The following is a 72,089-nucleotide window of genomic DNA, read 5'->3' on the forward strand; positions in this document are numbered from 1 at the left end:
CTAATGTATGTCGTCAGTCGTCCATCCAACCCAGCAATTCAGTTTTGGTTAAATTGTGATCCGACCTCTTCTTTTTTACTGTTTTCGACTAAGAGCAAGTATTTACATGTACACACAATGGGTGGATCTGATGAACACAAGCAGCAGAGCACCACCCCGAGCATCACCCTTACTGGATTTGGATCCATCTGGATTCTGGTGTGAAGCTGTTAACAAAGTTAGCTTCATTATTCAAGTGTTAAAGTCATCTTCGTAGCTAACTACATTGGTAGCGTGGTATCAATGTCGTGGTAGCGAGGCTGTGATAGCGACTTTCATTCACAAGGTAGCCTCAAAGCATACCATGAAAAAGCATTCCCATAATTTACTAAAAATGAACATTAAAACACCAAACCCTCCCTTTATGTTAATAAACAACATAGAAAACATAATTTACCCAGTTTCCTCCTAAATCTTATAATTTGTATATTATTGTAACTACTAGGAGGAAGATTGACTGTCCTGTAAATTATCAACTTTGATCCTTTCATACACACAATATCAACTGGATGGTGTAATTGGGAAGGCTTATCCAGGTGAGCTAAGAGAATGTAAGCTCGTTCTTGCGCTTCTATCTCTCCTGTATATTTTGCGAGGAGGAGTTCTCATCGGGGCCTGAAAAGAGTCTTTGTTTCGCTGTGAACACCTGGACAGAGTTACCATCTCAGTGCTCCTTCCTTCTCTTTCTCTCCCTCTTTTCTCTATCTGTTCATCTTTTCCTATCTCAATTGTTCTCTCCTTCCCCCTTTCTCTCTCTGCAGCACAGTGACCTCACGTCCAGACACATGATATAAAGAAAATAATTAATTTTAGAACCTGCCGCTTCTAAACAGAACATTGAATGCAACGTGTCTCCTTGCAGCATAAATGAGCTCATGAAAATGAGCATTGTATCCACTTTACACATAGTAAAATTAGCCAACAGTTACCCACCTGTGATGAATATGAAGTAGCGCCGGCCACATTAAGACACACATTTTGGTCATGCCTTTGTTGTTTTTTAGCTGTTAAAAATATTAAATATATCCTAAGAGGGGAAAAGAGTTCAAATGTAAAATGTGGACTCCATTTATCTTATTTCAGGTTGAGGGTTAGGAAAAAGGGAGGGTGGTTTTATATGTTTTGGATTATATGGCGATTTTGTATGATGCATATAGAATCATGTTTTCGTTTATGTTGGAAAAACATTGTGATTCGGGCTTAAGATAAGTATGTACATTAAGGTTGAGACAACAAAACCAACGCTAGCTTTAGGCAACAAAACCAACATTAGGTTTAGGCAACCAAACCAACATTAGGTTTAGGCAACAAAACCAACGTTAGGTTTAGACAACAAAACCAACATTAAGTTGAGACAACAAAACCAACGCAAGCTTTAGGCAACGAAACCAACGTGAAGATCCTGCCCGCTTTGTTCAGATTTTTGTTCACGCCCCCAGAATGCGTCCCGCCCCCGCTGATGTCATCAACAAAGTTTGAACCTTTGGCGGGTTTTTCAGAGCATTGTGAATGAACTAAGCTATGGCCTTCACATCACCTATCGAAGAGGAAGACCTACACCTAAGCTGGATGGGCTGACCAAGGCCGGCAAAGGTTTTATGCGGCACTTCACTTAGGGTAACTACGACCACTATCACTGGCTGCCAGTGTGGGAGCATGGAACAGCACGGGTTTTAACAGCCTTAATAGCTTCACCAAGACAGATATGAAAAATCACGCATCCGAGCGCCACCTTATAGTGGAGGTACATTTGAAAACCTTTGGAAAGTCCAGGGTCGATTTGCAGCTGGATGAGCAGCGGAGATGAGAGACGAGCCTGCACAACCAGAGGATGAAAAGGAACCGGGACATTCTGAAGCGCCTCATCAATTTTGCCCTACTTTTGGGATAGAAAGAATTGTCTTTCAGGGGACAGGATGAGGGGAAAGAGTCCCTGAATCGAGGTAATTACTTGGAATTACTGTCTCTGCTATCAGAATACGATCCTGACTTGCGAAACCACCTTGCCCCAGCCACCGTTTTGCTGTTCAAATGCTGTTGAAATAGCTGTTGTAAAATATTTGGCATATGCCCTACTTACATGTTTCATTTTGTTATTGAAGTGAAGGCGGTGCACTAATATTGTCACTATACTTTATTGAATCCGTTGAAGTTGCGTGAACACCCGGGGGCTTGTTTTGTGTCATGTGGTGGCGTTTCAAATCCAGTTGCTGAGTGACAACGGAATATCTGGTAGTGATGCTGCAGTAGCCTAAAGCTGTTACACACAGTGGTGTGCCTGTGCGCTGTGGTTGTTGAAGATTAACTGTCTCATTGGCGTTAGTGCATATACCTAGTGCATGATACTGTATTTTGTATGTGGTTGTGTTTGTGTGTGTTGTTGTTCTTTTTACTGAAGGCCCTGAAACCCCACGTTACGCTACTGCTAATATTGGTCTGGATGTCCCAGGTCTGGCTGTCCCAGGTCTGGCTGTCTCAGGTCTGGATGTGTAAGGTCTGTATGGAATGTCGGAGGTCCCCTGCAGAATACCGACCATGCCTGCAGCGATGATCCGTAGTCGTTTGTCTCTTGCTGGTGGCGACATCATTTTGTTAATGTTCTGGCCATTCCATTACAGTTTTTCTCGATGGTTTACACACATTTTTTTAAAACATGCCTCATACTCTCAGAACTCTACACACAAATCAAAAAAACACACACACAATGGGCAAAACCCCTCAATTCTCCTGCAAAATGAAACTTTACATGTCAGAACAATGTTATTTCTTCTCAAAATGGTATTTTGTTGTCGAATGAGACACACAAACCATCATATGAATAGACATTTATAAGAACCAGTTGAACACTGATGTGCTCAATGTAAAACACGATGGACACTTCTTCTCCATTTGCCATAATGACTTAGGCCTTTTTTTGTTCAGTGTTACACTCACTACAGACATACATAAATGTGTTGTAAAATATTTTAGTATATATACGTTATATATTGTTTTTATATATTTTATTTTTCCCACAAGAATACTGTAATGAACACAGTGTTCATCCAAACCAACACAAAGTTGCATATACAGTGGTCTACATACAAAACCAGAAGAAATGACTGTATACAGTTACAAAAAAAACAAAAAAACAACAACTATCCCGCATCCTCTCTTCTGTTTCGGTCACAGCACCTCATCCACATCACAGGCAATGCAAGCGATGGCCGAGCAGCGGGGGAAATATCGCCTAGCATGGCAAATCCATGCTAGGCTCCTCCTCGTCTCTCACTCCTCTGGCTCTGCCTCTGTTGCCAATGTTGGCATCCATTGCTCCTAAACAGAAGAGCTCACCTGTTGCACTGTGTGCTAATGCTCTGATTGCAAATTGTAAAACTGTGTTGCAGGTGTTTTCCCATGTGATGAGTCAGTGTGCATAGTAGGGAAATTAACTTTAGAATTTTGAATGGCAGTGTGTTCCTTGTGAAAACAAGAGATTTTCTTCATGAAAATTGTGCCAAATGCAGAGAATTGTGTGTAGTGTTTTGAAAAAAGTGTGTTTTAATACTGCAATTTGAGTGTAAAGCAGAAATTGTGCTTGCAGTTTAGCAGAGTTAGTTCAGGGTGTTGGTGCATGAGTTACATGTTGTGGTCATTGTGTCTCAAGTACCAGTATTTGTGTGTAAACAATTGAGCAAAACTGTAACACACAAACTAGTGATTGTATCTGCCCATGATTTCGTCTCATTTGTTTTGTTGCACATTCCTAGACATTCATTTCTGGTGGACCTGAACCGGTTATCCTAGCCTGTGCCCTGTTGTATGCTACTGTTTCCTTGGTTCGCCATTTTCTCTCACAGTAACAAATGGAGCACAAACTGCGCCAGTCTTAAAAATTTTAATTTATGTTTATAGATGCTGAATGAAGAGGACAGTCCTGCTTCGACCCCTACATCCCATCCAGGTCATTCACCCACGTGAATATACGTTCAATCTGCTCAATGCTTAACCTCTCAACTGTGGTCCAACACTTCCCTGGACATTGTTACCAGCCTACCGCCTCCCAAAAGTAACTCAGTGGTAGTTACCGTTGTGGATCGCTTCTGTAAACAGACAGACGGAGTGAGCCATTCAGGATCTCAAGTCAGGCCTTCAATGTGTAGCACCACAAAACCCCTCCTCCTGGACCACACCTCTTCTCTGGGTGGAATATGCTCACAACTCTCTCGCCAGTGCTGGCACAGGTATGACTCCCTTTGAAGGTACTTTGGGTTACCTACCTCCTCTGTTTCCTTCACTAGATGGTGAGATAGTTGTTCCCTCTGTCCAGATTCACCTACAGCCCTGCTGAAAAGTTTGGAAAGATGACTGCTCCACTCTGCTCCTTCCCACTGAACAGAATCAAACCCTCGCAGATCGCCACGAGTCCCTGCCCCACTCTACTAACCAGGTCAGAGAGTTTGACTTTTAATTCAAAATATACATCTACAGGCTGATTGCAAAATGTTGTTCAGTGTTACATTGGTCTTTTTTAAATCATAACTGTAATCAACCCATCACTGGTTAAATATGTACTCCCAACCTCCCTCAAAATGACCCCTTCCATCCATATCTCCCAAGTAAATCCCATCTCTGATAGTCCTCTTTTGATGATCTTGCTTATTAATTGCTTTATTATTACTTGTGCTCCGTTCGTCTCAAGAATCTTTCCACCAACCGCCTAACTACTGACGTCTTTACCTGGAATCCCTGTCCTTCGTGGAACCCTTGGACTCCCCGAAACCTTCCATGATCCCTGTGCTGCGTAAAGATAAATCACTTCCTGTTCCAGTCAAAATTGAGTTTGTCTTTGTTTGGATTTGTGTCTAAAGTCTTGGTAAAATTACAATAGAGCTCCAATTACAGATCCAAATCAAGTAACAAATCTATCTACTAGGGCTGTTGGAATGAACTTCGGTAATTGAATATAATTTGAATAGTGAAAAAAATCGGTACTATTCAAGTGCTGAAATCAGTATTTTTTCTCTTTTTTTTTTTTAGAAAAGTGTTTCCAAATGTTAGCAAATCTCGCCCTCCTCGCCTTGGACTACCCACATAAATGGATGCTTTTGACACAGATGAACAATAAAGTTTTCTGATTCACAATCTCACTATCAGAAGTAGCAGCCGCTCGGCAGCACTCGGTGACATGAATACAAAGATATCGACGGACCTCTAGATGCAGTCATGACAAAGATGCATTCATGCTGCTTAATTCTAGCTCGATCGACCCGCATCTCCATCTTCTTATTCATCTGGAACAAGACCAACAGCAGGATGTCGTGAGAATGTGGAAGTAGAGCTGACGGTGAGACGAGGAGGGTGGAGCCATGGCAACGGGGACACAGCGTCCTCAGGAGAACGGCAATGTGGTTGTTTTACTTTCTTAATTCTTACTTATCTAGAAAGCAGTCAGCTGTTGGTAATTCAACCGATTTATTGGTAATGTTTTTGGAACTCGTTGACTGGAAATTGACAGCTCAAGTATCTACTAGCAAGTGGTGTGCCTGATTTATCTTATAAAGAGCACCAAATGATTGAAAGAACGAATAAAAAAAATATCTGTTTGTTCTCTATGTTCAAAATTGTAATGGATACGGATGGCCTCATCTAAAGAATTTGTTGATATCTCACTTGCTGTAAATCCCTCAAACTGTTTGAGCAATGAATTCAGGGCAGGTTCCTGCTTATTTGCATGGGTCTGGCCCCATGCTTTGCATTTCATATTGTCCCCCCCCCCCCAAAAAAAAAAAAAAAAAAACACACACACATACACACACACACACACACACACACACACACACACACACACACACACACACACATTCACTCACACACCATCCCCCAACGTTCAATCCCTTTGAATCTCTCTCTCTCTCTCTCTCTCTCTCTCTCTCTCTCTCTCTCTCTCTCTCTCTCTCTCTCTCTCTCTCATTAAGAAGTGTTAGAAAGTTGCTGGAGTGAGAAATGAGCCTGCGAAAGCCCGTTGTCCTAATTAAACTTTGACATAAAGAGTGACAAGAAGCGATGAAGGGGAAACAATAGCAGACTGTGTATGTAGTGCGAGCTTGGAGCAAGCAAGCAGCTTTGTCCTCATGAACAAAAGCACTTGTTTGCATGTGTTCAACTCCATTCAACTTCAGCAAGCCCAGGTGCGAAAACCAACTTTGCAAGGAACATCACAACGCATAACACCTTTGCACAGGTGATGAACAGCCTGCAGTCTGTGCAAATAGGCAGACAGCAGGAGATCAAAGCTGCTGTGTTGCCATGTAAATATTGTGCAGCCGAATTAATTCAGTCTCATTACTGCCATTGCCTGGATTGATACAGTCAAGACTTAAGGTATTAAAGTGTACTTTTCACTCCCCCTTCTATTTGTTATCTAAAAGACATCCAGAGCATTATTATAGCAGAAAATGAAATAAAATGTATATAATGTATTGTAATAACGACTGAGCAGAGGCTGAAGTCACTCTTCCTCTGTGTGTGTTGATATCAGAGCTTCTCTGTGTTTTGTTGACATAGCCAGTCCGGTCGAGATGCTGCTAGCTGCCATCTCAAATGTTGGCATGTTGGGAGCCTTGTGGCAGCCTTTCTCCTAAAAAGTACGTTCTCACACAACTTAACTGCATTGTGAACTGTGTTTTGAGGGAAACATATTTTGTTGTGGATTACAGTTGTTCTTGACGCATCATAAATTCGTTTAGAAGGAGTCCATCAGAAGTCCACATAGGGAGGAGGTCTGGGTGGTGGACCGGTCAAAGAAACACAGTAAAGTACTTTTTTCTGTTCTGTTTTGTTTCAATGTCATGTCATTTTCAGCCTAACCATGATGGTTTTTACTGTCATCTTCTAACAACACGTTTCTAACCATGTAAAACTGGGGTCCTTAGGAAACCTTATTTGGAGTGAAGTTTAGTTGAATGGGAATGTAATGTTGTGGGAGAGGCGGTTGAATGTGGAGATAACAGATATGTACTGAATAGAGTGCTGCAGCAATGAGTCCTAAAACCCATGTCTGGTGGTAATATATGTCATTGCTTTTATAACTGATTCAAACTACCTGTTATATTAATAATCCTTGTATTATTACTAAGAAATTAATAAGAATGACCTTTTACATGAGACCAGATATATGCATATAGGCCTTAAAGTTCAGGAGCTATTCCTGATTAATTTTGACTATATATTTTTTTTCTTCTACGGGATAGGGCTCTGGTTTATGAGGTAAAGCATATCACATGGCCAATATCCTCCACAATATTCACACAGCATTAGTAATAACTGGATGCATGTTGCAGGATGTTTCCAAGGTTCTGCAAGAACAAGAATCCCCTCTGATAAGGGCACTTCATGAGCTGAGGGGCGGAGTTGAGAGGAGGGAGGAACTCCACATTCTTATAAAACGCCAGTGGATGTGCTGACAGCATTGAGTAGACGAAGCAGACAGACTGGCCCTGGACTGTACTGCTGACCCAGAATGGCACAGAACGGATCAACAGAGAACGGACTGACTGATGGGATCCCAGCTTTGCCTTTTCCTCAGCCTGTCAAAGTCCAGGAGGTCAGACACACCAAGGTACCAAGTTCAATTGCTTCAAGAAGTATTTACTCTGATAATTTGCAAATTTCAATCGCGTGTCAGTTGATGTACAAACCAAACACTCTTCCTCACTTTCCACAGCTTTTCATAGACAATGAATGGCACATTTCCAGCAGTGGAAGGACGTTTCCAACGTTCAACCCAGCAACAGGTGTCAAAATCTGTGATGTGGAAGAAGCAGACAAAGTAAGTAGGCATCCATTATTATTATTATTATTATTATTATTATTATTATTATTATTATTATTATTATTATTATTATTATTATTATTATATAATGATCACTCTTAATTTAAGCTTCCTACACAAAAATTAAGACCTTAACTACACATTGTTTATCTGCTTTGGCTCTAATGAATAAGGGGGACTTGTGGCCAAACTTCATTAAAAGATCTGTCAATGTAAGGTGTTGTGCTTGTCAGAAGAATGTATATGAAATCCAGCATGACATATTTATGAACAACAAATATTACAACCACTCCGCTAATTGTTTTTGGTACTATAGTTACGTATTGGGCCCTGAAACTTTCAGAGAAAGTCGTTCTGTGCGCACGTGCTGTACGCACGGCACGCTCGGTAGATTCTAATCTCTGTTAAAGCATCGTATTTAACTTTGTGTCCTGAACCCGCCCTCTTCCTTTTCTGTAGGACGACGTGGACAAGGCGGTGGTGGCAGCCAAGGCGGCCGGGCAGAGAGGCTCCACGTGGAGGAGAATGGACGCGTCCAGTCGCGGGAGGCTGCTGCACAGACTGGCCGACCTGATGGAGAGGGACCGGCTGTTGCTGGCGGTGGGTTCTCTCACAGAACTTTCTTTATCCTACACACACACAATCATACAGCACACAGCGTGTACGGTTGGTTTCTATTTTAGAATGTAAACGCAATTTTTCCTTTGAAAAATAATTACTTTTTTGTAGTTCAGGTCAATTATAGAAGACAAATAACTTTAAAATGAATTAATGGTGGAATCATTAGATTTACACCAAAATAAATATGACTTAAATTCAAAATCGAAAATCTCAGTATGGGTGTATGGGCAAATGGCTGTATGGGTGAAGTATGGGTGAAGTATGGGTGAATAACAATTAAAAAATGGCTGTACAGTATATTATTTAATAATTATTACTGAGGCATTAACTTGTAATAATTAATTATTAATAATAATAATTATTATTATTATTAATAATGCTGTACAATATGTTATGGTAGCTCTCTTTTTTGTGTTTTTATATGTAAGTGTACTTACAATGTAAATAGTGAATTAGAGCAACTGTAGTTAGTAACCTGCAGTAGATGTGTTAACTTGCTTTCCATCACTGCTGATTTATTTCTTCTTCCTCTTTGCTGAGTCTTTTCTCACGTTTACATAAAGTCAGATCTGTAAAGAACATTCCGTTAATGACCATGAGTCGCTGAAATACACAACTAACTAACTGTGCTATATGTTTCAACTGAACGTTTTCTCCTGGTTCAGACATTCATAAAAATATAGGTCAATTAAAGACATAGGTTCTCTTTCCTAAGCAACAAACGTATGTGATTTCTATTCTGCAGCTGAAAAATGTCCATGTGCTGTCATGATGTTGACTTATTCATATCAGGGATTGGCCTATATTATTGCATGACATCATGACACTGTGACCCCACCCTAGTCTCTTTTTCCTTCTTTGTAATGATTGCTGGATGTTGCTTTCCCTCCCTTTCAGATTGTTTGGAATGAAATCCTCATTGCTGTGCCCGTTCACTCTGTTTAGCTGCCAGCTTGCATTAAGACTTCGATCTGTAAATGAAACCTTACAGATGTGAGTGAAGTAATAATACCAGATTGCATGTGACTGCTAATTGCAAACATGCTCTGGAGTGGTAGTGTGCAGGGTATGGCTAATTACGCTAAATTCCCAGCTATGTTTGGGGAAAATAAAGACCAGATTCGGACCATTTAAAGGTACAGTGAAGTAGTACAGTGGGTTGAGTGTCTGCTGGAGCTGCAGAGACTCGCTTCTTATTTTCACTTTTCCTGTTAAATAAAAGGAACTCCAGTAAACATGATAGATGTTGGTACACTGATATATTCAAACATAATCATTAATTGTTAACATAATCAATCATAAACTTTTACATGGGTTTCTTAAAGCTATGTATTTATCAATTCACTGTCACATCATTTCATGTGACCTCATGTTAGAAAAGAAAGTGAGGTTGTTGTTAATCTATAGTAGTTATGTTACATTGTTACGTTACGTTACATTACCTTGTTATGTTAAATTTTACATCAGTGGTTTTCAAACTGGAGGGCGCGGCGAATAGGGCCCTGTGATTTCCGCAACGTGGAAAACGCAGACGGAATCACAGAATTTTAAAATGAAAATTGAATTATATGTAAGATGCGGAATTTATAAAAAACGGGATTTCCCCGAACATTGTTAGTGTTTTTCAGCGCACCTAAGCTGAAAGAGAAGACAAAAAGAAGAAAAATACACGTTGTCGGGAGTCTCTACTGTGTTTTAGTGTAATTAACGGGCACATCGCTTCATCCAGTATCTGTCCTCTGTTTCACTGGCAATTTTTATAATACAGTTTACAGTTTGTAACTAAAAATTATGGACAACCTGCACTGTATGAGAAGAGGCCTGGAAGGATTCATAATATGTATTTAAGGGGAGATGAATAACTAATAGATATCACCATGCAACTTCCCCAATTAATGACTTATAGCGTGTTCATTTTGGATTTTTCTGAAAGTTTTCTGAAAATGTATATCTGAATATGCAAATGATACATTATTTTATTACTTTCTAATCTGTGCACTGTACTACTACTACTGTACAACAACCAGGTTCAAAATTCTTTCATTTTGTTGACATATTAGAATCAAATGTTTTAAAGAGGGATTTTTGGATATCTGGTATTACTCCACATATCAGAAAATACTACTACTACTACTAACAGCCATTTAAAAAAGGCTATGAATGATGAACAGATCCTCTGTAAAAAGCTTCATAAACTGGAAGGTTTGGTGCATGTCAGAGCTACAGACGCGGCGAATTCTGGCTAAGAGTCTTAAAAAATGCATTCAGAGAGAACAGCCTTGGATTGTAAATAATTACAGACATTTTGAAGAATACAGGTGAATAGAGTAAAACAAATTTAACTTATACATTACACCATGAATCTTCTACTACCCCCGTTGATTACTGACTTATCAACAATACTTTTTTGTATAACAAGTTTCTGAGTCAATGCAATACAGTCACAAACCACACGTCTGTAGTTACCAAGATTTGAGCTTGAACAGTGATGCTAGTTGTCCTCATTCTTTAGACCCTGGAGACGCAGGACACTGGGAAGCCTTTCCTGCAGTCCTTCTTCATTGACCTGGACGGCAGCATCAAAACCCTCCGTTACTACGCAGGTTGGACAGACAAGATCCACGGCAAGAGTCTCCCTGTAGGTGAGTGTGTGTCACATAAAGTACTTGGAGTACAGAGACAAATCCCTCTCCATTTAAGTGTTGACTTATTTAGGTAAACTTAAAACTACACTTTTAACCTCTCAGCAGTTTGTCCCTCCTTAGGGTATTTAAAGGAAAATACCATTGTTACTACATGTCATTGTCCATTGACAACATCAACCAGCGAGCTTACATAAACCTTTACCAAAACTGCTTTTAGATATTGTGAGATTTTTGTTTGTTTGTTTGTTTATGTTTTGTCCATATTCATGTTTCAGCATGTTCCTGTACATGTTTGTCAAATTTGAGTAAAAACTCAACTGGTCGTTAAAATCCTCCTTTTAGCTCAAATTCAGTTCTTGTAAGGAACTATTTTTCCAGGCATAATAACATTCAGCCCAATGGCTCTATTGGCTCTTTGTGATTGACAGCTCAGAGGGCAGAACCAAAGTAGAAAGGAGGTCAACGATTGCCTGAAAGTTACACCTCCGACTTGTGTGAGTTTCAGGCTTGTACTAATACGACTCAACAGTCTCCATAAATGAATGATGTCCAACTTCTCCCGGTACGGTTTGCTCATATTCATACTGGGAGTGTTAGGAAGTTCTCTGACCAGTATCTTCCTCTCTACATTGAAATGTGGACCGTAAACCAACGTTGAGCGGTTTCTCATACACGTTTGTTTATGTCACTGCTTCCTGGTTACAAAGTCCAATCAGAGTCAGCCAGAGAACTGTTGGCCAATGGAATGCAGCCAAGGGAACATAACTTTTATTTGATACATCAATTTTAGATAAAATAAACAATGCAGTGATTTTCACAAGGTACCTTAACCCAGAGACTAAACAGTATTGTAGAGTGTTTTTACACCGGAGGGTGGCAGGCATCATTTGTTGTGTGTACAAAAAAAATTAAATATTATTTTAATATTTTCAACTTCAGGGGGCATCTGAATACATGTCTATGAGAAAATGGTCCTACTCCTCTCTTGATTTATTATCTCAGTAAACATTGTAAACATGAGTTTATGGTCTCAATCTCTAGTTTCAAGTCTTCTTCAATCCAGCATGATGTTCATTTCTTACATTATGGTCCATTTAGAGTCCAACAGACCAGAAAGCAGGGGATGTTTTAGGGGCGGGGCTACCTGATAATTGATACCACGTTGCTCTTCCACAGTCCACACTTCCTCACGTTGCAAATTCCAAGATGGCGACAGCCAAAATGCTAAACTCAAGGCTTAAATATCATCGTCCACCAACCAATGGGGAAATGGGAAATGCTCCTCTTTTCCCATTCCAGCTGGGAAAAGAGGAACATTTTGGCATTGATGAATTTGATTCTTCAACTATTATACTCGAGCATGAATTAATAATTTGATGTTTTCCCCTTCTCTTGAGCGCTTTACAAAATGATGCAAAATGAATGAATGAATGAATATACCAAGATCATCAAGAGTGTGCACATGATAATTATTAACAAAGAAATAAGTTACTTAGTATAGTGGAGGTTCAGGATTGTCTTTAAACCTGGGTGGGATCTGGTCCAGCCTCCTAATACTTCCCCCTCTTGTCAGATCCTACTTTGCCTCTGCAGGACGGCAGATAGACAAAACACGGCTGCCTTTTCCTCCTGATTACATCCCAATAGAGTGATGAGAGATGTGAGTCACGGCAGGACAAAAGGAAGAGGAAGAGGCAGAGATAGTAATCAGTGAGGTGTGAGGATTAACAATCAGCATTGGCTCAATGCCTCGCCGTTCAGCCAGTAATCCCCACCTTTGTACTGGAGCAGTTTCACTACCAGTCAATCATCAGGATTACATGCATACCTCAGTTGTAGCCAGCTACACACACATTTCAATGGGAGAGCTGTATAGACTGATCGTTTCATTGGATGCATATGACGCCAAAGTAAAACATTTTCTGTTACACTGAAAAGCTTCTCTTTTAGTATGTGCAGTGCACATTATTATTTTTCTGATTGTTTCATGCTCTCCTAAAAATTACATTCTCACACAACTTAACTCTATTGTGAATTATATTTAGAGGGGGTCATATTTTGTGGTGATTACGTTTGCTCTTGACATGTCACAAATGAGTTCCAAATTAGTCTGTGGAAGTCCACATAGGGAGGAGATCTTGGTGGTGGATGTGTCAAAAAACACAGGACACAGGCCAAAAAATATGTTTCCCTGGAAATGGAATTGATATCGCAGTTAATTGATGTTCTAAAGCAGAAATCTCCACATCCACACCTCCTCACAAACATACATCTTCATCCTGCTGTGGCCTGCCTGCGTCCCTCAGGTCTGTGAGCGGTACACCGAGAGGCTTGACATTTGATCTGGGAATGAGAGCGGGCTGCACACTCTGGTTATTGACTGACGTAGGGTCCAGATGCACTTTGACGATGTGGGGATGATGTGGGGAGCAGATTCTCTGTAGATACAGACTCCACCGCACACATCTTATGGGTCATAGTGATGATTGAGAGGGATTATGCTTGTAGCTGTCTATACATTGTTTCAAAGGAAATGGTTGCATATTATACCTTTTAGGATGCTGCACAGGATTCTCCCTTGTGTGAGTTCAAAATACGAGCCTACAAATGCAGTCAAATATCACAATGTTTTTCCAGTCTGTCATTTAATAATAACTCAGCCAGTTGTATCTGCATATTGACACTAAGAGAGAAAGAAATGTTATCACTTTTCATTTCATTCATTCCCTTTATTTCCACTGTTTTTCTGCCACCACAATGCACAGTGATGTCAACATGATGTCTCCTCCAAAATGGTCTATTTGACTTGGAAAACTGGTCATTAATCCATACATAGAATCATTTCAAGACAGAGCAAAGATGCAGGGGTCCAGTTGACATTAAACTACCAATAAATCTACACCACGAATGTCAACATTAACAATGCTCTAAGTCAACAGCAAAAAGTAAATCATCATAAATCAAACATATTGGGAAGGTTACTTATAGTTTAATGTGCACACCATCTAAAAGACTACATTGCTATCAACACTGGCTTATGGCTTTCTTTATTGATTTTTCAACATAAAAAAGAGACAAACAATGTGACAATATTCTAAAAAATGGAATAAAATAAAATTGAATTAATAATTGAATTAAGACAAATCAAGCAACAACAGCTAACATGGTTGGCCACCAGGGGGCTATTGCACAAAAGCAGAATTGAGATATCCAGGATAAATGACTAAGCTGGGTTCAACATATACCAGTGAGAGCAGTCTGGCTTAACTGGTTGCACAAAGGTCAAACCAGGATGAACAGCTGACTAAGTGAAGCTAGGTTCAACTAATCCTTCCTCAACTAGACCCTGAAATCCATCACGGATTCATTGATGCAGATCCCAAATTCACCATGACGATGACGCGTGTGGCGTACTCCCACAAACTGAGCACAAGCTTTTGATGGAGGTGTATGAGGAGTTCAAGCTCTTCCGTAAAAAGAAGAACTGTGTCTTAATGAACCAGAAGATGTTATATTGTTACTGTAACGCTTTAATCTGGAGTTTAAATACTACAGTATATGTAACAATGTTGACAGGTACGGTGGCTGGGGAGGAACATACAAGGCTAACTCACACTTTACAACAGCCCCCCCCAGTGGTTTATCAATACATTACACCCAGAATCACAGAGAGGGAGCCAGGGGGACTCACAGTCTGGTTACCGGACCGCTGGTCTTAAACTGATGGTGCAAACTTTTACTGAACAATATAAACAGCTGAACACAATTATAACTGTTCCCATGACGATCTGCATAATTGAATAAAATGTATGAATATAGGTTGAATGAATGTAAAACAATGGTCACAGTGTTTAAATAATAACAGCAGGCTACTCCACTGGATGGTAAATTGTAAGGAGCAGTGGAATAACTGTAATGAACATGTTGGTTTCCCAACAAAGTAACTGAGATACAGATCAGATTGATAGATCATGTTAGCTTGGTCTGGAGCAGGCTAGCTCCACAGGATAAATCTCCATGGTAACTTATTCCATAACATATGAGACATGCTTTCATGCAACCGGGTCACGGATAACTTCAGCTAGGATGACTGGGAAATCCCTTATCTAGGTTTTGTGCAATAGTCCCCTGGTATCAGCTTTTGGTGGCCAAACTGAAAATACAATTGCCATCAGTGACATTGAATTGGCAAGAATTGGTTGACAATTTCTCCAAACAGTTGCCAGTGGAAGCCCTGCCTACACACAGTTTATCCTGAATTTTGATTTTGAAAAAACAACTCTAAAGATCATACATGAACGTGTGATGGCCTTATACCAAGCCAAGTAATTCACACCAAATTATAAATATGCTAAATGCTAGAAGAACAAAGACAATCCCCTGTGGCACTCCGCATGAGGTTGACTAGATAAATGACCACAAATTTACTCAAATTGATCAAATCTGCTAATTTCAAAAGTGTTTTTTGATGTAGCTCCATCAATCCAGATCTTCCTGTCTCTGATTTTCTATGTAGAAGGTGTTAGCTTAGCAGGCTACAGTCAGCCTGGGGCTACCTGTCTGAATCTTGTGTTACACACTGATGGCAGCTCAAAGATAGCAGCTGGAGATGAGTCCTGCTGTAGGGTAGTCTCCCAGTCTGGGATTAGTCATAAGGGAAACTGGAGAAGGTCAGAGTGCAGACTGGCATGCCAGGTTTGACCAGTTATCATCCATATACAGTACAACTTTAGTCTCGTAAAGAAGGAGCAATGTGTATCATGATTTTTTTTAAATAAAAGGCTATTAAATTCAAGAAACCACAAGTTGTTTGTCCATACACTCCAGAATGACATAGAAGTGGTTTCTGATGTGATGGACTGTTTAAAATGGAAAACAAAGGTGATGTTAAAGGCTTAGCTTTGGAAACCTCTTGGTTCATGTTAACAAGGTTACTTAGGTTTAGGGGACCAGTTTGTCACCCTGGGTATGATGATAAACACTTGGTTGTGGTTCAGAAATGGTCGCAGTTTAAAAACCACAGGAAGAGAACACCAGTCAGCAGTGTTACATCTCAGACTTCAGAAATGTCATCGTTTTAACTTTGAGCTAACTGAACAACTTTCTGTTTACCTTCACACATCACCATTCATATAGTGCACATTTACATTTCTACAATCTAAGCCTGCCCACTTTTTTTGCACTCCAATCAAATGCAAAGGATTTTATCTAAATTTCTCTTGTAACTGACTCAAATATCCATTTCACTGGGGAATACTGACAGTACAGAAGATAAATATGCTCTAGCTTCTGTGGCTAAAAACACTATGTATAAACCACAAATTTGATATAGGAAGTTGACAGTCATGATGACGTCACTCGTTGGTTTGTGGACTACAGTTTTGAAGTGTTGAGTTCGGCATTTTGGCCGTTGCCATCTTGTAATTTTTTGCAATCGGGGAAGGAAGTGACCATATTTGGACTGTGGAGGAGCGAAGGGTGGATCTGAAGAACACAAGCAGCAGAGCAGCACCCTTACTGGATCTGGATCCATCTGGATTCTGGTGTGAAGCTGTTCATAATTCAATGTCAACTTTACAGCTAAGTGTAAGTACAGCTAAGCTAAGTAGCTAATTGCATTGGTAGCCTGGTAGCAACCTGTCAATCAGCAGGTAAGCCCCACCCCCTAGAGCATCCCCTGCTTTCTTGTCTGTTGACTCTAAATGGACCATAATGTACTAAATGAACATCATGCTGGATTGAAGAAGACTTGAAACTAGAGATTTGAGACCATAAACTCATGTTTACAATGTTTACTGAGATAATACATCAAGAGAGAAGTAGGCTCATTTTCTCATAAACTTCTATACAATCAGAGGAGTCACCCCCTGATGACCAGCAGAGAGAATCACAGTTTAAGGCACTTCAGCTTGGCTTCACTGTTTAGAACCCGCAGTTACCACCTAAAAACTACCTCATTGTGCTACTCATTGTGTTATTTTTAAAGAAACAAAAACAAGATACTTGCAGTGACAGTGGATCACAGTGTACTGTTTCTGTTTTTTTTTCACAGATGAAACCTTCATGTGTTTAACCAAACATGAGCCTGTTGGCGTATGTGGAGCCATCATTCCGGTAAGTGTAGAGGGGATCTGGTTTCAATTTATGAGCAATAACATATAATAGCAATTGTTATGACCGTAGTTTGGCTTGGTGTGAAAATGAAACGCACACATTCACACTGTAAATAAAATCAAACAAAACAACACATAACATTGTTGTTTATGTACTGTTACAGTGTGTGTGTGTGTGTGTGTGTGTGTGTGTGTGTGTGTGTGTGTGTGTGTCCAGTAAAAGTACTTCAGGATGGCTGACTGTTCTGCTGTAATACCATCTGTTCTTGATAAGCATTTAAAAATCAGAACAGTAACAATATCTAATTTATAACTTGAGTCCAACACACGGTTGTGATGCCAACCTGGCCTACTGTATGTCTAACTACAGTATGGATGATATTGTCCTGAAAAAATATATAATATATGAACGTTAATCAGTTGGTGACAGACAAATCATTTTTTGACCCTGTTTGAGGTGAAGTAAACATCAAAAATGCTTTACCACGAGCTACAACTAGGAACTACGCTAACTACGGTGATGCAGATCTTCTTCCAAGATGGAATTCCTTTGAGCATCCACATTGTTGGAACCCTTCCGCATCGTCAGCAGGGATCTCAGGGTCTCAGGTGTTTCACCCCTTAACCTGAACACCTCGCCTGAGTGGGCCAGCAAAGACCGACTAGCCTTCACCTGCAGAAGGGTTCCAACTGTGGGCTCTCTTCAGCCACAGCCATCTTGAGCTGGACTCGGCTGCTGCGGCTATGTCCCTGGTGGCTTTCTTCAGCTGTTTGGGTTCCAGCCCCACCCTCTGCAGGAAGTAGCTCACCTGCGGCAGCCAACTTCAATGGGATAGCTGGTTGCATGCCACCCCTTTAACACAGCTTCGTCGACTAGGTCCTGGTATTTGGCTTTCTTCAGTTGGTGGGATGTGGCCAGCCTCTCTTCCCGGGGTACCGTGAGCTCAGCAACAATAATTGTTTTTGTGCTCCTGGATAGCAAGACCATATCTGGTCGAAGGGAGGTCACTGCCACCTCCTGTGGGAAGACAAGTTTCCTCTTCAGGTCCACACTCAACTCCCAGTCTGAGGCTCCTTGCAGGGTAAAGGGAATTGTGTCATAAAATACACATGCAATGTTTTTCAATTTAAAAGATAATTTTGCACAGGCTATCGGACAAATGGACCCGATGAGACATTTTTTGCACTATTGAGATTTCAGAACAATTGGCCACCAACTTCTGATGAAAGTACGCTTTACGTATCCAAGTTAATTTGCGCCAAACCGGAAATGTGCCTAATTTGCATTTCTTTTTTGAAGCGTTTCAAAAGTTTGCGTAACATGTGCTAGTGCCGACACATAGGGCCCTAGTTTCGTGGCGCAGCACAGGGCGGCGCAGGGTGGCGGAGCCGGCATAATGCAAGTTTCGACCCGCGCAGCCTTGCGCACGGTCAGTTTGGCAGTTTGGTGGATCGCCTGCGCCAAGATGGGTGTGGCGGCGCAGCAGGGGGAGTCACAGATTCAGCTTGGCGTAGCGGAAGTTTCGTGGCAAAAAGCCTCACCGCAAGGCGCAAGGCGAAAATAAAGTCCATTCATTCAAGGCGAATCACAGCTGGCGGAGTGGAAGTATGGCTGACGGCGCGCAGTGCGCACACGTCACCGAGATCTCACAGGCAGGTTTCCACAGTTCCAGGCACATTTAAATGCAATACATAATCACAACAAACACTATTTAATGCAACTAATTGAATCAACACGTGAATTTATATCTATATAGATTGTCCCGTCACATCTGACGTCAGATCAAAGGCGGATTGCACGCGTAACGGAAACTCAGCCTCTCGGACCAAAACATCTCCCTCTCTTTCTCCTGTTTTTAATAATATCGGCATTGTTATTATTATGATACGCACGCACAGCGCGTGATGCGCGTGGTGGGAGCGGCGGCGCTGCTTCTGTCATCGGGTTGTCAAGTGCACTGAACCTCCCCTAACGCATTAAAGGTGAGGAGAGGAGCTCATTTGATTGGTGAAGATCTGAATCGGCTGTATTAATCCCAGTCCACGCCTCGTCTCCTCCTCGTCTCCTCCTCGTCTCCCATTCACGCCTTCTTCTCCTCCCTCTTTCCCACTTGCGCCAGTGGGAGTGACGGGGGGTGTGCCTGCGCGAGCCTGCGCCAGCCTGCGCGGTGCACGAAACTTGCAAAGTCCAGGCGGACACACCCCGTCGGCGTGGCGCAGGTGCGCTGAGAGCTGACTGCGTGGATGAAGCATATCGCTGTTAAATGTTACTCATCCAGTCTGTCTCTCTGAGCTTAGTAACGTTGTGACTCTACTGATAGTTGTTACTGGAAATGCTCAGTGAGTCCACCACTTGCTGTAAGTCCGTACACTTTATACAGAAGTGTCCTGCTACAACAGTCACAATGCCAATGCTTCACATAAAAATGGCCACTATTAGTTAGCTAACTAGTGAGCCGTCTGTCTCCAGAGCTGCGTCCTCTCTCTTCCTGGTGAGCTGCGACATCACTTAACATCCCCACTGGTGCTGTCACCATGACAACAAACAACAATTAGCATTTTCTTTTGTACTTATCAAATGACCACTGAAAACAGTTAAAAAATTAATCTGTTCTGCTCTTATTATATATTTTTGTGGTATTCCCCAAAATGTCACGGTGTGCCTTTGACGCTGCAGGCCCTTTACACTTCAGCACGTTACAGCAGTGAATGGCTCTGTCATTTACACTGCCAATATCCCTGGCTTTCTTGGAACTATATATTTTGGCTAAATTGGAACCACTGAAGACTGAACTTAACGTTCCAGAGAAGCACAGATCATAAACGTGTAGTTCAAGTAAGATGACTGCACTTGATTGAAAGCACTGTCTGGATGTGAGGATGAAATAAAACCCTGCTAAGTGGACCAGAAACCTTATCTTAATCTTTGCTCTACTTAAACAAGATCTGCTCTTTGTTAATCCCTTCAGGGCTGTTCTTCCAAGAACACACAGCTTGGATTTACTTTCACACATCGGAAAATATATCTACTTTTTTTTTCTCCTTTTGATTATAACTTAGGGTAACTTAGGGATTTAGGGTAGGGCAATGTTTGGTGATTCACAACATTGTGTTGTACTTTGTGATACATCCAAGCAGACCCATATGTATAATTTCGACATCATTACAGAATACATGCCATTCGGTTTTATCTTTGAGCATAAGCCTATAACCTCTAATGTTGCTTTGGCAACAAAGGAACAAAACGGCTGTTGTTTGACGTGGGAGATTATATCATAAAAGTGAAATTTATACCAAAAGACATTTCATTACTGAAAGTACTGCTGGCGCGCACACAGCATGAGTCATTGTCCTTTCTACTCACTTGTGATCCCAAGATCCCTTAATGGCTCCAAATGTTGTAAAAGTTAACAATGCCTAAACAATAAATATGCAGCACTCACATGTGTTGCTGTCTAATTTGGGTTTGAGTGCTCAATTATTTGTCCATTGGTTTCCAACATGGAAATGAGCAGCTGGAAAATACATGACCTCTTTTCTGAATGTGTTTACTTTGAATGATCTCCCATTGCTCCCTTTTATTATCTTGTATATTCTCTCCAGACCAACATCCAAGTGATAAAGGGGATTTTTCTGGGAAAACCAAACTGCTGATAATGTGTGTGTTTTGCTTGGATTATTAGCCCCAGCTTGTGCCTCTCATGTAGTTTATTTTTTCCATTGGAGATGTTTGCAGTTATTATTACAAGTGGGTGACAGACATAAGCTACTGTTTACAAAAGCTTGTATCGGGATATTTTAAAGAAAATATTCTCTATATTATATATATATTATTATAGACTCATCCTCTTTGAACCCAAAATATGCAGTGTGAGTTTACAATGAGATAAAAACAGTGGGCGAATATGACTGTCAATTACTGTTTACATGCACCAAATATTAGTGGTTTTGTCTTAATATTCCTGCAGCCGTGCGTATTCCAAATGACGTTAGTTGTCTTTGTCCCTATTCTTACTCGCATCCTCTGGTCCATATGAGGAGAAAACCACCTCATCACTGTGGCCAGTGAATCCCAAGTCGAAGTGATTCTTGTTGCGTTTGAAAGGTTGATGGCCTACATGTTGTTTATCTCTTCAGCACAGGAAAAGTGGAATGGCAGGAGCTGCTTGTCATATTTAGATACTCTGAAATTGTCTGAATAATGTTTTACTTGGTTTGATTTAGTTAAAAAAACATGGTTTGGCTTTAAATTACTACATTTAAGCTATGGACATAAATGAAATTAAAGTCACCATGGCTTGGTTTCCCGCAGAACGCTAACAGCTGTTTCCTGCATGAAAGTCCTGTGTTTGTTTGACCCATCCACCACCCGACCTTCTCCCTACATGGACTATCAATCGAAACACATTTGTGATAAGTCAAAAACAAACTGCAACAAAAATACATTTACCTTGAAACATAATTCACAATGCAGATTATTTGTGTGGGAACGTACTTTTTAGAAGGCCAGGCATACTCAATTAGGTTTAGAGGTAAATGTATTTTCTCCTGGATTATGGTCGCAGTTTTAAATAGTTGTATATGTTGTAAATTGAAACAAAACAAAACAAAACCATCATGGTTTGGCTTTAAATTATTAAATATTTTACTTTATAAAAGCTATGGGCATACATTAGACATGGTTTCACACTGCTGTCTCTTCAGTGAAAGTCTAGTGTTTGTTTGACCCATCCACCATGGTGGTGCCCCTAATATATGGCCGAATCAGTGTGAGGCGGCAGGGGTTCGATTCTGAGCGCCTTTCAGATGTCCAAACTTCCCACCCTGTCCCTGAAGGTGAGCCGCGCCACAAAACACCTGTGTCTCATATTTCCACCACCCAAAAACTCATAAACCAAGGTGAGGGTTGGACTGGTAAACTGACACTTTCCTGCAGGCTCAGCCCCCTCGTCACCACCTCAGTCAGGTAAAATGTCTGCATCACTACAGGTGCCACATCAATCCAACCAGTTTATATAACCTGTTTCCACCACATTAAAAGTTGACTGTGTTAATTAACAGGCACACTGGAAGATAGGACGAGAACAACACAGTCACAGAGTTGCACATGGACGTACACAACATGTATTTGTATGAAGAATGCAAAAAGGAAACTTGCATCTTATCTTTGGCCAATTGCTGCATGACGGCGGAACTTTTTTCAGTGTAAATAAAAGTGCTTCAATGCCAGTGTTTACTTTTTCAGTTCAAGTTTTCTTTACGACTTATAATGTCATTTCTGATGCTAAAATATAGTGCCACTGTTTTGCGTCGTAGTGACACACGGATTTCACTATCGTTATCATTATTCAGTAAAAATATGCAATTGCAAGCTCAACAAAATGTGGTGAAAGGAGAAGAACTAGTAACATTAGCAGCACCGGAGCTAACAACTAACGCTAACGGAGGTTCCATTCAGTTACATCATGATGTGTTCATTCTCTATTCAGTAAAATGAGTCAACATTAGTATTGAGCAAAGGTAAATTACAATGCCTTCATGATGTGTTCAGTGTAATCTAGTAAAACTGAGTTTTATCGAAAAACTTGAATTAATCCAGTTGTCTGAAGGAGATACTTTCACAGCAATATAAAATAGATATTAGAGAGGTAATTATGACTTGTTTAACCTCCTCTAAGCAGCTTATAGTACATCATTTAAAGTACTAATGTTTAACCATTTTAAGCTTTTGTTTCCTAATTATGTGATTTTTGCGTTTTTATGGAAATAACCAGTATAGTTGACAACAACAAAGTAAAAAGGTAACATTTAGACTTTTTGATGGTTTACTGACTTCGGTGTGGTTGAATGATTTTTCAGGAAGATTTTGAAAAAGAAATCTTTGGCCTGTATCGGATGATATGGCCCATTGATGCTTGATATCGGCAGGTAAAAATCATAATTGAGGCATCCCTTAGTTATATTTGCTCTTTTGACTCATAACCAGAATATCATCATTTAGTAGAAATTGTTGCCTGGTCGATTGAATGAAAGAGAGGCCCAAAATAATGACAATTTGGCCTACAGACTTCTCACATTTTTGAATAGTCACTGGAGGGATGGAAGTTCAAAAGTGACCCAACAGCTAATTTAACAGCTGATCAACTGTTTAATGTGACTGTATGTGACATACTAACATGTGTTCTTATGTCTATGCTAGTGGAACTTTCCTCTGCTGATGTTCATGTGGAAGATGGCACCGGCCCTGAGTTGTGGAAACACTGTGGTCATCAAGCCAGCAGAGCAGACCCCCCTCACCGCCCTTCATGTTGGATCGCTCATCAAAGAGGTCTGATATTAGGCTGACAGAGGTTTCAACTTTAAACATTCCTGAACAGATTCTGGGCTTGTGTGCTTCTCATGTGAAAAGACTGCTGTTAGGTTTTCATAGAGACTGTTCCCGGCAGGGGGTACCATCTGGACCTGAACACTTCAACTATGTGTGGATCGGACTCCCACCGGTCCTTATCCTTCACTGGACATAATCACAGTTTAAGAAAGGTTTACATTTCACTCACATGTTCACTGTAATTATAGGTTTTACTGTCACTGTGATCTGCTAACAACTTCAAAACAACTTCATCTGCTGACATCCAAACCAAACCACAGTCTTTTCTGAAACATCCAAGTAGTTCCAACACTACAGAAGCTCGCTATAAAAAACATAATATAACTTTTCATAACAAATAGTACGAACCATTGTATCAGCCCATTCACCAGGAAAATGTTAGCATTGTATGTTTCTACAAACATTTACATTTACATTTAGGGCATTTAGCAGACGCTTTTGTCCAAAACAAAGTACATTTGTCAAAAAAAAGAAACCACAACAAATCATTTCCGATAGGTTGAATGTTGTTCAGTCAGAGTAAAGGTGGTTTAATAATGAGTTTAACAAGCAAGAAAGGCCACTAAGTGCTGGTGGGAGGGCTGGTAAAACCAACATAGTACTTTCACCCAGCAGACAGTTGGTCGTGTCCCATGTGAAACCAAAAGCAAACGTTCACTTAACCCTTGTTACGTAACATTACATAAAAATGTATTTTATTTATATGCCATTGTTATGTTACATTGTTACGTTATTACAGATTTGAACACATACCATCATCTTGTTGCCTAAACCTAACCAATCTAATCGTTTCACAACATTAACCATGTGACATTTGCATTTCTGCAAGCATAGTACGAGGCTGATAGGTAATATATATATATATATATATATATATATATATATATATATATATATATATACACTCACCGGCCACTTTATTAGGTACACCTTGCTAGTACCGGGTTGGACGCCCTTTTGCCTTCAGAACTGCCTTAATCCTTCGTGGCATAGATTCAACAATGTACTGGAAACATTCCTTGGAGAGTTTGGTTCATATTGACATGATAGCATCATGCAGTTGCTGCAGATTTGTCAACTGCACATCTATGATGCGAATCTCCCGTTCCACCACATCCCAAAGGTGCTCTATTGGATTGAGATCTGGTGACTGTGGAAGCCACAGTGAAGTACAGTGAACTCATTGTCATGTTCAAGAAACCAGTCTGAGATGATTTGCGCTTTATGACATGGTGCGTTATCTTGCTGGAAGTAGCCATCAGAAGATGGGTACACTGTGGTCATAAAGGGATGGACATGGTCAGCAACAATACTCAGGTAGGCTGTGGGGTTGACACGATGCTCAAGTGGTACTAATGGGCCCAAAGTGTGCCAAGAAAATATCCCCCACACCATTACACCACCACCACCAGCCTGAACCGTTGAAACACGGCAGGATGGATCCATGCTTTCATGTTGTCGACGCCAAATTCTGACCCTACCATCCGAATGTTGCAGCAGAAATTGAGACTCATCAGACCAGGCAACGTTTTTCCAATCTTCTATTGTCCAATTTTGGTGAGCCTGTGCGAATTGTAGCCCCAGTTTCCTGTTCTTAGCTGACAGGAGTGGCACCCGGTGTGGTCTTCTGCTGCTGTAGCCCATTCGCCTCAAGGTTCGACGTGTTGTGCGTTCAGAGATGCTCTTCTGCATACCTCGGTTGTAACGAGTGGTTATTTGAGTTACTGTTGCCTTTCTTTCAGCTCGAACCAGTCTGGCCATTCTTCTCTGACCTCTGGCATCAACAAGGCATTTGCGCCCACAGAACTGCCGCTCACTGGATATTTTCTCTTTTTCGGACCATTCTCTGTAAACCCTAGAGATGGTTGTGCGTGAAAATCCCAGTAGATCAGCAGTTTCTGAAATACTCAGACCAGCCCGTCTGGCACCAACAACCATGCCATGTTCAAAGTCACTTAAATCACCTTTCTTCCCAATTCTGATGCTCGGTTTGAACTGCAGCAGATCGTCTTGACCATGTCTACATGCCTAAATGCATAGAGTTGCTGCCATGTGATTGGCTGATTAGAAATTTGCGTTAACAAGCAGTTGGACAGGTGTACCTAATAAAGTGGCCGGTGAGTGTATATATACACACACACCACCTTGTTTATCTCACCACTTCCTGGTTACAAAGTCCAATCAGAGTCAGCCAGTACTGTTGGCCAAGGGGATGCAGCCAAGGGAACATGTGTCCTTGTGCAGGAAGTAAAAAGAGAGTGCGCTTGTTATCGAGGTCAGAGTACACCAGATTGAGACTCTCTTGAACTTTATATTAGCGGCTAGCTCCACCCACGCCACTTAGGTAAAGTGGGAGCAGTCGACATCAACAACAAGTGAACCCAAAACCTGCTTCTAGTTTCAGACGCAGATGTGATCAATGTGTGAATTTGAATGGCTTTTATTAGAGGAATACAGTGATTATTGATCAAATAAACAATGCTGTGATTTTCACGTGTTTGCCTTACATAAACCCAGAGACTTAACAGTCTCATAGAGTGTTTTTACACTGTTTCAACATGAATGACACTGAACAGAGGTTAAAACAGGGAGGCTGAGATCTACTAAAGTAAACACTGCAGACACTGATGTACACAGGATGTGTTGAAGACAGGAAGCATTTCTTCTAATGGAGAGAAGTCAGAATTAGACTGGTATGGACCTTCAAGCTGTTGACTCCCAGCACTAACATGCACTCTGGGCTACCATTCCAGGCGGGGATCCCTCCTGGAGTTGTCAACATCGTTCCAGGGTTTGGTCCGACAGCAGGAGCAGCCATCGCCAACCACATGGACATCGACAAAGTGGCCTTCACTGGTTCTACAGAGGTGTGTTTGACAAGAAGACACTAAAGTCTAAAGATACTCTCAAATGCATATATATGATATATAATCCACCTGCAGTCAAATCCAGTTTGCAGATAAGAATGTTGGCATTTCCGCACACCACAGAGGTTTTTGCATTCGGTCAGAGTGACGCAGTGTATGGAGAGACGGTTATGCTCGTGGTCTAATAACGAGTATAGGGCCCAATCACAATGTCCACACTAACATCCATGAGGGTTTAGTTGTGTTCCACTGCCCTTTATGTACTCTTTATGTCTGCAGCCTTTGCCTGAGGGAATTACTCACAATTCATAGCGTTGCGATGTTAAACATGGGGTTACCATGGACCTGGCTTAAAAAAAAAGGTAAACAAAGAGGACGGTACATGGGTGTACAGACTAACATATTAAATTAAAACAAAAACACTTACATTAAGGGTTTAATATGGAACATAAAACACATTAAATCAGAACAGAATGACAGAAATGAGTAAATAGATGATTTGACAATTACCTCTCATCTTGTAGGACAAACCGATCAGGGGAAAAAGCAAAAAAGTGTAATAGGACAGATTGAAGCCTAAGTCCCAGTCCGGTTCCGCTCCGGTACCGCTCACACCACGAGTCTGAAGCCCAAGCCCCATCCAGAATCCATCTGTGTCCTACACAGTCATCAACAGTATTTTCAGAAATCGCCTCAATAGACAGGGGATCTGAGTTGAACACATAAGTTGTGATAATGAGAGGAACGGCCGATCGATTACATAACCACGTTGCGTACCTGTGCATGTGCTTGTGCATGAACAACTGTACTGAAAATATTCAAAATACTGTTGCTCACCTCTTCCAACTGCGCCAGAGCGGAGCAAGTGGACCGGGCTAAAACACACTCGTCAAACAAACTCTGGGGCTCAAACGTGCTCCCTTACTAGGTGATGTTATTTAAGTACATGAGGGTTCAGGGTTTAAGGCCTTAGGGGGGACACTGGGACAGGAACCAAGCAGTTTATCAATCGTATGACCGTGGAGCTGAAGAAAAAGGGCTGCACTGTTATCAATGCATTAGCTGATGCAGATGTGGACATTGTCAAAGCTGCAGTCAAGGCCTCAGAACATCAGCCAACAACCTTGATAGGAGAGGATACAGACCTACTCATTCTTCTCCTCTACTATGCTGGGATGAACAACAGAGGCCTCTATTTTTGCTCAGACAAGTCCAAAGCTAATAAAGTGTACAATAGTGAGATGAAACAAGTCTTGGGTAGTGACTTGTGTTCCCAGTTGCTGTTTATACACGCCTTCACAGGATGCGATACAACGTCCCGCATTTTTAGTGTTAGCAAACAGACAGCATTCCAGAAACTTGTGAATCGGGACTCAACCATTCAGTCCTGTGCAAATGTGTTTCTGCTCCAACATCAAGCAAGCGATGTCATAGAGAACCATGGGACCAAGGCCATGGCAGTTTTGTTTGGCGGAAAGAGTAACGATTCACTTGCCTCTTTGAGGTACAACCTTTTTAGCAAGAAAATTGTTACCGCCAAATCATTTGTTGCTCAAGAACGTCTGCCTCCAACTGAGTCCTCAACCAAATACCACTGCCAAAGAGTTTACTTCCAGATCATGGTTTGGATTGGAAAGGAAGCTGACATGAACACAGTGGATTGAGGATGGAAACTGGTGGAGAACCGGTTCCTGACAGTTATGACCAGCAAGACTGCTGCCCTAGAAGACCTCCTGCAGATGATCCACTGCAATTGCACAACTGCCTGCCGATCACAACGGTGCAGTTGCATGGCATATGGACTACCATGTATGCCTGCTTGTGGACCATACCAACTTGAGAATTGTGAGAATCACAATAATCCACCTCTATGGGACGAAGAGTGTGATGACTAATGTAAATATATATATAAAAGGGCAAGAAAAATATATAAAAATATAAAAAAACACAAAGAAATGAAAGGGGTTAATGGTACTGAGCCTTCACGTAGCAGCCCTGTTTTGACTAATTTTACAGTACCACACAATTCTAATTAATTTATTCTTTGTTGGAATTGAAAGAATGGTTATGAACCACAGAAACCACCAATACAAGGCTAAACGATACAAGAAAGGAGAAATATGCAATTACTTCAGGGAAATTGTACTTATTTTTCACATAACCTGGTTCACATCATACCTGACAAAATCGCACCTTTCAGGTCACATGGAATGGCTCCATGTCCAAACCCTGTTCTCTGGACACAGCTGTCCCTCAAGGCTCAGTATTAGGTCCGCTTCTGTTCTCACTATACACCAGATCACTAGGCTCTGTAATCACATCACATGGATTCTCTTACCATTGTTATGCAAATGACACCCAGCTATTCCTCTCTTTCCCCCCAACCTCTGACACTCACATTGCAACTCGCATCTCGGAATGTCTGGCAGACATCTCTGTCTGGACAACTGCACATCACCTCAAGCTTAATCTGAATAAAACCGAACTCCTCTTAATCCCAGAGAAAGACTGCCCTTGCATGGACCTGTCGGTCACTGTCGAGGGTATCACAGTATTGCCTTCCTCAACTGCAAGGAACCTGGGTGTAATCCTTGATGACCAACTATCCTGCACTCCCAACATCACTGCTGTGGCCTGATCCTGCAGATTTGCCCTCTACAATATCCGCAGGATTCTGAGTTTCCTCACAAAGGATGCAACGCAACTCCTGGTCCAAGCACTGGTCATCTCCCGCCTTGACTACTGCAACTCTCTCCTGGCTGGACTCCCAGCCTCGGCGACTAAACCATTGCAGCGTATCCAGAATGCTGCAGAACGCCTTGTCTTCAATCTACCCAAATTCTCCCATGTGACCCCCCTCCTCCGTGACCTCCACTAGCTCCCCGTTGCAGCACGCATCCAATTCAAGACGATGGCACTGGCCTTCAAGGCCATCAATGGAACGGCACCCATCTACCTTCAAACACTGGTCAAACCACACGCCCCGAAGCGAGCACTTCGCTCCTCTACTTCAGCTGGCCGGCTAGTACCACCATCGCTGAAATCAAACAAATGTTGCTCAGCAAAGTCCAGACTCTTCTCTGTTCTGGCGCCTCAGTGGTGGAACGAACTCCCGACCAAACACCCTTACCTATAGCACTTTGATCATAGCACTACTGTTCTTAAGGTATGTTTGCTGAACAACTACTACTTTACTCAGATGAGGATCTAACACTTGTTATATTTTAAGCTGTTACTTTATTGGCAATGATATGTTGTGGTTTCTTTCTTTATTTCTTTTGACAAATGTACTTATTGTAAGTCGCTTTGGACAAATCCGTCTGCTAAATGACCTAAATGTAAATGTAATAAATATGCTTGTAAACAATCACTTAAATATATAATTGTACTTGTAATCACTTATTTATCATGCACATAAAGCTAATTAGAATATTAAATGGTTAAAACATGTATCAGGCACTAGCATTCCTGGTCTAGGAGGAATACAAAGGACTAATAGTCATTTTAAGGACCTGGCGGCCGCCATTTTGAAAATGGGGCCTTTCTGAGTATCACACTTTGGTAAACTTTTAGTATGTTTATAAGTACATCTGATACTACTATAATCCACTGAGAAACCTTTTGTTAGGTTTTTTGGGGGTCAAGTCATATTTGCACCTGACTATACAGAAAGTACTTCCCTCAGAGCAGAGAAGTTATTCACTTCTTAGTCCCCTGGCAAAGTGGTTACTCTCCATGTAAGATATGGTTCATTTATTGAGCAGATATTTGTTCAATTTTAGATAGTATAAATCTGATTTGGCAACTCTGAATGCAGCGATGTAGATCAAGTGAAATGTATAAATACTTTGCAACATTGCAATTCTTATTCAAATTAATTTCAGTATCTTTAAAATACTGTAGACTTTCCTAAAAACTATTATTCACTCACAATTAGTTTGAATTCCTCAGAAGTTTGTTTTCAAAAGGAAAGACGGTTTCAGGTCTTAAATATCCTCAATAATTGAAGACTCTTGTATTACTACGTTTATGTAAAGCAGTTATTTGTGCAGTATTCACGCACACAGGTCTGACTCTGTGTGTGTACAGGTCGGCCAGCTGATCAAGGAAGCATCAGCCAAAAGTAATCTGAAGAGAGTGACTCTGGAGCTGGGAGGGAAGAACCCCTGCATCGTGTTTGCAGACTGTGACTGTAAGTAAACATCAACATGCTGCATTCCAGCATCTCACTGTAGTCAAGTATGACCTGTATAGTTGTTTCACACTATGGAATCTATGACATGAATAAGTGAGGCACAATGAAATATAATTCCCATGAAGCAAATACATCTGTATTTATATTTATTTATTTCAGGATTTATTACATAGGCATATATAATTCCCATGAAGTAAATACATCTGTATTTATATTTATTTATTTCAGGATTTATTACATAGGCATATTTATTCATGTGTATATTCATTTATTTATTTAATATTGGCTTAAATGGCATTCCCTACTTGGCATCCCCAGGTGTTTCACTGCATTACTTCAGTCCTCCGAAATATTGAAATATGAGGCCTGTTAAGTCTCATCTTTCCTCTGTACAACTCACCTCTGCTGTCATCTCACCACTATAAGACTTCACCGTCTGTCACACTGTCAAAAAGACATGCTGTAGCTCAGGGGGCTGGCTTCAATTTCACCCCATTCTCATGGCAGGTTGGGGAAAAGTCACAAAATTAAATCTAATGGTTTCATGTTCAGGGGCTGCACGGTGGTGTAGTGGGTAGCACTCTCGCCTCACAGCAAGAGGGTCCTGGGTTCGATTCCCGGGTCGGCCCAGGTTCCTTCTGTGTGAAGTTTGCATAAATCAGCATAAACCGATGTCCATGCAGTCGATGCTAGCATGACGACAACACACACATCACTCAGAACACACTGAGAGGAAAAACACTTCCATCACACACCAAACACATAAGTTTGCCACTTTTCATCTTAACAGTTTGAATCATTTGAGTGACTTCACACAAATCAAGAAAAGGTAAACAAGAAGGAATGACAATCAGCAGTTTGCTGAGGTATGTATTTATTTTGTGTCTGTAGTCATCTACTAATGTTATTGTTGACAACAACCAAGTCAACAGCTTCTCCCTCCACCAACCCGTCTCCCTGCCAGTCTTCTCCCTTCACCAACCTGTCTCCCTGCCACTCTTCTCCCTCCACCAACCTCTCTCCCTGCCACTCTTCTCCCTCCACCAACCTGTTTCCCTGCCACTCTTCTCCCTCCACCAACTAGTCTCCCTGCCACTCTTCTCCCTCCACCAACCCGTTTCCCTGCCACTCTTTTCCCTCCACCAACCTGTATTCCTTGGTCCATTTCCTAAAAAAGTCTCTTCTCTTTCCCTATATCTATGTGTTCACTACAAAGTCTTAAACTAGATTTTCAGCTGAAGTTACAATAATCAGTCTTTGAAAGTCACCAGGCTAAAATCATCCTGTTTTTAATGGGAGGATTACAGTTTTGACAGCGGTGTGTTAACATTTGAACAAACCCCGACCCCGTATATCTGTATATTGGTGTGTGTGTGTGTGTGTGTGTGTACAGTGCAGCTGGCCGTGGAGGAAACCCAGAAAGGAGCTTTATACAACCAGGGTCAGTGCTGCACAGCTGCATCACGTATCTTTGTGGAGGAAAGTATTTATCAGGAGTTTGTGCATCGCAGCATAGAAAACGTCAAGAAGATTGTGATCGGCGACCCGCTGGACCCCCAGACATCACACGGACCCCAGGTAGGAGCACGCAGCCAACGTAGAGATAGAACATTCATACTTGAACAGGATCTATGCACAAAGAGCCAGGTGTAGTATAGTAGTAATATACAGTATAATGTAATATAGTCCCTGGTCGGTGGAATAATAACATGAAACATATGTGAATGCTTGTGGCTAAAATATAAGAAACTGAAATAAAACAAATAACAATAAATGTACTTGGTTCTAACGGGACACTAACATCAGTCTCCTGGTGAAGGTCCTGTGATTTTTGGACTGTCCATCCAGACCTCCTCCCTAAGTGGACTTCCACAGGCTCGTTTGAAGCGATTTGGCGATACATGAAGACCACCAAATCCACCACAAAATACGGAATTCACATTGCAGTTTAGTTGTGTGGAAACGTCTTTTTTGGAGACAGGCTTTTCTGAACCAGGTGCTGTAGATCTACACAGTAATAAAAAGAACGGTTCCCTTCGTTTATTCAGAAGAATCAACTCGTTCATGACTGAAAAATAAATTCTCCATACCTTTAAGTGATAGCCCCCTTTGCTATGGACTCTTTGCATAGTTCAACATTTTGAAAAGTTCACTTCACTCTTGTCTGGGAGAGAGAAGAAGATGGATATAAATCTCATGGGTGAACAGTTCTGACCAATCTTAGAAGATACACCAACCTATAACTATAACGGATTAACATGCTGCATATTGAGTTGGGTTAAAAACCCTGGTGGGAATCTCTGTGCCGGCAAACAAACATGAAACACATATTAATCCCACAGTCTCATTAGACAACAGCAAACAATGTGGAGAATGCCAGTCTTTTTAACGCGTCTCCTTCCCTTGTCTCCTCGCCCTGTTGATGCTGGCTCCAGATAGACCGACGGCAGTTTGACAAGATTATGGGTCTTATAGAGAGTGGGAAGGAAGAGGGAGCCAGGCTGGAGTATGGAGGAGCTGCTGTGGGCGAGAAAAGCCTCTTCATCCAACCTACCATCTTCTCTGGGGTCAAAGACCAAATGCGCATCGCCAAGGAAGAGGTACAACTTGTTTCAGTTGGTTGTGTGAGAGTCAACCATGACACCCTGTGGATCAGTGTTTTATTACACCCCAGACAGTCAGGACGCTCATAGGATGGTTGGCTTCCCTCAGTAACATAAGTGTTTGCAAAAATCTCCACATGTCAAACATTTAGACACCAAATCACAGCCTCCAGTTTTGGATTTTCGATGACTAGGGCCCGAAAACCGACGACGTCAGGCTGCGAAGGCCCTATTGTCATTTTTATTAATTCTCAATATAAAATAAACAACATCAACCCAAACATTGCTGCAACAAATGATGTGACATAAGTGCACGAGAACGGACATCTATACTTCTAAACTATTTTAAATTTTTATATGGGATTCATGACCAGAAAAACTTGATACACACTGCTGAGCTACACCTCAAATACTCATCAGGTTCTCAGCTTTCAGATGTTTTTCCACTTCTATGTGGCGTCTACTGTTGACCTGTTATCTCCTCCCTCAATATAATTTTCTTATACAAGATATGTCATAAAATCTATATTTATTTATGACATTTTGTCTATGTTGTGGGCAGAGCCAAACTGGTGTCAGAAAGTGAGAGTTCTGTAGAATATGGGTCATCTGGCACCTTCTCTGAATATTTGACTGGTTTTCCAACAGAAGACATTACCTTTGCATTTACATATATATTTAGGGCATTTAGCATACCCTTTTGTCCAAAGCGACTGACAATAAGTACATTTGTAGAAAGAAAGAAACCCCAACATTGCCGATAAAGTAAGAACAAGTGTTAGGTCCTCATCTGTATAAGGAAGTAGCTGTTCAGCAAGCTCTATGCAGAGTCGAGGTGAAGTCTGAACAGGTGAGTCTTGAGTCTTTTGCGGAAGATGGCGAGTGACTCTGCTGTCCTGACATTGTTAGTTAGTTCCACCACTGTCCAGGTGGAGATGTCTGCCAGACATTCCGAGATGGGAGTTGCAATGTGGGTGTTGGAGGTTGGGGGAAAAGAGAGGAACAGCTGGGTGTCGTCCGCATGGTAGGAGAATCCACGACATGGAGCCATTCTATGTGACTTGAAAGGTGCGATTTTTCAGGTATGAACTGTAATCCTCCCATTATAGAGCAGAGTCAGTGATGCCAAGTTCAGCCAGGGTGCAGAGGAGGATTTGGTGGTTGATTGTGTCAAATGCAGCAGATAGGTCGAGGAGAATGAGAACGGAGGAGTGGGATGAAGTCTGATGGATCAGGGTCAAGGAGGTTGTTCTGTGAGAGATAGGATGATAGTTGGTTGTAGGTGGCGCGTTCCAGGGTTTTAGAGAGGAATGAAAGAAGAGATACAGGTCTGTAGTTTCGGATGTCAGTCTAGGGTGGTTTTTTTAGGAGTGGCTTCACTGTAGCTGTCTTAAAAGCCGCTGGAATGAGACCTGAGGTGAGGGAGGAGTTGATCAGGGTGGTGATTAATGGCAAGACATTAATACAATTATCAATGTGTTGATGTCTACTCTAAATGGGTCTATTAAAAAAGTGTCAGAGACAATGGGAAACAGTGTGACTCTTTACTGATATCTCTCCCCTCTCAGATCTTTGGTCCAGTGCAGTGTATATTCAGCTTTAAAAGCCAACAGGAGGCCATCAAGAGAGCAAACAGCTCGCAGTATGGCCTGGTGTCTGCAGTCTTCACAACCAGTATGGACAGAGCTCTGTCTGTGTCTGCAGCCCTGGAGACTGGTACCGTCTGGTAAGTCCCTATACTATTTGATTATCCTCCTTATTATTACTCATATCTAATGTTTTATTTTTAACAAAATTCATTGTTTTTTAATATCAAAATCCAATCGTCTTCCCTCCCCATAAAACAAAATATGACGTGTGCTTACATTAGCTAGTACTAACTAATTTCAGCCAGTAATATCATGGCATCCATTAATCAATCAGCAACTTTGCCACAGTTTTCTGTAGCTCCATATCACGTTACATTAAAACATAATGCTCTCACTTTTTAGTGGTCTAATCAAATGTGAAGAATTTAATTCAAGTCCCTCTTGTAACTGTCGACCGCTCAAATATTCTGTTGCACTGAGGAATACCAGGTGGTTCTGAAAAGTGAAGGCAAAACTGAAGTGCCTTACACTTGCATTCTCTCTACTGGCCATCAGGGGGTGACTCCTCTGGTTGTAGAGAAGTCTATGAGAAAATGAGCCTACTTCTCTCTAGATTTATGATCTCAGTAAACATTGTAAACATGGGTTTATGGTCTCAATCTCTAGTTTCAATCCAGCATGATATTCAGTTAGTACATTGTGGTCCATTTAGAGTCCAACAGACCAGAAAGCAAGACATGCTTTAGGGCGGGGCTACCTTGTGATTGACAGATTGCTACCTCACAACAGTGCAATGCAATGAGTTACTCAGATCCATCCATCCATCCATCCATTCTCTTCCGCTTCCGCCGGGTCGCGGGGGCAGCTGCCTGAGCTGGGACACCCAGGCTTCCCTCTCCCCAGACACTTCTGGAGACCGATACAACGACTGCATTACTGCGGCCGCCGCACCGATGCACCTGTCAATCTCACGCTCCATCCTTCCCTCACTCGTGAACAAGACCCCAAGATACTTGAACTCCTCCACTTGAGGCAGGAACTCTCCTCAAACCCGGAGGCAGCAAGCCACCTTTTTCCGGTTGACCATGGCCTCAGACTGATCCTCATCCCAGCTGCTTCTCACTCGGCTGCAAACTGCCCCAGGGCATGCTGGGGGTCCTGGCTCCAGAGCCAGATCCCCTCCGGCCCATGGCTGTGCCTAGAAATTCTGTCCATAAAAATAATGAACAGAACCGGTGACAAAGGGCAGCCCTGCCGGAGTCCAACATGCAGCGGGAACAGGTCTGACTTACTGCCGGCAATGCGAACCAAGCTCCTGCTCCGGTCATACAGGGACCATACAGCCCTTAACAGAGGGCCCCCGACCCACGAGGGACACAGTCGAATGCCTTCTCCAGGTCCACAAAACATATGTTGACTGGTTGGGCAAACTCCCATGAACCCTCGAGCACCCTGCAGAGGGTATAGAGCTGGTCCAGTGTTCCACGGCCAGGACGAAAACCGCATTGTTCCTCCTGAATCCGAGGTTCGACTATCGGCCGAATTCTCCTCTCCAGTACCCTGGAATAGACTTTACCAGGGAGGCTGAGGAGTGTGATCCCCTGATAGTTGGATCACACCCTCCGGTCCCCCTTTTTGAATGGAGGGACCACCACCCCGGTCAGCCAGTCCAGAGGCACTGTCCTTGACTGCCACGCGATGTTGCAGAGATGTGTCAGCCAAGACAGCCCTACAACATTCTTGAGACTCAGGTGCCTTGCCACCAGGGAGCTTCTTAACCACCTCAGTGACTTCGGCCCGAGTGATGGATGGATCAACCTCCGAGTCCCCAGCCTCTGCTTTTGTCAGTGGGATTGCGGAGATCCTCGAAGTATTCCTTCCACCGCCCGACAATATCCACAGTCGAATATCCACAGTCACAGCTCCCCACCTCCACCACAAACAGTGCTGGTGGAGGGCTGCTTCCCCTTCCTGAGGCGCCGGATGGTTTTCCAGAATTTCTGATGCAACTTACTTTACCAAGAAAGTAAATGACATTAGCTTCTCATTCACTCCTATAACCTCCCACAAAACATCTCCCCAACTCTCAACTCTGATGGCCTTACCAGCTTTAGCCCTCTCACCTCTGAAGACGTTCACGCACTTGTTACTTCTAACTGTGCCACCACCTGCTCCCTTGACCCAATTCCCTCCTCTCTTCTCCAAGACATCTCACACAACATATTGCCATTCGTCACCACCCTGATCAACTCCCTCACCTCAGGTGTCATTCCAGCGGCTTTTAAGAAGGCTACAGTGAAGCCCCTCCTAAAAAACCCACCCTAGATGCTGCTGACAGCCGAAGCTACAGACCTGTATCTCTCCTTTCATTCCTCTCTAAAGCCCTGCAATGTGCCGCCTACGACCGACTATCATCCTATCTCTCACAGAACAACCTCCTTGACCCTAATCAATCAGGATTCAGGACTGCTCACTCCACTGAGACAGCCCTCCTCACAGTGACTGAGTCCCTGCGAGACGCCAGAGCCTCATCCCACTCCTCCGTTCTTATTCTCCTCGACCTATCTGCTGCATTTGACACAGTCAACCACCAAATCCTCCTCTCCAGCCTGGCTGAACTTGGCATCACTGATTCTGCTCTAACCTGGTTCACATCATACCTGACAAATCGCACCTTTCAGGTCACATGGAATGGCTCTATGTCCAAACCCTGTTCTCTGGACATGGGTGTCCCTCAAGGCTCAGTATTAGGACTGCTTCTGTTCTCATTATGCACCAGATCACTGGACTCTGTAATCACATCACATGGATTCTCTTACCATTGTTACGCAGATGACACCCAGCTATTCCTCTCTTTTCCCCCAACCTCCGACACTCACATTGCAACTTGCATCTCGGAATGTCTGGCAGACATCTCCGTCTGGACAACTGCGCATCACCTCAAGCTTAACCTGAATAAAACCGAACTCCTCTTCATCCCGGGGAAAGACTGCCCTCGCATTGACCTGTCGGTCACAGTATTGCCGTCATCAACTGCGAGGAACCTGGGTGTAATCCTCGATGACCAACTATCCTGCATCCCCCAACATCACTGCTGTGGCCCGATCCTGCAGATTTGCCCTCTACAATATCCGTAGGATTCAGACTTTCCTCACAAAGGATGCAACGCATCTCCTGGTCCAAGCACTGGTCATCTCCCGCCTTGACAACTGCAACTCCCTCCTGGCTGGACTCCCGGCCTCGGTGACTAAACCATTGCAGCGTATCCAGAACACTGCAGCACGACTTGTCTTCAATCTACCCAAATTCTCCCTCCATAAGTGGACTTCCACAGGCTCGTTTGAAGCGATTTGGCGATACATGAAGACCACCAAATCCACCACAAAATACGGAATTCACATTGCAGTTTAGTTGTGTGAAAACGTCTTTTTTGGAGACAGGCTTTTCTGAACCAGGTGCTGTAGATCTACACAGTAATAAAAAGAACGGTTCCCTTCGTTTATTCAGAAGAATCAACTCGTTCATGACTGAAAAATAAATTCTCCATACCTTTAAGTGATAGCCCCCTTTGCTATGGACTCTTTGCATAGTTCAACATTTTGAAAAGTTCACTTCACTCTTGTCTGAGAGAGAGAAGAAGATGGATATAAATCTCATGGGTGAACAGTTCTGACCAATCTTAGAAGATACACCAACATATAACTATAACGGATTAACATGCTGCATATTGAGTTGGGTTAAAAACCCTGGTGGGATCTCTGTGCCGGCAAACAAACATGAAACACCACCGGGTTTGGGGATTGCAGCCACGACAGGCACTGGAGACCTTACGGCCACAGCTTCGAACAGCCGTGTCAACAATGGAGGCGGAGAACAAGGTCCATTCAGACTCAATGTCCATTCAGACTCAATGTCCCCAGCCTCCCTCGGGATCTGGTCAAAGCTCTCCCGGAGGTGGGAGTTTAAGACCTCCCCGACAGAGGGTTCCACCAGACGTTCCCAGCAGACCCTCACAACACGTTTGGGTCTGCCAAGTCTGTCCAGCTACCTCCCCTGCCAGCGGATCCAACTCACCACCAGGTGGTGATCAGTTGACAGCTCAGCCCCTCTCTTCTCCTGAGTGGCCAAGACATATGGCCGGAGGTCAGATGACACAACCACAAAGTCGATCATTGACCTCCGGCCTAGGGCATCCTGGTGCCACGTGCACTGATGGACACCCTTATGCTTGAACATGGTATTCTTTATGGACAAACCATGTAGTTGTTAAGAAGTTGGGCTTGATGTTGCAAGTTCGAATCCGGGATTAATTTGCAGTGACCCACCTCCATGGATCCATTACTTATATTACAAATGACTATTATTATACATTATACACATTATTATAAGTATAAGTATTACTACTGTCTCATGTTTCAAATAGGCAATGGTGTAGTGGCTAAGGAACGAGACACATTGTCAAAGTGTTGTAGGTTCAAATCCAGGTCTGAATTTTACCGAATGACTTATTTTCTACCTTGAGTTCGGGAACTATTTACATATGTATCACCATGATGACTTCAATTCTCAAATTGTTTGATGTTGTATCGGCACATGAAGCAAACATCTCATGTTAGGTTGACAGGAAACTCTTTTACTTTCTTCATAATTTCATTCACCACTAGGTGTCCCTAGCGTACATATATAAAGCTTTGGGTCATCTGGCTGAGAGGCTTTGATGTTTCATGAGGCTTCATCTCACCATCACTACAAAACAACATACAAAGGCCATCAAAAAACAAAGAAAAAGATAATCCAAAGTGTGAACAGAACCTAGAAACAGGATTCCAGACAAAGACCAGGACACAGGACAGATCAGGTGGTGGACACACATCCGGGATAAAACAGGACGACCAAGCAAAGACAGAAGGACTACAAAATAAAACAGGAAACCAACACTACAAAAACCCACAGTCATGACATAGATAAGACAAGAAAAACACATGACAACACAAGACAGAAAGACTACAAAATAACACTGGAAACCAAAACCAAGGTCATGACACTTGTACTTTGAAATGTGTAGATATAAGCACAGCTCTGACCATGCTTATGTTACACCCATAGAGTGCAGACTCAAGCGGGTGAAATATTTAAAATATTTTGTTTCCGAAAGAATAATTAAAGATCTGATCAGTCCGTTGGCTGGTCTTCAGTGGCAAATTTACTTGACATTCATTTAAAGGGGCCCTATTATGAAAAATCGACTTTTCCATGGTTTTCAAACCTAAAATGGGCCCCTTGGGTGTCAATAGGTCCCCACAGTATCAGAAAAGACCACCATCTCCCTGTTTCTCTTTCTCAATTTGAAAGAAATCCTCCACTAAATGACGTCAGCAGCGAATTCTGCTGTGCCTTATATGGGTCATCTCGGCTCATTAGAATGCTACACCTGTGTGGCCCCGCCCACATAATCTCTATATACCTGTTAGCTGTCAGTGTGATGTACATACAAACCAGTGAACCAAAATGCCAAAATCAACGAAAGCGAGTTGGCAGTCCTTGACTGCAGCAAGCCACACAATTGCTGATATTTACTCGCATCGTCGGAGCATCCACGATTGAAATGTGCGCACACGCGTCCGTAAATGTTTGTTTGTGCTACGCACTTAAATTTACATTCACATTTAGGTCATTTAGCAGACGCTTTTGTCCAAAGCGACTTACAGTAAGTACATTTGTCAAAAGAAGGAAACAAAGAAACCACAACGTGGGGGGGATTAGTGGGTCATGCTATGTAGAGTCGAGGTAAAGTCTGAACAGGTGAGTCTTGAGCCTTTTTCGGAAGATGGCAAATTACTCTGCTGTCCTGACATTGGTCGGGAGTTCGTTCCACCACTGAGGCGCCAGAACAGAGAAGAGTCTGGACTTTGCTGAGCGACATTTGTTTGATTTCAGCGATGGTGGTACCAGCCGGCCAGCTGAAGTAGAGGAGCGAAGTGCTCGCTTCGGGGCATGAGGTTTGACCAGTGTTTGAAGGTAGATGGGTGCCGTTCCATTGATAGCCCTGAAGGCCAATGCCAAAATAGCTCACAGATACATTACTTATAGAGCGAAGAAAGCAGCATTAGCGTCATTGTGGCTAGCGCTAGCTACGGGGACGACCCGCGCCGTGGCGGTGGCCAAGCCAGGCGGTTCGACACGTCAGGCGGTCATAGCACTAACCGAGTTACGTGCCATGCGAGGGCCCGGTCATCACTGCTCGTTCCTCTTTTTATTATTTTGCAAGTTCGACGGCCTTTTTGGGGGCCTCATCATATTCAGAAGTTGAAAAAAATGTCCGGGCACATGGGGACTGGCAATAATTTGAGATTTTAAAGGTTTCATAGTTGGCCACAAAAAAGTGGCTCTCTAGCGCCACCTAACACCTTTTATGTCACGCCCCTCACACCGTAACTCCAATTTTTGGCACACATCAAAAAAAGCCTCTTGGAGCACCAAACTCCGCCTACCGAAATTTTCCGCCATTTTGAATTTTGTGAAAAACATGTTTTTGCTGACTTCTCCTGAACCATAGATCCGATTCTCATCATTAGTCCAAGCTGGTCAAGTGCTATCAAAAGCATTGTAAAATATTGTTGCGTTCAGAAGTTATTAGCCAATGAACATCAAAAGGGGCAGGACTCTAGAAATCAATACTCATAACTCCAGAACCTTTAACCCAATCATCACTTTCACAACTTTCAGGATATGTTGACATATATGTTGACATATCTGCCTGGAACATATCCTGAAAGTTTTATTAATATCAACCACTCAGGGGGCGCTACAGTATATCAGCCATTTTAGGCCAATTTTTCCCATTTTTTCAATTGTTGGGTTTGTATTTTAACGAACTCCTCCTACACCGTTGATCCGATTCATGCCAACCTCGTTGAGATTGTTCTGGAGGCTTCAACGATGCAAAATAATCGAAAGGTCTTACATGAGTAGAAGGGCGTGGCCGGGATGGCGTCCTGAACATGGATGAATTTCATGCTTCGCCACAAAAATCTAAACTGTTATAACTTCAATGTACATTGTCTGATATGATCAAAATATCACATGTTTGTCAAGAGTACCACTCTGAACACATCTGCACTGCAATATTGACTCATATTCAGAGCGCCACCTACTGGCGATAGAAAGTGTTACATTTTATTCTTCAGCGAACTCTTCCTTGCAGCTTTATCAGATTCACCTCAAACTTGGTCATCATGTACTCAAGTCTTCAATGATGATAATTCATCAAAAGGTCTTGCAAAAGTCAAAGGGCGTGGCCAGGGCTTGCGTTTTGGCCAGTGTACAGGAAGTTGTTACTTCAGGATACAATGTCCAATCTGCTCAAAACTTGATATGTTTGATTAGAGTCCCTCCCTGAACACGTATGCACTGTAATATTGACCTTAGGTCAGAGCGCCACCTGATGGTACCTGGAAATATCATGTTTTTACACTTTTACAGCTTTTAGGATATTGAACACCTTTAACTTTGACGAACCTGCATGAAACTTTGTAGGTACATAGAACATGTAGAGATGTACAAAAAAGCCTCTTGGACTCATGCCCTAAACCCAACAGGAAGTCAGCCATTTTGCATTTAATGTGAAATTTTAAGCGATTTTTCGCCTCTTTCATGCAGTATATTTTAACGAACTCCTCCTAGACCGTTGATCCGATTCCTACCAAACTTTATGAGCCTGTTCTAGAGGCCTCAACGATTAAAAATCATCAAAAGGTCTTACATAAGTCAAAGGGTGTGATCAGGACGACGCCACGAACGCGGATGAATTTCATGCTTCACAACACTCTAAACTGTTATAACTTCAGTGTCCATTGTCCGATCTTTTTCAAACTTCTCACATTTGATGAGAGGCCCACCCTGAACATGTCTGCACTGCAATATTGACTCAGAATCACAGCACCACCTATTGGCGACATGAAATGTCACGATTTTACACTCGTATACGATCACAGTTAGTGATGTCCAAATGAAGCTTCGTGAAGCATTTTCTTTATTTTCTGAGCCCAATAGATGGCGCTCTCTGTTCAACAATGGGTTGAAGGCCGATATATTTCCATTGCTTTCAACCCTTTGTTGAACAGAGAGCGCCATCTTTTGGGCTCAGAAAATAAAGAAAATGCTTCACGAAGCTTCATTTGGACATCACTAATCACAGTGTCGTGGAACTTTGCACCCCAGTCGAGCACGACGACTTCAATCGTCTGATACGGTGATCGACACGACGATTCAGGCAAGAGACGACCGCCAACGTGGCGGTGGCCGGGGACGACCCACGCCGTGGCGGTGGCCAGGCCAGGCGGTCCGACACGTCAGGCGGTCGTAGCACTAACTGAGTTACGTGCCATGCGAGGGCCCGTTTTCACTGCTCGCAGTTTTAATTTATATTAAATTCTATGCTGTATAGAATATAACAGCGGCAAATAAATAAATAAACATAAATATACTATGTGCCACACTCTCCCCCACATTTCAAAATGTCTCCTGACATTTGATACCTTTAATATTCTCAACAATATATATCTGTACATATGCTATATACTACAACTGTAGCTCTTGGTTACACAGTTACTTTAAACACACTCATACTGCAGCTTTAAATGTGACATACCTCTTTAAAGGACTGGTAAAATTGTAACGCACTGTAGCCATGCAAGGGTAAACAGGTCTCAACATTTTCAGCCAACTATATCCAACTCTGTTTATACAACCAAATACATACAGCAGACTCTATTGAACTACTGGTGGAGTTTAGGCAACATGGAGGCCAGATCAAAAAAGGTCAACATATTTAGGGTTCATTAAATACAGACACATAGTAGTAGGCACATAAAACTACAGTGTCCATGAATTACCAAGGCCTCCAGGGCAATAAGGGAACTTCAGAGCTGAACAAGTGAGGCATTAAGTTAATGTCCACCATATTAATGTCCGCATAACTAGGTACACCCAGAGTGGTGTAGGTGGTCTCTGAGGCTGTTGTCTCTTTCTTCATGCGGGTACAGATCGGGTGGGGGTGACCTGGCACTTTCTTTAACTTCAGTGGAGGACAGGTGTTGTCAGACCTGTGCCTCCCTTGTGTATCTCTCCAACCCCACACTGTCCGCACCGGCGTAGTGTAGTGTGGGTGTGTTATGTTCAGGAACATGAGAGACCATGGGGATTGGGTGTGAGGTTTCAGGAGCGGGTGATTGTGGAAGGGGTGCAGTAGCAAGTGAGTAGGGCACGGGTGCAGGAACAAGTGAGTGGGGCAGGGGTCCGGGGGGCTCAAGTGAAAGGGGCTCTGGAGCAGTGAAGAAGGGATGGGTGAGGTGAGGTTCAAAGGGCTGTGCCTCTGGGTCCAACAAAAACTCCTCTTCTCTCTGGGTGACTGTTTTTTATGACTCCTCAAGGGGTATCTGAGTTCAAAGTCACATTCCAAGTCACTTTGTTTTTGCTCTGCCTGCCTTTTCGTGAGGGGGGGGGGGGGGCTCCCTGTTTGATTGCCTCTTTGTTTTCTTTTTAGGACACACTAGGGGCTGCAGACTCAACAGGTTCCTCCACAGGTATGTAGTCACAGGGTGAGGTTACGATGGAGTACTCTCTTGCTGCTTTTCCTATTTTCAGCTGTGACCTCGTAGATAGGGCTATCAGGAGTCTTTCTCTGGATGAGACAATGTGCACCTTGTCTTCCCAGTAGGATCTGAGTTTCCAGGTCCTCCACGCTCAGACATGTTTCTAACCAGGACTCCATCTCCAGATTGCAACTCATGACCATATGTTTTCTTGTCATAATGCACCTTTCCTTGAGCCTCTGGTTGCTGTGTGACTGGCGATGGAATAGGCCTCTTTCATTCTTCTTTGCCAGTTTGCCACATAGTCCTCATGCCTTTCATGTTTGTCCCTGACACCCAGGTTGAACAAGAGGTCGATGGGGGGAAATATGGGGGATAGCCAGTTGCCTCTGAGTGGGTGGAGTTATAGGCATGAACAACTTTAGGCGCAAACGTCATCCAGTCTGCCTTCTTTCCCTTGGTTAAGGTCCTCAACATGCCCAGCGGGGTCCTGTTGAACCTTTCTACTTGACCATTTCCCTCAGGATGATATGGGCTGGCGTGGGACCCTCGTATACCACTCAGTTCTTTCAACCTCCCAAGGAGTCGGTTGTCAAACTCCTTTCCCATGTCATGGTGGATTTTACATAGAAAACCAATTTGAATGATGAAGTCATTGAATAGTCTATCTGCCACAGTCTTAGCCTCCTTGTTTTAAGTGGGATAGGCCTGTGCAAATCAAGTGAAGTGGTCCATTACAACCTGGATGTACTCAAATCCTTGTTTACAGGTCTCCAGGTGGAGGAAATCGATGGACACCATCTCAAATGGGTAGGTGGTTTTAATAGATTCGAGTGGGGCTCTCATTTTCACTGTGGTTTTACTTTTTGAGGCATTCACATTTCTTGGTGACAAAATGTTCAACATCGACATGCATCCTCAGCCAGGAGAATCTGTCTCTGATGAGGCTCAGTGTTCTCTCGCCTCCTAAATGTCTCATCTTCTGATGCAGCTCTTGGTAGACAAGGGGATGGAGCAAGAGCAAGACAAGAGCAAGACAAGTTGGTCTTTCTCCACTGCTCTTCTGTGCAGTACTCCTTCATCATTGACATATAGCTTCGGCCACTACCTTAATAGGACGCGCACATCAGGGTCTTTAGTGTTTAGCTCCCATCTTGAGGGCCTCTGGTTGCAGCTGAGATACAAGAGAGCTTTGCCAACCACTGGATATTTCTCCTGGGCCTCCCTGAGCTCCTCAGGGGTGAGAGGAGAACCTAGGGCATTGGACGGGGCATCATGGACTAGACTCAGTGCTTGGACACACTTTCCCAAGTAGGTTTCTCTCTCCCCACAGTGACACCAGTCATGGTGGCGCTAATGGTGTTGGGGCGAATCTCCTCTGTGCATTGACTCATGAAGCTGTTGATTTCAAGAGGCATGGGTGATAAACCATCTACATCTGCGTTGGACTTGCCAGACCGGTACTTTATGGTGAAGTTGAAGTTGGCCAGCTCTGCTACTCAGTGATGACCAGTGGCGTTCAGCTTTGCAGTGGTGAGGACATAGGTGAGGGGGCTGTTGTTGGTGTAGACAACAAAGGATGGGGCATGATACAGATAATCTCTGAAACTCTCACTGATGGCCCACTTCATGGCTAGGAACTCCAATTTCCTGGGTGCATGTGATTGTTTTTCTCAGGAGGTGTGAGGGTCCTGGAGCCATAGGTGATGACAGCCATCTTCCCACCTTGTCTCTCATACAGGACGGCTCCAAGTCCATCTTGTGAAGCATCACAGTGTAGGAAAAATGGCTGTGTCATGTCTGGGTAACCCAGAACAGGAGAAGAGGACAGGCAGTCTATCAGCTGATCCAAGATGGACTGGTGGAGCTGTGTCAAGTTAATTGTGGTACGGGTGGGCTTTTGGCCAGAATTCTTGGCTGGTCTCTTCCGTCTTCACCTGGCTGCTGTTGCTGATGCTGACCTTTGAGAAGTCCTTTATGTATGATCCGTAGTATGAGACAAAACTCAGGATCTGCCTCAGCTCTCCTACAGTGGCAGACCTCCTCTCCGTGAGTGCCTGGACAGGAGCTAAGTTCTTAGGGTCCATAGTATAGCCCTCCCCACACCATTTTCTCCAGGAACCTGACATTTCTCTTGCTGACATATTGTGTCCCTGAGACCTGACAAGCATTCCTCCTTGTTCATCTGGAACTCAGCAGGGGCGGAGCTAAGGCCAAAGGGAATCCTTGTCCACTGATAGAGACCCCACGGAGTAATGAAGGCAGTTAGTGGGTGACTTTTGGGATCCAGGAGCCCTTGGTGGTAGGCTGTTCCTTGATCGAGGATGGAGAATTATGAACTGCCACATCAGTGAGTCCAGCATGTCCTGTATGCCAGGGATGGCACGACAGTCCGGCACGATGGTCCGGCACGACGGTCCGGCACGACAGTCTGGCACGGCGGTCCGGCACTGATTTATTGTTCAACTCCCTGTAGTCACAACACAGGCTAAGACTTCCATCCTTCTTTCTCACGCACACATCAGGAGATTAGTATGGTTACCTAGAGGGGGTGATCCAACCTTTGTTCAGCAGGCCCTGGAGATACTCTGCACGGAGCGGCTTAGGGATGGACATATATGTCTTCTGGACAGGAGTGGGATCACTGAGTGTGATGTGCAATGTACGACTGGGGACTGCAAGGGCCTCTGTTTCGCCTTTGTTATTGCACAGCCTAAACCCTACTTCAATCCAGCCACAATAATTTTTCAGTCTGGTTAGCTGCTAACCCGGTCAATGTCTCTGGTCCAAAGAGTTCTTTTATGGGCCTGAGGATGGTGTGCGGAAGATGTTCAGCCCTCCAGACCTCATTGATAACTGTGGCCTGTGCTCCACTGTCCCACAGAGCCTCCACTGTGATGCCATCTATCCTGCAGTTCACCAGACACTGTTTCAAAATTAGGCTCACTTATTTGGTCTTTTGGTGTGGCTTAATGTATTTGACATACGGGTTTCAGTGCAGATGTGGAGGGGAAAAACGCTGGTGAGCTGTGACTTTCTCTTGTGTGGGTTTATGTCTCTTGGTACTGTCTTTCTCTCTCTAACAGGTTTATGGTGAGACCCAGGGTCTGGAACGACTGGGTTGTAGTAGTCATCTGCCTCTCCATCATTTGACTTCCACATTAGTCTCTCTTTCAGCTCAATGGCATGGAACAGTAAGGTCGGAGCAGACACCTTGGGCTCCTGTGAGATATTAACCAGCTTGTGGTAGATGTCAGAGTTGCTCTCTTCCTTGTAGTGCCTCATCGGGATGCAGTGACGGCGCGAGGGGGGGGCAAGCAGGGTCTCAAGACCCTCCTGTCAAAGGCTGTGCCCCCCCTTTTGCCCCTCCCCTCGAAATATTTATGGATTAAAAACTATAACAAATATAGAACAAATTAAGACACTGAGACATTAACAAGCAATCATCTGAAGAAATATTGTTTATAACATTCCTATGGTGATTGTTTTTTTTTTTTCCTGTGTCGTGCGATTTGATTGGCTGGTTTGCACGCAGACGGCAGGCTGAATTTGACGTTCACGTTAGCGGTGGTTGATGCATAGCGGCTAGTTAGCGATTGTGTCAACAGAGCGAAATGGACCGATTTGTGATAGCCAAAAAGAGTGGACGATGGTGGTGGTGATTTACGGACGCAGGACAGAGTGATGACGGACTTGGAGGATGAGGATGAAAGCGAGGATAACTGAGGGGCGGTAGTATGTGAGGAGAACAGAGAAAGGAGGAGGAGGGGAGAGGAGAAAAGAGAAAGACAGCATTGGAGAGCGAGTGAAGCAGAGTTTAGAGGACAAGAAGGGAGGAAGAGGAGAGGAAGACAGGAGTAGGGAGTGAGTGAGGAGGAGAAGAAGGGAGGAAGAGGAGAGGAAGACAGGAGTGGAGAGTGAGTGAGGAGGAGTTTAGAGGAGAGGAAGACAGGAGTGGAGAGTGAGGAAGAGGAGTTTAGAGGAGAGGAAGAGGAGGAAGACAGGAGTGAAGAGTGAAGGAGAGGAGAACAGAGGGAGAGAGAAAACATATTTAGTGAGTTAAGAGACAGTTGTAAGAGTATACTGTATACAACTATACACTGTGCTACAATTCTCAGTTACACTCTTGTAAATCCACAGATGTTCTCTGTGGTGGATTTGTATTGTTTTTTGTGCTTGTTGTTTGGCACTTCATTTCATTAAAAGTAGTTAACTATGCTTGTGTTTGTTTTATGATAAACGTTTAGTAACATGCATTCGACAATATGTAGTGTATCAGCACGGCCACGGGAACAGTACATCTATATCTATTATAGTATTATTTGTTGGTGTCAGAATTCACTAGCACCTCCTATAAACAATCAGACCCCCTCATTGCCCCCCCAATAATAATTTTCTGGTGCCGCCGCTGTCGGGATGGTTTTGAGCATGGAGAGAGTTAGATTGCTCTTGATTTCCAGCATGTCTCTGAGTTGAAGACCTGGACTGACTGCTCTTTTGACTGCCTCTATCACTTCTGCTGCTGAATGTCCTTTCCGGGGCTGCTTCCATCTGGTGGACTAGACTGGTGTAGGACAGCTTGTCCATGTCTGTCATGCGACTTCAGGCATATGTGTGTGATGATGGGTGCTGTTCCTTACCTTCTCAGTTGGATGGTGGCCGAGGGATGAAAACCAGCTATTCAGGGGATGCTCGCTGACGAAGCATCTGATTTTTTGGGCTGAAAAGGTGGCTTTGATCAGGTGCAGTGTTGCTTAGTCCTCTACTCACCTCTCTCATCTGTTCCATGTATGAGAGTAGGCCTTTCAGGTACATACACACACGTTCTTCATCACCTTCCTTTTCTCCCAGTTCCTCCAGTTCGCATTCAACCGAATTATTAGCCCTCTCTTTGTTTTGAACCCCCCCCAGCAGGTTCATTTATGATGGTTGTTGGGGAACTAGCAGGAGCAGATTTGGTTATTAATAGATAAGTATTCATATCAATAGAATTATTGATATTAATAGGATTATTAATATAATTAATAATCTACGGGGCACCACCCTGCAATTAGGGAAAAGATAACCAAACCTGTACTCAGTCTCATATAAAGGGGTTTGTACTGAAATGCCAATAATTAATAACTATTAGCATATGAGTCCAAACAGTTGAAGGATTTGTGAATTCTTTGCAGAGAAGAGGTTGATATCACTCACAATTCTACAACATTAATAACACAGCAGTATGCTTAAAAGGGGTTTATTAACCATAAACATACACTAATTCTAAGTGTCCTATCAAACTAAATACTAAGTGTGTGTGTGTGTGTGTACATACAAGAGTGTGTGTGTGTGTGTGTGTTACAAGATGGCCGATGTGGGTGTCTACCAGTCAGCCATGTGGAGTGGGGGTGTTCTTTGTGGGAGGCCGTGTGGTCCTGCCTGGAGAACAAATTCCTGTATATGTGTATAATAAGTATAATACATGTAGAGCCGTTAGGAAAGTTGGATTAGTGAGCATGCAAACTGTCTGTTCTAGATCACCAACAACTGAACTAAGGTTACACACTTAACTCAACAATACATCAAATAGAAAATCATTTTGAAACATTAATGTCATCACATTCGGTTTCTGTCCTAAGCTATGCCCAGATTGTTACTGGTCCTTGAAGAAGGGTTGGTGGTTCCTCTGAAGAAAGGTTGCTGTCTTCAGGTTCCTGTGAGGAAAGTTGCTGTCCTTGAAGTTGTGGATGGAGGAATTTCTAGTGAGATGCGTCTCGACTAGGAATTCTTGTCTTTGTTGCAGAAGCAGGCTCCAACAGCCAGCTTGTTGGCTGTTTTGAGGGTGCTGCTTGGGGACTTGAGGCCTGTGGTCCAAATCCCAGGAGAAAGAGCAGACCTCTGTTCAGGTCAAGGTCGCAGGAGGAAGAGAGAGATTCCAACTTGGTCTGCTTGGTAGAAAGCCAACTTCCACTGCAGTTGACCAATCAGAATGGAATCTGGAGTTCACAGGTACTTGTCACTTTCAGTGACCCAGGCCTGCAGGCAGATGGGGGAGGGGGAAAGAAAGTAGAGGTGCGTGGCTGTGTTTCCACACAGAGGACCCTCCAATCTGAATGTTCAGAAACAATTCAATCTGCATCCATGACTTGTTTCATAGACACAAACCCTGAGGTCCCAACATTCCCCCTTCGCTGTCAGGATTACACCCGATGTGTGATCCTGAGAGGGACTATCCAAGGTTTGGTCCATCACTGGAAAAGTTCATTGTCAGTTCAGTAAGCAAGAAAGAAACCATAACATTACAAAAATAAACCATTAAACTAAACCTGGAGCAGAAATACCTAACCAGTGTTTCTCAGTTCTAACTCAGGGTTAGTGATATAATGAACATTATTGTAAGGTGGTTAGTGATGTAAAAAGAATAGCACATTTGGTTGAAGCGACAGTAATCAGTGTGGTGATGTCCTAGTCTAGTGTTGTAATAGTGGTCTTATTAACACAATACTACAGAAACATTACCATAGGGCTTGTCTGTGTGCCTGCAAAGGACAACAGTGGTGTCTGTGTCCAATCAGAATTTAGGAGTTCTTGTGCCTTACATGTTTACTATGTTGTGGCTCAGGGCTGTAACACTCCATGTAGCTAGAAACAGAGGAAATATCAGAGAAGCTGACATTATCTGAGTCGTCATGTTTGTACACTGCTGGTTCACGTGACTGGGCCAGAATTTTGAGTAGGGCTTCCTGCTGCTTCTGTGTGGATGCCCATCTCGAGCAGTTGGTGGTGATGCTCAGTGTCCCCACGCCGTCTCTTGCCACCCCCCTTTGCACTGTTATGCTATGCTTTAAGGCAGCAGATGTTTTGGACGCAGATGTATCGAAGTGAGCAGGCTCTCTTTTAATTTTGCACCCTAATTAGGTTTCCCAAGCCATCTGTGTGAACTTCTTAATGTCAAACATGGAAAGTTTTTTAATCCGCTCTTCACGTTAAACACGGGGACAGACGCAAGGGTGGAGGTTCTGCATGTACACGGCTTTGAAGAGGGGATCCTCCTCTAGACCTGGTGCGATACTACCTTGAAAGTACGTGTGTCGCAGTCGGGTTTTCACAACGCATATGTTTCATTTGGAAAGCAGCAACCAGGGATGCGATTTCATCCGCTGAAGAAGAGAATTCTTCTGCTAATGCGTGTCTGAGGTTTTGGTAACTGTCTCTGGCACTGGGAGGTTGTGCACTTATAAACTCGCAGGCCGCTTTAGCGCTGGTTTTCCACAGAAGTTTAACTTTCTCCCTTTTGGTTGCATGGGGCAAGTCAATCAGATGGTCGTCTAACTCTCTCAAATAGTTGTCAATATTATCGTTCGAGTTGTCGGGATCAAAATGTTGAATATCTTTAGCTATGAACTCAAGATCTTCGAAGCAGGGGCACTGTGGCGTCCTTCCTGGTGAGGGCAAGACTAAGCTAGGTTGAGGAGGCGTGTTGCGAATTACAGGTTTGTTCCAAAGATAGGAAGATTTTGGAGGAGAACTTTTGTAAGTTTTGCTGCTGGTTTCTTCGCTATCTGTGTCAGAGCGATAGGAAGCTGCGTAGCCGTTGCCGCTGTCTCTCAGTGGAGCTTGTCTTAAAGGGATAGTTCAGAATTTTTGACATAAGACCTATTTTCCATATACAGATCTCTGCGTCTGTAGCAATGACAGCAGGTAAACAAACTATTATAGAACCGGTAACTTATAAGTGCTAGGTGATATCACTCCGCCGCTGCCATAGCCTACTAGGAAATATGACACGCTGCTGCTGCTGCTGCTGAGACATAAATCCTTAAAAATGCAAGGTTGGTTTTATTTCAAACATTCTATCAACACATATGTACATCGATAGTCTGCTGTTACAATTGATTTGCCTCGGGTGCACTGTGGAGTAGGCAAGACTGTTTTTAATGCCTGTCTAGCTAGAACCATTGACTTGCGCTAGCCATAGCATAAGCGAACTCTGCAACTAGAAGAACTGAATGAAATTTCTTGATAACATCTCCAGACGTCTCGAACACACCGGCTCACTTGGAAAATAGGTCTTATGTCCAAAATTCCGAACTATCCCTTTAAGGACTTTGTGTCTGCTGGTAACTGTTCCCATCTTCTGCATGGTGGGGGAGTCGTATTTTCACTACAAAAAGAGTGGGAGTCGGAGATGCCTGAATCACACTGACTGGACGAGTCTGCTGAGGGAAGACATTCTGGTTTAAACCTCTGTGATTAGATGCGAGTATTCTAGCCATGGGTGTACGGAGTACGAGGATGCTTGAAAGTTTCTTCTTCTTCTGGTTATCCCCATGATGTATACATGTGTGAAAGACAACATCCTAACGAAAATGCAGTCAGCAGAGAGAATCGGCATAACTTGTGACACCTGGACATCATGGTGTCGTACATGACGCAGTCGTACATGACAGTGACTTCTTACTACATCAACAACGAGTGGTGCCTCATGTCTCACTATTACCAAGTGAGAACAAAGTCACAATAACAGGACTTGACTTTAGACAGTTTACTTTTAGTTTTGTTGCCATTATTATTATTATTACTGCACATTAAGAAACAATGCCTTAATGCAATTTGCAGTGATGGAATGTTGTAGTTCAAGTACACTTTCACTTGCAATTCCTTTCTAATTTCAAAATTGCACTCTTGAGACAGTTTTGTTTACAGCTCAAGTTTAAACTGGCCAGTTTACAAGTCTGCACTTAAAACCTGTTGTTTATGGTGAAGAGCAAAAAATAAAGTACATCTGTATTTTGTAACGCAGTTGAGCCATTTTCATTATTTAAAGGTACAGATTCTGGGCCGAAACATAAATGATCACATTCATCTGTTTTTACCTCACAATCCGCTAGCTGCCCGCCCCATAAGCAGGCCGTCAAAAAAACGCATCTCTCTAGGCAGCCTAGGCTCCGAGATCGCACACAAAAACAAATGGTACTACCAACACCTCAAAAGCAAAATGAACAGTGTTCCAACCAATCACGTTCATGAAAATGCGCGTCCATGATCATTTTCAAAACACGGGAGGGAGGGGCTAGCTGGCTCTGTTAGTTTTGGATCTCGCAACGGAAATGAGGGCAACCAGAATCGCTGATACAACCTTTAAGAGCCGATTGAATCGAATCGAATCGTGATTAATCGATTCAGGACCTTATGAATCGAAATTGAATCGATTTAGGAAATTGGCCACGATACCCAGCCCTAGTTATTATGAAAGTAAAACAAAAAATTGTCCTAATCTACACATCCTCCAATTTTCTTAGACAAACAATGACTTGTGGTAACTCATTGTACTCTACTATTCATTACTATAAAAAATGTAATGTTGAGAAGGCGTTTTGTGTTAGGTGCACATGATATCCCACTTGTTCCCAGTAGAGAAAACTTCCGTCTCTAAAAGAAACGCAGTTCCAGTTAAGAAAAAAAATCCACAAAAATGCAAATATGACCAGCGTGGCCAATGGGGTTCACATCCGTGGATGCTAGTGAGCAGGGCAGGAAAGATACAGAGAAAAAAGGTTTTATTCAGTAGTCAAGCGATGACTGGAGATGATGAGGAGGAGGAGGAGAAGGAAGAAGAATCTGACACTGAACAGCTCCCTGGGACTGATCAGGGTCTGAATAATGACCTTTACTCTCTGGAGGAGATTAGTGGATTTTTAGACCAGACTTTTGGAAAATCTGTGAAAGTCAAGGACTATTTCCAAGACACTGACAAGTCTGTGCGATCAGCTGTGATTTTACAGGAACTGGTTGGCTTTGATGCCCTGAACGAAAAGAAAACGCTACAGGTTAAAGAAACATGTCACCACACTAAAAAAGACTGCTGCTGTTCTTAGAAAGAGACATGGTTCAAAAGTGAAAGTCTAGTAAACATGGTACTGCATCATAGGGTGTTTCTCATGACTGACTGTTTTCTGCTGCTGCTACTTCTTTCTGTTCTTTCCCTTTCCATGGATGGGCTGAAGGTGGGATCTCTGAACGTGAATGGAGGGAGGGATAAACAGAAAAAAGCTCTAGTTAAAGAAACCTTCCAGCAGAGGAAACTAGACATCATGATTCTTCAGGAGACTCACTCCGATGCTGACAATGATTAACAAATGATTGATTAGGTTTTATGTTGTTTGTTTGCCTGTTTGTTTTGTTCCAGTGATGCACACCTGATTTTGAGAATAACTAAAACTCTCTCTCTCTCTCTAGGATAAACTGCTATAACGCCCTTCATGCCCAGACTCCCTTTGGAGGGTATAAGATGTCTGGCCATGGCCGAGAACTGTAAGAACCTCCTCCTCCTCCTTCTTCTTCTTCTTCTTCTTCTTCTTCTTCTTCTTCTGATTCTTCTTCAAATTCTTCCTCCTCCTCCTCCTCCTCCTCCCCTAACTCGACATATCTCTGTCCTCTCAGGGGAGAGTACGCTCTCGCTGAGTACTCCGAGGTCAAAGCAGTGACCATCAAACTGAGTGAAACCCTGTGAGAAGAACCGATTCAGATGTCCATCAAATCCTTTGTCTTCAACCATGCTGTTGAGATTAGGGTTAGGCCAATGTATGAGTTAGTCGAAACAGTCTATCAGAGTCCACGTTATTTCACCTTTACTATTTTATAGGATTGTATTTTTATAATAATTTATTCAGATGTTCCCTGTACACAAGTATGTGATTAGGTGCAGTATTGACAAATTTACCCATAGAACATAATTATACAATTCAACAAAGTATATGATAAAGTTTCCAATAAGAAATAAATAATGAATGATATGTCTTCCAGTTGTGCCATCTAGTAATTCCTGTAATTCTAGTAATAACCTGGTTCTACGTGTCGCAGCTTGTAAGATAGACATTGTCTTGCAGAAAATGATTAGAACTTTTACTGTTGATTTCACGGCAATTTTCTTCATCCCTTAAATAGAAAATTAATTTGATTTAAATTATATCCTCCATAGCATTCACAGATACTACACTATCAAACTTGCCTTAGAGCCCAAAGATGAATCTACAAGTATTATATAATCTTCCTGGCATGTCTGGTAACTTCAGCGGTTCACACAGGTTAAGAAAACCTGAGCAACCCTTTCCACCTAAAACGATACAGAGCTAATGTTAAAGTGATGGGTCAGAGTGAAATGCACCCTAAGTAATTTCCACCATGACATCCAGCCAAATACCCCCTCGGAAGTATTTTTAGCGATGGTCAGCATTGGTCAAGATAGCCGCTATCAGCCGAATGGCTTAGTACTAGTGCTATGGTACTGGGGGTATATCTCGTAAATTACCCCACTAATAATGCATGGAATGTTACCAAACTTCAGCAGTAGTACACATAGGGTCTGTACTCACAAAACGAGGCATTTGAAAGTTTGTAAGTACACCAGGAGTTTATTTAAAAGAACTACAGCTACAGAGTACAGCTCTCTGTACCACCTACTGCTGTAACATGTTATGTCAAATGTCACAAGTAAAAGAAAATGTTATGTCAAATGGAAAATGCAAAAGATAAGATAATATTATGATGACGATTTTATCCTGTGGGTAATGGGGGCGGGACTAGATAAGCCTTGGCTTCTCCCGCTTTCCCTTTCGGCCATGTGTATTGTATTATTTGAACAAAGATGTGTGATGATGATGATTTAACTGACATGCCCGAAACAAATAAATAAATAAAATTAAATTAATAGCTTCTATCCTCGGCTGCTATGCTACCGCAGCGTAGACGGCACTTCCGTGTTTACCCAGCCGATGCCGTGACGCGAGAGTATGAAAAAGTTTCGCTGAGTTTTTATAAATGCTTGTATTATCAGGTCAACAAGTGTTGACAAGTGTTGACCTGATGATACAAGCATTTATAAACATTTAGCGAAACTTTTATGGGGTAATTTACGAGATATACCCCCAGTACCATAGCGCTAGTACTAAGCCATTCGGCTGATAGCGGCTATCTTGACCAATGCATCACTAAAAATGCTTCCGAGGGGGTATTTGGCTGGATGGCTTGGTGGAAATTACCTAGGGTGCATTTCACTCCGAACCATCACTTTAACCAACATAAATCATTTTATTATTTTTTTTATTTTTACCAGTGAAGTGTGAGAACAGTTTCTTCAAATCCGAAAATCAAATGAAAGATTTTGCTTGTGTACATTCTTCCTCCCACAATTCATCGCGTGATTCAAATACAGGAACACCTGTGAAAAATCTGTACAGAAAATGATTTTTATATTAATTGTAATTGGACCTTGGTTCATCAGATTGATCAATGCACAAAAAATATTGATTTATCAACAATGATAGGGATTTGCACATGAATTCCATTGAAATGTAATCAAATCTCAGCATGGAACAATACTGAAATACTGTTATTTTTTGTAATTTTTGAGCAGCTGATGTTTGCAGATATTTGTTTGTGTTTGTGACCTGATTCTCTCTGCTGACTAGAATGCGCCTTCACTTTCAAAAGGACCTCTATCACAGATAAGGTCATATTTACCATAACACTTTATGGTGTAACATGTTATCATGGCTGGATACTGTCAACCTTTTTTCGACCAACAAGTTTTTGAGTGTTTGTTTATTCTCACAATTGGGAAACAAGTCTGTCTCTGCATTTCTCTCCCATTAGGTTTGTATTGAAATAGACATTCCAAATAAAGAAATCAGATTCACTTTGTGTCATTCTTTGATAGATATGCGTGTTTTATTCAAGGAAGCCTTTCTGCACACAAACCAAAGGATTGTGGGTAATGGTAAGGAACATACATGTCTCAGGATTTTTTTATTTATGTGGATGTAAAGTTTATTTTTGGAGGGATACATTTATAGCTTGGACTAATATCACATTAGGTGGTTCTGATTTATGCAAATTACAGTGTTGCAGTCAGTGACGGCGCAAGGGGGGGGGGGGCAAGCAGGGTCTCAAGACCCTCCTGTCAAAGGCTGTGCCCCCCCTTTTGCCCCCCCTCCCCTCGAAATATTTATGGATTAAAAACTATAACAAATATAGAACAAATTAAGACACTGAGACATTAACAAGCAATCATCTGAAGAAATATTGTTTATAACGTTCCTATGGTGATTGGTTTTTTTTTTTCCTGTGTCGTGCGATTTGATTGGCTGGTTTGCACGCAGACGGCAGGCTGAATTTGACATTCACGTTAGCGGTGGTTGATGCATAGCGGCTAGTTAGCGATTGTGTCAACAGAGCGAAATGGACCGATTTGTGATAGCCAAAAAGCGAATAAGAGTGGACGATGGTGGTGGTGATTTACGGACGCAGGACAGAGTGATGACGGACTTGGAGGATGAGGATGAAAGCGAGGATGACGAAGGGGCGATAGTAGGTGAGGAGAACAGAGAAAGGAGGAGGAGGGGAGAGGAGAAGAGAGAAAGACAGCATTGGAGAGCGAGTGAAGCAGAGTTTAGAGGACAAGAAGGGAGGAAGAGGAGAGGAAGACAGGAGTAGGGAGTGAGTGAGGAGGAGAAGAAGGGAGGAAGAGGAGAGGAAGACAGGAGTGGAGAGTGAGTGAGGAGGAGTTTAGAGGAGAGGAAGACAGGAGTGGAGAGTGAGGAAGAGGAGTTTAGAGGAGAGGAAGAGGAGGAAGACAGGAGTGGAGAGTGAAGGAGAGGAGAACAGAGGGACAGAGAAAACATTTAGTGAGTTAAGAGACAGTTGTAAGAGTATACTGTATACAACTATACACTGTGCTACAATTCTCAGTTACACTCTTGTAAATCCACAGATGTTCTGGTGGATTTGTATTGTTTTTTGTGCTTGTTGTTTGGCACTTCATTTCATTAAAAGTAGTTAATTATGCTTGTGTTTGTTTTATGATATACGTTTAGTAACATGCATTCGACAATATGTAGTGTATCAGCACGGCCACGGGAACAGTACATCTATATCTATTATAGTATTATTTGTTGGTGTCAGAATTCACTAGCACCTCCTATAAACAATCAGACCCCCTCATTGCCCCCCCAATAATAATTTTCTGGTGCCGCCGCTGGTTGCAGTCGAATAGGTCCTCATGCCTTTTCTTGAATCCCACCCCTATCCCTACGTCATTATAATGCTGCTGATGATTGACAGCTGATGATCCACACTACAAAAAACACATGGTCCACCTAGGCCGGGGCAATATGGATCAAAAATCATATCTCAATATTTTTTAGCTGAATGGCGATACTATATATATAGCTCGATATTTTTTCCCATAAAGAAAACAAAGTCAGTACCGATGATATACATTAACTAACAAGGTCGCTGTAGGAGCCATTTTTTATGTTGTGTAGGTATTTACTTTTCCACAAGGGTGCAGTATTGTTTCTGTTCCTTTCTTTTACCCCAGAATCTGCCCCAGCTGCTAGAGATCAGGAGAGCTGATTAGTTTGAGTTGAGTGGTGGTGGGAGAGACACAGTTTTTACACGACAGCCAGAGAATCAAGAGAAGCTTTTTGTTTGTCAACTTGCCTTATCCCTTTTGTTGAAATAAACGGGAACCTCACCCAAAGACATCATAACCTTCGCAACTTTTCTTTTTTATTCACTCTGGAATCGAGTTAAGAACCATCCCAAACCACCATCAGGTGACAAGTTTTGTTTTCTTTGAATAGTCACCACACAAGTAAAAACTGTTTGCCCTGGATGGAGGACAAGTAAGGAGCTTTGCCTTGGATGGAAAGAGGCTGCTGTGTGGATCAAGAGGAGGCCATGGAGCTTGCAACCCCTTCCCCCTCTTCACCAGACAGAGCCAGATGAGAAAGGTTAAGGAAACAGCAGACAATAAAACTGCACGAACAAAGAAACTGAGCCTGTTTGAGTGATTTAATGGAACTGGACTGTGTTGATGCATTGGATTTTGGAACTGGATGTCATGAATGTTGATGAATGGAAAAGGTAATGAAAATGGAAAGCTAATTGGAAAATGGAGGAAAATGATCATCACCTGTGAATGACTGCTATTGTCTGCTGACGTCACATGTTGACATATTGACAGTGTGGAAATGGAGAAAAATGCTGATGTTGAAAATGTTATTCTTGAGGAGCGTGTTGCAAAAGGTGATGTTGCAACTGCAAACAGTGATGTTGCAAAACTTGAAGAACGTGCTGTAAAAAGTGATGTTGCAAAAAGAGAGAGAAAATTAACTGCAAAAGGTGTTTCATTTCTAATCGAAAACCTACAAAAGAACCGGAAGTTAACCTTGAATCAAGCATCCAAAATCAAGTTGCAGATCGATGATCTGTTATCTGTCAAAATAACAACTGATTCTTTGAGCAATGTTGAAAATCTTATAAAGGAGTTTAATAAACTGTGTGATGCTGCTGCTGAAACTCATGATGCATTGATGGAAATGCCACTGCCTGAAGAAGAATGGAAAAGGCAGCAAACATGGTTTGAACAGAAATTTAAAGCAAATGAAAAGTTCATGTGTGATATGTATAAATGGTTGAAGGATGCTCAAACACATTGTGACAAAGAGTCTGTACTTCAGGAGGATGAGATTCAACCAAATGTTGACCAGGAGGATGAGATTCAACCCAATGATAGTATTTCAAATGTTTCCCCCCTTGGAAAAACACGGGTCTCATCTAAGTCTAAATCTTCGTCTAAATCTTCCATCACAAGCTCTGCATGCTTACGAGCAAAAGCTGAAAAGGCAGCACTAATCCAACACATGGCTGCTCTGGAGAGGAAACATGCACTGGAGGCTCAAGAGGAAAAACTGCATGCAGAACAGGAAAGATTGAAAAGACAAAAGGAACAACTGGAAATGGAAACCCAACTAGCTGCTGCTACAGCTAAAATAGCCATACTGGAAAGCAGTGTGGTGGGAAGTGGTTCTACACCATCCGATGGAATGGACTCATATTTCAATAAAGCCACAAAATCAAAAATGGAAATGTCACAAAGGTCAAAGTCAGAACCAGTGCAACAACCACCCTCACAGCAACCACCCTCACACCTGCATGATGCACGCCCTAAGGAAAGAAAATCTGCCCAAACACAACCATGGGAAACCCTCACTTCAATACAACCCATGCAATCCCTACAAAGACCACCAGGAGGCCATACAACTGTCTTCAATTCACTGCAAGGTCACAGGTCAAGCAATGTTTGTACCACACCACAAATGAACACAAATGAAAATAAAATACAGGACATTGGCAACATTATGCAGCGACAAACAGAAATCACTGCTCAGCTGGTTCAACAACAACACTCAGCATCTCTTCCACCTCGAGCAATACCCATATTTGATGGTGACCCTCTACAGTATGGATCTTTTATCATGGCCTTTGAGCAGGGGGTTGAAAGAAAAGTCAATAATCTCCAGGACTGCTTGTACTACCTAGAACAGCACACCAGGGGGCAGCCTAGAGAACTGGTCAGAAGCTGCTATCACATGCCAAATGATCAAGGCTATCACAGAGCCAAGTATTTGTTAAAGGAACACTTCGGCAATGAAATGAAGATTGGGGCAGCTTACATGGAAAAAGCTTTAAGTTGGCCACCAATAAAAACTGAAGATGTTGCCGCTCTTCAAACATACATGTTGTTCTTGAGAGGATGTTGCAACATGATGGAAAGTCTACAATATATGGCAGAAATGAATGTACCATCAAACCTGAAACAGCTTGTGATGAAACTGCCCTACAAATTAAAAGAAAGATGGAGAGCAGCTGTTTGTGACCTACAGGAGAGACGAGGAAGTAGAGTTTTGTTCTCTGATTTGGTCAACTTTCTGGAACATCAGATCAAAATTCTCTCTGATCCTGTTTTTGGTAACCTACAAGACACACAAACTGCTACACTTAAAGGAAAAGCTCCCCCAAGATTTCCACCCAGGAATAAAAATCCAGCAACTGTGGCAGCTGTAAACACTTCAGCAGGTATAAGGTCTGCACCGCTCTACCATGCCTTTTCTTTATCAAAAAGCAAGACTACATCATGTTGCATATGTAAAGAGGATCACGCAATAGAAGATTGTGTACATCTTAAGAACAAAGTGCATCGTGAGAAACTTGATCTTTTAAGGCAAAGTGGTGTTTGTTTTGGTTGTCTAAAACCAGGTCATATCAGCAAGAGCTGCAAAAAACGTCTAACATGTGATGTATGTAACTTCAGACATCCTACAATGCTTCACAATCCAGCTAAATTCAGAACATTTGAACAGTCAAACAACACTGTTGTCCCTCAGCAGACCTGTGCTCACACTGGGGCCGGTACACAGAAATGTGTTCTCTCAATTGTACCTGTACAAGTAAAGGTTAAGAATGGAAACAAAATTTTGACCACTTACGCTTTCCTTGATCCAGGAAGCTCAACTACCTTTTGTACAGAACGCCTGATGAGACAGCTGAACATGGACAGTATCCAAACACACATCTTCCTGCGAACTATGGGACAAGCACACACTGTAAAGACTCATGTTCTGACTGGACTGGAAGTAGCTGGTTATGATGACAACAGGTTTCTAGACCTACCTGAGGTTTACACTCAACAAACCATGCCAGTTACAAGAAACAATATTGCGACAGAAAAGGATCTCAGAAGATGGCCTTACCTGCGAAAGATTAAAGTTCCCGAGCTTGAAGTTGGAGTGGATTTGTTGATTGGCACAAATGCCTCAAAGCTTTTGGAGCCTTGGGAAATCATTAACAGCTGTAATGATGGACCCTATGCTGTTCGGACCCTATTGGGGTGGGTGGTGAACGGCCCACTTAAAGGAAGTGGAAGTGATACAGGGAAGAATGGCTGCCCTACTGTCACTGTCAATAGGATCTCCATTGATAAAGTGGAACAGTTGTTAATCACACAATACAACCAAGACTTCAATGAAAGGTCATGTGATGACACTTTAATGTCAAGAGAAGATATGAGGTTTCTCCACATTATGGAAAAAACAATTCGTCTTGAAAACAACCATTATTGTGTTGATTTACCTTTTAAGGATGATGACGTCATAATGCCAAACAATCGATGCATTGCTGAACAACGAGTCATGAGTTTGAAAAGAAAGTTTCAGAGGAACAAAGAGTATCATCAGGAGTATGTGCACTTCCTTAATGATGTTATTAAAAGTGGCTATGCGGAGCAGGTGCCTCAACAGCAACTGAACGGAACTGAAGATAAAATCTGGTACATACCACATAATGGGGTGTATCATCCCAAGAAGAAAACCCTGAGAGTTGTATTCGACTGTGGAGCAAGTTTCAAAGGCACATCTTTGAACAGCCAGCTGTTACAAGGTCCTGACCTCACAAATTCCCTCTTTGGTGTTCTTCTGAGATTTAGGCAAGAAGCAGTTGCCATCATGACTGATGTTCAAGCTATGTTTCACCAAGTCCAAGTTTCTCAGAAACATGTTGATTTTCTCCGATTTTTGTGGTGGCATAATGGAAATGTAATGCAACCGTTGGTGGACTTCAGAATGAAAGTTCATATATTTGGAGCAACTTCATCACCGAGCTGCGCCAATTATGCGTTAAAGAGAGTTGCTGATGACAACACGGCTCATTACAGTGACAAAGTGTTACAGACCATCAAACAAAATTTTTACGTGGACGATTGTTTAAAGTCTGTGTCTTCAGAAGAGGAAGCTTTGCAAATGGTACAAGATCTCACTGCTGCATGTGCCAAAGGAGGCTTTCGGCTCTCAAAGTGGATGAGCAACAGTCGAGCAGTTCTTGCCAGCATCCCTGAAGAAAATCGTTCCAAAGCAACCAAAGAGCTCAATTTGGATAAAGACAACTTACCTGTTGAAAGAGCTCTTGGATTGCACTGGTGTGCAGAAACAGACATGTTCATGTTCAAGATTGCACTGGAAAATCGTCCATGTACCCGCCGTGGAATCTTGTCAGTGGTTAATTCGATCTATGACCCTCTTGGTTTCTTGTCACCATTCACACTGCCTCCTAAGCTGATGCTACAAGAGCTGTGCAAAAGAAAAATTGGTTGGGATGACACAATACCACAAACCTTTCTGCAGAAGTGGACACAGTGGCTGACAAATCTGCATTAATTGTCACTGTTAAAGGTGGAACGGTGTATCAAGCCGAAGAACTTTGAAAAGGTAAGCAATGCACAGCTGCATCACTTCTCAGATGCTAGTGAGTGTGGATACGGCGCTGTTTCTTATCTGAGATTGAAAGGCATCTCTGATGAAGTTAACATTGCTTTCATGGTTGGAAAGTCCAGAGTCGCCCCCATGAAACAAACCACAATACCAAGGCTTGAACTCACAGCTGCTGTATTAGCTGTCAGACTGGACAAGATGATTACAAAGGAGCTTCAACTGGAATTGGACCAGTCAGTGTTCTGGACCGACAGCACGACGGTGCTTAATTACATTTCAAGTGAAACAAAGAGATTCCACACATTTGTAGCGAACAGAGTGGCTGTCATAAGAGAAGCTACAGAGGTGGCCCAGTGGAGGTACATAGGCTCTAAACAGAACCCCGCTGATGAGGCTTCAAGAGGACTGTCAGCTGATGGTTTTCTGAAATGTGAACGTTGGCTCAAAGGACCAGAGTTTCTGCTGACTGAGGAAAGGACCTGGCCAAAACAGGAGGTAAACAAACCTGCCGTCAGCTTGGATGACCCCGAGGTCAAACAAGACCTCACAGTTAATGCTTGTGTTGTTGATGATGCATCCAATACTATGAACAAGCTTCTAACCTATTTTTCAGACTGGGAAAAACTCAAAACTTCAGTCGCCTGGTTTTTGAAGTTTAAAGACCTGCTTCAACAGCTAAGGAAAAAAGGTAAAACATGCAACAAAGGACATCAACACAAAGCAAAGATAAATGTTCAACCATTGACACGGGATGACTTACATAATGCAGAACTGGAAATTGCACGCCTCTGCCAACAGCAAAGATTTCACAGGGAAATCTCCCTCTTGGAGAAAGGAGCATCATCTGTGCCAACCAACAGTGACATCTACAGGTTGGATCCCACACTCCAAGATGGGCTGTTGAGAGTAGGAGGCCGCCTGAGAAAAGCATCCATGCCTGAAACAGTAAAACATCCAATAATTCTGTCTAAAGATCAATACATATCCAAACTTATCTTACAACATATTCACAAGCAAGTGGGTCACGCTGGACGTAATCATATGATATCTACACTTCGAAAAACCTACTGGATAACAAATGCAAACTCAGCCTGCAGGAAAATCATTGCTGATTGTGTTACCTGTCGTCGTCTTCAAGGGAGAGTTGGAGAACAGAAAATGTCTGACCTTCCAGCTGAAAGACTCCTGCCAGACTTGCCACCGTTTACTAATACAGGCGTGGATTATTTCGGCCCTATTGACATCAAAAGAGGTCGCAGCATGGTCAAAAGGTATGGCGTAATCTTCACATGCATGACCAGCCGGGCAGTACACCTTGAAGCAGCCCACTCACTGACAACAGATTCATGCATAAATGCCATCCGACGGTTCATGTGTCGACGTGGGCAAATCTCCAACCTCAGGTCAGACAACGGCACCAATTTTGTTGGAGCTGAAAGAGAGCTAAGGGAAGCTCTTAGAGCCCTGGATCACAACAAAATTCAAAGTGCTTTGGCAAAAAGAGGAATAGCATGGACATTCAACCCTCCTGCTGGATCTCACTACGGCGGAACATGGGAGCGGATCATTCGCCTCATAAGAAAGGTGCTGTATTCCATTGTCAAACAGCAAACCATGGATGATGAGAGCTTTTGCACTATTCTTTGTGAAATTGAAGCCATTCTCAACAGTCGCCCAATAACCAAACTATCCGATGACCCTAATGACCTGGAAACACTTACACCCAACCACATTCTTCTGTTGAAGGCCAAACCCCTTCTTCCTCCTGGACTTTTTGATGATAGTGATATATACATCAAACGAAGATGGAGACAGGTACAGTATCTGTCAGATTTATTTTGGAAGCGGTGGGTAAGGGAGTATCTTCCACTGCTCCAAGAAAGACAAAAGTGGACAAAGCCACGAAGGAATTTTTCCGTGGACGACGTTGTTGTTATCATGGACCCTTCTGCTCCAAGAAGTTCATGGCTGATGGGTAAAGTGACCAAAACCTTTCCAGACAGGAGAGGTGTTGTCCGGTCAGTTCAGCTGAAGACCAAGACAGGCTTTCTGGAGAGGCCTGTCACCAAGCTCTGCATGCTATTGGAGACATAAAGATTGTTATTAAAGACTGATTTATGGATTGACTTATGAAAGAAAGAAGATTTGATTTATGGACACCGACTTCTGAAAGAAGAAGAAGAAGATTTGCACACACACACACTCTTTTTGGCTCCTTTTTGAAATATGTTTATATAATTGTAGTGCACACCAACACAATTATGGGGCCGGTGTGTAGGAGCCATTTTTTATGTTGTGTAGGTATTTACTTTTCCACAAGGGTGCAGTATTGTTTCTGTTCCTTTCTTTTACCCCAGAATCTGCCCCAGCTGCTAGAGATCAGGAGAGCTGATTAGTTTGAGTTGAGTGGTGGTGGGAGAGACACAGTTTTTACACGACAGCCAGAGAATCAAGAGAAGCTTTTTGTTTGTCAACTTGCCTTATCCCTTTTGTTGAAATAAACGGGAACCTCACCCAAAGACATCATAACCTTCGCAACTTTTCTTTTTTATTCACTCTGGAATCGAGTTAAGAACCATCCCAAACCACCATCAGGTGACAAGTTTTGTTTTCTTTGAATAGTCACCACAGTCGCGTTTTTACTTTGCAGCAGACAGGCTGTGTTGGAAATGCCATGCTAACTTGACTACTGCAACTGCTGTAGTCCTGGCTGGACTCCCGGCCTCGGCGACTAAACCATTGCAGCGTATCCAGAATGCTGCAGCACACCTTGTCTTCAATCTACCCGCCCCTAGTGGGAATCGCGGGCTCAGAGGGATGTAGTCTAGCTGCAACCGAACACGTTGCCTCCATGCTTCTCCGATATAGACTCTTATTACTGTGGTGTTTCCATTAGCGACAGTCGACTTCAGAGGGAGAGAGACTGCCGAGGTGTCCCTGTGGCCGCAGGAGAACGTCTTTGTCACCCCCTTGACCATTCTTCAGGCAAACACACAGACATATCCCCAGTCCCCCCCTTACACATATTACACATACTTACATACATTTTTGCTGGCCAACCATTTATTTTTATTTTGAAAGGACAATTGAAAGACTCTTTTATAAAACACCTGATCGGTGATTCTTTTTATTTTATTTTATATGTTTATGGGGTAAATACTCCCTGAACTGAAGGACAATTAACTCAGACAGAACATTAAAGTGTTTTTTCCTTTTCTATCAAAGGGAATATTTTAAGTTCATTTATTTTTATATAAAAAAGTGAATGTTCTCATAATTGTTCATTTAAATACCCCTGTGAGAATGACCACAATTACAGCTGGAGTGTACAGCAAAGAATGAACCGCAGTCAGGTTTAGGGTGAGCAACAGAGGGGTTTCTTTATTTACCCATTAAAGCATCCTGTATCAATACATCAGGCTAGTGATGTTACGAGATGCGCCGAGGCTTTGAAGCGTGTCTCGAGTAATGGAGGGGGCGTTTCCGCGAAGTGCGTATCGAGGCTTGCTTCATTTAGGGGAGGGGCCAAAAATGATGACGTCCGAAGCCTCGCTGGGCTGTACCACGTGACTGCTTCGGGAAGTGGTTCAGAGTTTGCCGCAAGGTTTTACAGCTGTATAGAACCCTCAGGCTCCATTCAAAATGTGGGTTTTGAAGCAGAGTTGTGGTCAGTTGAGAGTTTGGATAGTTTGGGGAGTTTGGATACCAGAGGTTGAATAGCGTTTATATAATTTGGAGATAGTTTGGAGAGTTTAGGGAGAGAGAGAGATTTAGGAGAGTGATGAATGAATGAATGAATGAATGAATACATTTTATTTTCGAAGATGTATAGAAAAAAAAATGTATGTAACTATTTGTACATACAAAAGAAAGAAAAAGAGAAAATTAATAAACTAAAATAATTTTACCATTTGGGGAAAATTGATGATTTTACCATTTGGGAAAAGTTTACACATATAGAATACATTCAAACAATTTATTATTCACATATGTGATAATTTATGGACAGAAATGATTTCATCATGGAGAGGCCGGTGGCGCAGTCTCATGTACAGAGGCTCAACGTCCTCGATGCGGTGATCACGTGTTTGACTCCCGGCCCGGGATCAGTTTCCCCCAATGTCTTCTCCCTGTTACCACACTGTCTGTATAGAATAATATAACAGCTTGAATGATCTTTGAGTAATTATTTGGTTATCCGTTTTTTGTAATTCATAGTCATTCCCAACAGACATAACAGACACAAAAATTCAATGCATCACACATTATGTGGTTCAGATACAGATACCTGTGATTATACACTTGGCCAGTAGGTGGTATCGTGTGCACATGAAGCTTCGAGAAATGAACCCTTTCTCGAACCAATTGGCTCAAGTGGTTCGATGCCTCATGAGGCTTCATCTCACCATCACTACATCAGGCCAACCCAGGTTGTCAAAATGGCACCTATTTATAGGGTGTCGCAGCTAATGACCCTAGAAGAGTCCATCCGCTGGGGTCCACTGCCTACGCACATGTTTAACCCACCCTTTTTATTTCTATATTTCCACCACATAATCACTAACCTATATACACACCCTCATGTACCTCTACTAACAAAGAAAATACACATATCCACTTCCTATCCCATTTACATAGATAGAATACACACATCCACCACCCCCACAACAATTTACACTTGGTTGTCCCCGGAACTACAAAAGCAGTGTCCGTTTCCTGGGGAAGCCTTTTGCCTGCACACCCTAAGTACAAAGACATGGGGTGCAGTCGAATAGTCAAAAAATAAGGTCCTAACTCCTATTCCTATCTCCTATTCCTTGACCTCTGGGGAAAACGTCACGGGGTCAAGGAAAGGCGATAGGAGAACTCAAAAGGACTTAGGAATAGTCGACCGCGGTGTTCAGAGAATCCGACCGGACTTTCACTAAGCTACGTCATTATATCGCGGCCGCTGATGATTGACAGCTGATGATCGGCACCGGCGATTGACGTGCGTCTGCGCTGGAGAAACTACAATAATGGACTACAAAAAGCGCATCTTCCACTTCTCCACATGTTGGTTTTATCAACAGCTGGTTCACTGACCGGCTTCAGGTCCAGCAGCTCCTCCTTTCTGTTTGACCGTTGTTTTATTTACTTTTCATTTGTGGTTTTAGTTTCGTTTTTGTCAAACATTTGTAACATGATTGAAATAAATAAAAAAAAAACATTAAATTATTATCACTGTCCACACATTTATCATCACTATTCCAATTACTCTGTCTGCATGAAAGTCATTGTTAAATATGTAAATGCACCTATCGTTTGTTTTCATGAACGGCCGAGGTGTGCGGCACTTTAAATGTTGCTCTCGCAAAGAATTGTGGGTCGGCGTAATCTCCTTTCCTATGGCATAGGAAGGTCCGTTGCATCCTATGCTAAAGGAGCTCTGAAAGGAAGCATTGGAGCTCCTTTCCTATGCATTTAGAGAATTCGAACAGCTCTTATCATGGCGGCCACTTGTTTACTTCCGGGTCACTTCTTCAGTTAGGAACCTTCCTAAGCAAAAAAGACTATTCGACTGCACCCTTGGGGTGCAGTCGAATAGTCAAAAAATAAGGTCCTAACTCCTATTCCTATCTCCTATTCCTTGACCTCTCGGGAAAACGTCACGGGGTTAAGGAAAGGCGATAGGAGAACTCAAAAGGACTTAGGAATAGTTGACCGCGGTGCTCAGAGAATCCGACCGGACTTTCACTAAGCTACGTCATTATAACGCGGCCGCTGATGATTGACAGCTGATGATCTGCACCGGCGATTGACGTGCGTCTGCGCTGGAGAAACTACAATAATGGACTACAAAAAGCGCATCGTCCACTTCTCCACATGTTGGTTTTATAAACAGCTGGTTCACTGACCGGCTTCAGGTCCAGCAGCTCCTGTTTGACCGGTTGCTTTATTTACGTTTCATTTGTGGTTTTAGTTTCGTTTTTGTCAAGTTTGTAACATGATTGAAATAAATAAAATAAAAATAAAAACATTCGATTATTATCACTGTCCACACACATTTATCATCACTATTCCAATTACTATATGTCTGCATGAAAGTCATTGTTAAATATGTAAATGCACATATCGTTTGTTTTCATTAACGGCCAAGGTGTGCGGCACTTTAAATGTTGCTCTCGCAAAGAATTGTGGGTCGGCGTAATCTCCTTCCCTATCGCATAGGAAGGTCCGTTGTATCCTATGCTAAAGGAGCTCTGAAAGGAAGCATTGGAGCTCCTTTCCTATGCATTTAGAGAATTCGAACAGCTCTTATCATGGCGGCCACTTGTTTACTTCCGGGTCACTTCTTCAGTTAGGAACCTTCCTAAGCAAAAAAGACTATTCGACTGCACCCTTGGTGAGTACACAATACACTCGACACAATACACCTTAGTGGTGGGCAAGTGAAGCCTTATGAAGCACTGAGGCTTTCCTAGCAATTGTGTTGAAAAAGATTCAAAGCTTCAACGCTTCAGTGATGGTGACTGATCTCAGAAAGATCGTTTTTGTATTAAGTGTTTTACACCGGAGTCCAGATAATAGTTTGTCATAGGAGAAGTTGTATGGTCGAGGAGGAATGTTTATGCACAGAACAGACAGGTTTTTGGTCTTCACAGGTTTTTATTCAGAAATAGAATTTTTTCCACTCTGGCAGGCTTCAATCTGCTCCTCTTCTGGCTCACGACGCATGAACACTATGAGCCAATGAAACGCACTGACACACACTATGAGCCAATGACATGCACCGGTACACTATGAGTCAATGAAACGCTTCGAAACATTTCAAAGCAATGAAGCACTTTAGTGCTTCGGTCACGTGACGCTGTGTTCGATACAAGCTCCGACACAGAGGTTTGAACCACTCCGCTTCAGGAAGAGCGACACAAGCTCCAAAGCCTTGGTATCATTTGCCCATCACTACCATTTAACCATTATGTCCCTCTGCTCTAGATGGAGCTGCGTGGTCCACACAGCATCCCCCAGAAAACCAAGAGCCGACCAAGGACAGTAAACATGATGACAAACATTCAATAAATACGGCAAACATATCCATACAAAATGCGCAAAACAATGCGTTAAAATGTACTGTGCAAATCTCCAATAAAGTTTACATCCTCCTAAAGTGTGTGTGTGTGCGCGCGCAATTATTAAAGTGCATAGTCCCACTCAGTCCAAAGTGTTTTATTCAAAGCCAGGTGACTGTGTTCTCTCCGTCACAACCCCTATCTTTTGAAATATTACCACACACTGTGGGATCTGGGTATTTTGAGTTATTTCAAGGAATTATGAGTAAATTGTGTTTCTGCAAGAAATAAAGAGGTGAGGTGTATTTCAGTCCCAGAAATATGTGAATAAATCCTGGGTTGGTAGTAAACTGCTATCTGGAGTGATTCTACTGTTTGGTTACACAAGCACTTCGCTCCTCTACTTCAGCTGGCCAGCTGGTACCACCACCGCTGAAATCAAAAAAATAAATTGCACTTCTATGTTCTTACCAATAGCACTTTGATCATAGCACTGTTGTTCTTAAAGGAGAAATCCGGTCATTTTTTACCCCATTTTCGTTGTCCCCAGGGTCATCCAGACTTATTAGAAGCAAAAAACCCAACAAAAATTGACTTGACCTAGCCTGAGATGTGTACCTGCCTGCCAGCCTTCCAGAATAGCTCCAATGCTAACCCATAGGGGCCAGTTTTATCTGCTTTTCTGGGCCTCAGAAAATAATAAGACCTATGCAACATAGGTTGGGTCCTTACGAGACACGATAGCGCTCGTTTAGCTCAAATAGTGTGGCAAAACGACATTAATATGTGTTTTTGCATGGAGTTACTCCCCTCAAATCACCCCGTAGCCATTAGCAGTAGAGTGTCGGGCGCGCACTCATCCCTCCCACTCACCACAGAAATGAAAACATTTTCCTCATAGTTTTGATTTTGTATCCATAAAGAAACACTTGAGCAGTGCAGTCGTCATGTCCATAATAAACCAATGAAGCTGTTATGTCCATATGTATATATGTTACAACATACCAATGATTGCTTACAGCTAAACAGCAGCCCATAGCCAAAACAATGCAAGTCTCGCGCAAGTTCCCGTCTGAATGAGGACGTCAGACAGGAACTTGCGCAAGGACCCAACCTGTGTTGAATATGTCTTGGAATTATTTTCTGAGGCCCAGAAAAGCAGATAACACTTGCCCCTATGGGTTAGCATTGGAGCTATTCTGGAAGGTTGGCAGGTCAAGTAAATTTTTGTCTGTTTTTTGGCTTCTAATAAGTCGGGATGACAGGGCTGCACGGTGGTGTAGTGGGTAGCACTCTCGCCTCACAGCAAGAGGGTCCCGGGTTCGATTCCCGGGTCGGCCCAGGTTCCTTCTGTGTGGAGTTTGCATGTTCTCCCCGTGTTAGCGTGGGTTCTCTCCGGGTTCTCCGGCTTCCTCCCACAGACATGATAGGTTAATTGATGACTCCAAATTGCCCATAGGTAGTGATGCCCAAATTAAGC

The 72,089-nt window shown here is 42.7% G+C and overlaps 1 protein-coding gene across 1 annotated transcript; it reads left to right on the forward strand.

The window, feature by feature from the left end:
- The first annotated feature begins 7,500 nt into the window (after positions 1 to 7,500).
- On the forward strand, positions 7,501 to 57,135 carry aldh1a3 (aldehyde dehydrogenase 1 family, member A3). Its single transcript, XM_084007162.1, has 14 exons — positions 7,501 to 7,639; positions 7,745 to 7,849; positions 8,312 to 8,452; positions 10,986 to 11,115; positions 17,171 to 17,232; positions 23,431 to 23,559; positions 26,373 to 26,486; positions 30,576 to 30,678; positions 32,075 to 32,259; positions 33,117 to 33,281; positions 34,853 to 35,010; positions 54,688 to 54,762; positions 54,892 to 55,021; positions 55,094 to 57,135. Exons 1-13 carry the CDS (start codon positions 7,541 to 7,543, stop codon positions 54,959 to 54,961), a joined length of 1,536 nt encoding a protein of 511 aa, XP_083863288.1. The 5' UTR covers positions 7,501 to 7,540; the 3' UTR covers positions 54,962 to 55,021; positions 55,094 to 57,135.
- The last annotated feature ends 14,954 nt before the right edge of the window (positions 57,136 to 72,089 follow it).

Source organism: Eutrigla gurnardus (assembly GCF_963514095.1).
Source record: "Eutrigla gurnardus genome assembly, chromosome: 1".
Lineage (NCBI taxonomy): Eukaryota > Metazoa > Chordata > Actinopteri > Perciformes > Triglidae > Eutrigla > Eutrigla gurnardus.

Coding starts and splice junctions, on each gene's coding strand:
- aldh1a3 (XM_084007162.1), top strand. CDS start 7,541: ATGGCACAGAACGGATCAACAGAGAACGGACTGACTGATGGGATCCCA. Junction 32,260..33,116: donor AGACATCACACGGACCCCAG/GTAGGAGCACGC, acceptor TGCTGGCTCCAG/ATAGACCGACGGCAGTTTGA. Junction 54,763..54,891: donor TCTGGCCATGGCCGAGAACT/GTAAGAACCTCC, acceptor CTGTCCTCTCAG/GGGAGAGTACGCTCTCGCTG.